At 54.9% G+C, this 66,950-nt stretch overlaps 5 protein-coding genes and 1 long non-coding RNA gene across 11 annotated transcripts in view; 4 read left to right on the top strand and 2 right to left on the bottom strand.

Moving 5' to 3' along the window:
* The window catches only part of POLA2 (DNA polymerase alpha 2, accessory subunit), a 27,416-nt gene extending 17,517 nt beyond the window's left edge, over positions 1 to 9,899 (top strand). For both annotated transcript variants that reach the window (XM_059401665.1, XM_059401656.1), the window contains 8 exons: positions 2,473 to 2,597; positions 3,289 to 3,327; positions 3,981 to 4,054; positions 6,991 to 7,099; positions 7,323 to 7,429; positions 8,255 to 8,314; positions 8,547 to 8,673; positions 9,400 to 9,899. In XM_059401665.1, coding sequence (XP_059257648.1) covers positions 2,473 to 2,597; positions 3,289 to 3,327; positions 3,981 to 4,054; positions 6,991 to 7,099; positions 7,323 to 7,429; positions 8,255 to 8,314; positions 8,547 to 8,673; positions 9,400 to 9,552 — 794 coding nt within the window. In that variant the 3' untranslated portion in view covers positions 9,553 to 9,899. The remainder of the gene's footprint in view (positions 1 to 2,472; positions 2,598 to 3,288; positions 3,328 to 3,980; positions 4,055 to 6,990; positions 7,100 to 7,322; positions 7,430 to 8,254; positions 8,315 to 8,546; positions 8,674 to 9,399) is intronic.
* On the bottom strand, positions 9,871 to 15,237 carry LOC132019075 (uncharacterized). The gene is made up of 3 exons (XR_009404692.1): positions 15,062 to 15,237; positions 12,137 to 12,490; positions 9,871 to 9,934 (listed from the first exon to the last, which is right to left on the bottom strand). It is a non-coding gene; the product is annotated as an uncharacterized LOC132019075 (long non-coding RNA).
* Positions 15,238 to 20,435: 5,198 nt separating this feature from the next.
* On the top strand, positions 20,436 to 26,644 carry CDC42EP2 (CDC42 effector protein 2). The gene is made up of 2 exons (XM_059383347.1): positions 20,436 to 20,615; positions 25,143 to 26,644. Exon 2 carries the CDS (start codon positions 25,451 to 25,453, stop codon positions 26,093 to 26,095), a length of 645 nt encoding a protein of 214 aa, XP_059239330.1. The 5' UTR covers positions 20,436 to 20,615; positions 25,143 to 25,450; the 3' UTR covers positions 26,096 to 26,644.
* Positions 26,645 to 35,862: 9,218 nt separating this feature from the next.
* DPF2 (double PHD fingers 2) lies at positions 35,863 to 49,766 on the top strand. 2 transcript variants are annotated; one of them, XM_059401645.1, is made up of 12 exons: positions 35,863 to 35,971; positions 40,364 to 40,524; positions 40,947 to 41,054; positions 41,381 to 41,544; positions 42,757 to 42,849; positions 43,222 to 43,300; positions 43,814 to 43,855; positions 44,926 to 45,063; positions 45,188 to 45,316; positions 45,410 to 45,522; positions 46,338 to 46,419; positions 48,451 to 49,766. In XM_059401645.1, the coding sequence occupies exons 1-12, from the start codon at positions 35,940 to 35,942 to the stop codon at positions 48,525 to 48,527; spliced, it is 1,218 nt and encodes a 405-aa protein (XP_059257628.1). In that variant the 5' UTR covers positions 35,863 to 35,939; the 3' UTR covers positions 48,528 to 49,766. The 2 variants fall into 2 exon arrangements, with proteins under 2 accessions (XP_059257628.1, XP_059257629.1); XM_059401646.1 differs by lacking the exon at positions 43,814 to 43,855.
* Positions 49,767 to 52,606: 2,840 nt separating this feature from the next.
* TIGD3 (tigger transposable element derived 3) lies at positions 52,607 to 62,530 on the top strand. 2 transcript variants are annotated; one of them, XR_009404690.1, is made up of 5 exons: positions 52,607 to 52,887; positions 53,852 to 55,406; positions 55,973 to 56,156; positions 58,209 to 58,327; positions 62,435 to 62,530. XR_009404690.1 is itself a non-coding variant. In XM_059401637.1 (2 exons), exon 2 carries the CDS (start codon positions 53,868 to 53,870, stop codon positions 55,290 to 55,292), a length of 1,425 nt encoding a protein of 474 aa, XP_059257620.1. In that variant the 5' UTR covers positions 52,607 to 52,887; positions 53,852 to 53,867; the 3' UTR covers positions 55,293 to 55,639. The 2 variants fall into 2 exon arrangements, 1 of the variants encoding a protein (XP_059257620.1); XM_059401637.1 differs by lacking the exons at positions 55,973 to 56,156; positions 58,209 to 58,327; positions 62,435 to 62,530 and having other exon boundaries at positions 53,852 to 55,639.
* Positions 62,531 to 62,625: 95 nt separating this feature from the next.
* The window catches only part of SLC25A45 (solute carrier family 25 member 45), a 6,026-nt gene continuing 1,701 nt past the window's right edge, over positions 62,626 to 66,950 (bottom strand). For 2 of the 3 annotated variants that reach the window (XM_059401642.1, XM_059401644.1), the window contains 3 exons: positions 66,504 to 66,689; positions 64,080 to 64,338; positions 62,626 to 63,929 (listed from right to left, as the gene is read on the bottom strand). In XM_059401642.1, the coding sequence (XP_059257625.1) occupies positions 63,661 to 63,929; positions 64,080 to 64,338; positions 66,504 to 66,689 (714 nt within the window). In that variant the 3' untranslated portion in view covers positions 62,626 to 63,660. The remainder of the gene's footprint in view (positions 63,930 to 64,079; positions 64,339 to 66,503; positions 66,690 to 66,950) is intronic. The other variant, XM_059401643.1, reaches the window with a different exon arrangement.

Genomic DNA, 66,950 nt, shown 5'->3' with positions numbered 1-66,950 from the left:
TTTCTAAGGAGGCCTGGAGTTATTTGGTAACTAATCTGGATGGGAAAAGACAAAAAGAAATTCTAACAGTCTGCTTCAGAATCATTCAGAGCATTTTTGGAAGGAAAGCAGAAGACTGTTGAGGACTCTTAGTGAGACGGCCGACTCAAGGGTATTGTCAGCACCCCATGCCCAGTAACGGGGTGTGATGAGGGCGTTCTTGGCGATGACCTAGAATCAGGAATGAAATTTCAGGGTTTATGACGTTGCACGTTGCATCAGAAGACCCATGTTTTTGGCAACGAACCAATGAACGTGGTGGTATTAGATCCACTGTGCATGGCGAGATGAAACTGACGTGGCTGAGATGCCCAGAGCCTGAGCCGTGTGCCAGGGAAGCCTCTGGAAGCAGTGGAATTAGTTATGAACAAACAGTTTTAACCAAGGTATTGAGATATGCACTTGGAGACGCAGAGTGAGACATGGGCCCTGGTCTGCTGGCACTTGCTCTCTTCCAGGGTTTCCATCTGCTATAGGCTCCTCAGAACCACATATAACTTTGTCCCCTGCCCTAGCACAGGGTGAAGCAGACTCTTCTCCCTGAACCCTCAATCCCGCTTCACGGCGTTCCTGCTCTGGTAGACGCGTAATGGCCTACTTCCTCGGACGGGGACTGTGTTTCTCTCTACAGCAGAAGGGACTTCACAGGTGTCCTTTACTTAAGAATCCTGAGATTATCCTGGATTGTCTGGGTGGGCCCAGTGACATCACAAGGGACTTTGTAGGGAGGAGGCAGAACGATCCACATCAAAAGTAGGAAGAGTGGTCTGGCTGGGAAGATGGAAGAGGGGTCCTGAGCCAAGAAATGCAGGTGGCTTCCAGAAGCTGGAAAAGGCAAGGAAACCTCTTGCCTGGAGCCTCCAGAAGGAATGCAGCCCTGCCAGAACCTTGATTGTGGGATTTCTGACCCCCAGAACCATAATCATAAATGTGTGTTTGATTTCGGCCACTAAGGTTGTGATAATTTGTCACAGCAGCCATAGGAAACTAACACAACTCCATGTTAAGTCAGAGATCTTTGGGTTTTGTTGGTGTAAGCTATAGAAACCGAGAAACCTAAGAAAGAAAAAGAGAATTTGTTAGGGGAAATCTAGCTAGCTGTAGCGAGGACGGGGAGCTAGAAATGCAGACTTTGGAGCAGCTCTAGGTGTCCAGCCAGCAGGAATTCCCCAGCTCTCATCCAGTTACCTCTGGCCGTAATAGGTCAGCTCCGCCCTTTCTTCTCTTCTTGAATGATTCACCTCGAGATTCCAGAAGCAGAGAGGAGAGTATGGATGGCTCAGACTGATCACACACCTGGCTCTTGGCTAGGGGACAGCATTACACCTAATTCAGCATTACACCCCCGGACTGCCTGGTGCAGGAGAGAGAGGGCTGGCTCTCCCAAGGGAAGGCCAGTGCTGTGGGGAAAGGGTCGTGCGAGACAAGTAGCCAAATGTCACACCTCTGTACCCCATACGGGAATCCCAGGCCGAACCTCACACCCAGCCCGTCTTTCTCGACTCCTCACCGGACCACGTTCCCCAGCCACCCTGGACCACAGATGTTCCCTCAAACCGCACACTCTCCAGGACGCTGCCCTGCCCTTGCTCCCAGAAAATTCTACTTACAAGCATAAGCAAAGTGAAATAAGCCAGTCACAAAAAGATAAATAGTGTATGGTTCCACTTACATGAGATACTTAGAGTAGCCAGAATCCTAGAGACAGACAAGAGAATGGTGGCCAGGGTCTGGGAGAGCAGGGGTTCGTGTTTAATGGAGACAAGAGTTTCGGTTGCACGAGATGAAAGAGTTCTGGGAATGGATGGCAGTGATGATTGCACAGCATTCTGCATTTATTTAATGCCACTGAAATGTATACTTAAAAATGGTGATGATAGGGGCGCCTGGGTGGCTCAGCGGGTTAAGCCACTGCCTTCGGCTCAGGTCATGAACTCGGAGTCTTGGGATCGAGCCCCGCATCGGGCTCTCTGCTCAGCAGGGAGCCTGCTTCCTCCTCTCTCTCTGCCTGCTTGTGATCTCTCTCAATAAATCTCTCTCAAATAGGTAAATAAAATCTTTAAAAAAAAAAATGTTAAAAAAAATGGTGATGATAGCAAATTGTATGTTATTTGTGTTCTATCATAATAAAAAAATAGGGGAAAGGCATGAGCATACCTCACCTTGATCATATCTTTCCTGATTGCTGCTTCCTCCCATTGCCCACGTGTGCTGCTGGCAAACTGCCTGTCACTCCCTAGTTACTTGCTTACTTCCCTTTCTCTAGCAGCTGGCAGAGCATTCTTTGTGGATGGGGATGAGATCTTGGATTCCCAGAGTTGTACACATAGGGAGACTCGATTAATTGAGTCCTCTGGCACTTTTCCCTAATTGTCCTTTCTTCCACCATCCCTTTATCTTCTAATCAATACCTTATGATCCTTTCTGTCTTAGATTTTGAGCAAAACATGGTCCTGGTGGCCTGTGGCCCATACACCACATCCGACAGCATCACGTACGACCCCCTGCTCGATCTGATCGCCGTCATCAACCGCGATCTGCCGGATGTCTGCATCCTGGTAGGACAGCCTCCTGGGACAGCTCCGCTAGGGGAGGCACCAAGGAGAAACTGGGGAGGAGACCGTAGAAAAAGGCCCAGGGGCGTCTGAGTGGCTCAGTCAGTCAAGTGTCTGATGCTTGGTTTCAGCTCAGGTCATGATCTCATGGTTGTGAGATCAAGTCCCCATTTGGGCTCTGCACTGAGCATAGAGCCTGCTTCCGATTCTCTCCCCCTCCCTCTCAGCTCCTCCCCTCCCTCTCTCTCAAATAAAGTCTTTTTTTTTTTTTTTAAGAAAGGCCCCCTAGGGGCGCCTGGGTGGCTCAGTGCATTAAGTCTCTGCCTTCGGCTCAGGTCATGATCTCAGGGTCCTGGGATTCCGCCCCACACAGCAGGGAGCCTGCTTCTCCCTCTCTCTCTGCCTGCCTTTCTGTCTACTTGTGATCTCTCTCAAATAAATAAATATTTAAAAAAAAAAAGAAAGAAAGAAAGAAAGAAAGGCCCCCCTGTAGGAGGCAGCACCCCTGGTTAGGGGGCCCTGGCAGCCTCCCTGCATCCAGGGTCGTGGCTTTGCCTGTGATGTTCACTGGGCACCCAACCCCGTCTGCTGTCCAGAGGGACAGACGGACCCTGGGCAGAGAACCACTAGGAGAGGGTGTGTGAAGGCGCTCCCGGACACGTGCGGTTCTGATACTTCGCTTCTCTATCTGCAGCTTGGACCTTTCCTGGACGCAAAGCACGAACAGGTTGAGGTAAGTCGAGGCTGGTAGGGGACGTGCCGGATTCTTCCCTCCCGTTGAGCTCTCACTCTTGTTTCCATATTCTGGAGTTTATGCAGCATTTGTCACAAACCTGCGGCTAATCAGAAAAGCACTGTAGCAAGGCGTTTTTATAAAGAGACTGCATTGGAAGGCTTCGTGTCACTAGAATGCAGGCCCGTTTGGAAGCTGGGGAAGGAAATACACGTCTGTGAGTCTGGGGTCCCCGTGTGATGCTCGGTCCCAAGGCCTGAGCACGCTCGCACAGATGCAGGGGTCTGTGGCTCACTAAGCTGCTACCCTTGGCTCCAGGAACCCCGTCTTGCCGTCCTTCGATGCAGAAAACACAAAAGGCCCTTCCCGGGACATCTCTGTGGCCGAGAGTCAGTGCCTCCTGCCCTTTGTCTCAGGATGTCGCACCTTCCACAGGAAGGATTTCGGAGCACTGTTGCTTCTAGTGTTTCAGTTTATGTTCTAGAGGATGAACTCCTCCCCCCACCTGCTTTCCTGCCCCCAGACAGACTGCTCTTGAGGACAGAGACCATGAGCGTGTGTCTTTCATCGTTGTCTGTCCTTCAGCTCCTCGCCAGGCGGGTCAGTGAAGGCCGGCGTCTGCCCTCTGAATCGTCTCCTTCCTTCTCTTGCAGAGCTGCCTGCTCACAAGTCCGTTTGAAGATATTTTCAAGCAGTGTCTGCGGACAATTATCGAAGGGACGCGCAGGTCAGAATTGAGACTGTTGGACAGAGCCTCACCTGCCCGGGTTCCCCGCGGCAAGAAGTAACGGTAGCTCCTGTCCCTTCATCCTTTTGAACTCCAGAGATCAGATCCCTCTCTTGACTCCCAAGTGCACGGACGCCGGGCTTAGAGGCGTCTCTAAAACACAAAGATAAACACACTGGCCAGGAAGAGGCTGCGCAGACTTTCGTCCCTCGCTTGCCCCTTGCTTCCTTCCCTTTGTCACTCCCTTTTGTGCAAACTCCTACTTCCTGGGAACCTTCCCAGCTGATTCTGAGAAGTGTTTGATGAGTTCCCCAACGAAATCCCCGGGGGCCCCAAGCATCTCGCTGCATGAGTGAGTGTTTTGGGGTGAGTCCAAGTCCTTCCCCAGAGTCTGAGCTGCCCCACACTTCACGGGGCACTGCTGACGGCCGAGCAGGCCATGGGGGGCGTGGAGGATCTTAGATCCTCACTGTAGACCAAGGGGCAGGAACTGAGGAGAGACATGCGATTCTAATTTGAGAGAAAAGGCACTATTCCAAGAAAAGTCCCAAACTACAAGTAGGAAGTTACTCGGGAAGCAGATGTCCTCACTTCCTGCCCTCTTCCTCCAGGGCCTGGGTTTGAGGGGATCTGGTACAGGTGATGGATCTTCTCCTCTAGGGATCTGCCTGCCTGTGGCTGAGCTCAGAGAAAATAAACATTCCTGAGGCTAAGCTTTTAAAAACAAGTCTGTAACAAAGGTGGTTTTTAAAACAAGATGTATAATCTTCCTCCCATTCGCTGTGAGAACTGATCCCAGAGTTGATTAGTCGTAATACTACCTTCTTGTAGCGGCAGCAAGGCCGGTCTGGCAGGCCTCAGGGACTGAGGAGAAGCCCGCCTAGCTTACCTGGGGCCCAGGGGACTGAGCCTGCCTCTGGGTCTGCCCCTTCCTCACTCCCTCCCTCAAATGAAGTTAATACAAGTGCCTCCCCTCTTGCTGTTTGTCCTGACGCAGGCCAGACCTGGGGAGCACCTGGTGCTCCTCAGAGATGCCCCTCCCCGCCCCAGCTACCAGGAGCAGGGCTGGTGTCCTTGTTCAGTGGGGTCCCCTGGGGATGATCAGGGACCGTGTAGCCATGCCCCAGCAGGCCGGGTGCTCTCAGTGCGACATCGGGTTCTGTTTTTGGTTCCTCGCCCCGTGTGGTGGTGACAGCAGTGGAACAAACAAAGAACAGACTGGGCATTGTGACTATGGGGCTAGCGCCCAGCGCTGCCAGGCACTTTCATCTGCAGCCAGCGTGCACCCCGGGGCATGGGGAGCTGCCCCGCCCTCCCCAAAACAGTATATAAGCACTCCATGCTGGGGGACTTTATTTTTATCCCTGAGAGATCAGACGTACAGAGCTAATTATCAGTAAAAGCCAGAGCTCGCGGAAGTGCCCCCTGCACTGAGAGCCGAGCTGCCGCCGAGCAGCAACCCTGCAGAGGGAGCGGCTGTGGGGACCCTCCCACCGCCGTGCATGGGGTTGTGCAATGCTCAGCATAGTTGGAATTTTCTTTCTGATCCCTCCCCCTACAGCCACTTCACAACCATGAGCAGGAGGGCTGTTTCCTCCTTAACCATTGCTCTTCCAGAACGTCCCTGAAGCAGCAACCTTTAAGCAGGGCCAGTGGCATCTCTGCCCTCTGTGTCCCTCCTGGACTGAGTCCCCCCGCTCCCCGCCCCCCGCCCTGGGCCTGGAGCTCAGCTGGTCCTGGGATGGTCAGCCCTGGCTTCGGGTGACTTGATCGTGTACTTCTCCATGTCACGAGGACGGTAACTGTTGACCAAAGTGGTCTCAAGGTCCTGGTTTCTGTTGCACATGTCTCAGTTCACACTCTGAGCAGGTATGACGGTTGACAGATGTGCCAACAGTCACCAATACCTTTCTCCCATAGGACAGGCAGCTACGGAGCTATACCTGCGTCTGGGAAGGCTGTAGAGTTTAAGCAAGAGAGGGAGCTGGCAGTGGGCACTGTTGGAGGGGTTTAAACATACCCTCAAAGTGACACTGGGCGCCTGTGTGGTTTGTAGTAGGCCCCCTGCCAAGCACAGCTGAGGGAACCAAGGAAACAGGATTTTTTTTTCCTCTTTTGTGTGACTGAGGATAAATCGTTGGGTCCTAGAGTTGAAGGTTTTTCTTCGCTCACATGTTGAACCCTAGAGATCCCCCTTCTGCTTCCATCGAAGGAAATCTCTGTTTGCCGTCGCTATTAAATAGTCCCGTCAGTCTGGCTAGCCAGTCTGCTGAGAGAAACTTGGAGCATCGCTTCCCTGTGGGAGAGGGAAGGGCCTTGGGGAAAGGCCACGTGTGTTCTTCCCCATCCCTCGGGAGGTGTGTCTGTCCGTTGTTGTAATGAGGACCCAGTGTTCTGGTAGGAGGCTGTGGTTTGACCCTCCATGTGTGAAGCAGTGTGGGGGTCCGGCCAGCATGGCTGGTCCCTCCCTGAGCAAGAGTGCCCCCACCCCACCGGGTCAGGGAGACTCCCGCCTGTACGCCCCGTGTGTGTGCACAGTGTGGAGTCAGAGGTTTGGTTTCCTGTCTGGCTGCAAGGCCCTGATTCTTTGGTCAAAACCTTGTCTTTCTAGATCTTCTCTATCCCAATGTCAGCTCCCCCTTTCTTTCCCACCAAACGTGCCCTTGCCCCAGCGGCACACCACACAGAGCCGGGAGAAAGCGTGTCCCGGGTGACCCGAGCCTCACTGAGGTAGATGCGCGGGAGTGGGAACAAGGTGCCTTGTGCTCACGGTGTCCCGTGGGAAACAGCCTCTCTCCTGCTAGAGTTCAGCTGGGAAATTCCTCCCTGGACGGGGGCCCTTGTCCTGAGTGCGACGTTTGCCGTCTGTCAGCCAGCTGTTCTAACTCGTCTGCACTCGCTTTTCTCCCTCTCCTGACGGTCTTCTGACAAAGCAGCTCTGGCTCCCGCCTCGTCTTTGTCCCGTCTGTGAGGGATGTGCACCGCGAGCCTGTGTACCCGCAGCCGCCCTTCAGCTACTCCGATCTGCTTCGAGACGACAGAAAGGTAGCGGCGCCCCCACTCTGGCCCCCGAGGGGAGGGTGGATGGGCCTGACTCTTGAGCATCTTTCTTTAACAGACAGATGTATTTGTGATTTACTGTCCGTCGGTTTGGCCCCCCTTTTGGTGGTCTCCCCACCCCTGGGAGACCCCCCCACTGTCCCCCCGACATGGGCAGGACATTTCTAAGTTGGGTGCACAAATGCTCACCTCACCCCTCTCGTTTCAGCGAGTGCAGTTCGTGTCTGAGCCCTGCAGCCTCGCCGTCAACGGCGTGATTCTTGGCCTGACGTCCACGGATCTGCTGTTCCACATGGGAGCCGAGGAGATCAGTAGGTGGGGAGCACTTCTGGTCCGGCAGGCAGGACGCTGGCTCTCTGGACCCCGGGCCTTTCTTCCACCAAGAAAACCACGGGGCTGGTTGGCAGAGCCTTGACTGGGAAGTCCTCAGAGCAGCGCTTTGTGCCAAACCCTTAGGCCATTCACGTTTGTCTGTTCCCAGAGGGAGCGACGGGGTCGGTCTCTGCTCCCACTTGTCTGTGGTGCTGGAGACCCCGTAGAGCCATGGCCATGCGTCTTTGCGCTCCGTTTCTTATCACAGAAGTTTATCTCCTTTTCTTCACCTCCCACTCTCATGACCTAAGCAGGAGGGGGTGTCCCTGCTCATGCAAGTGAGCTGCAAAGCTGCTCAGCTGGCCATCGGTCTGCAGAAACTCAGACCTAGCCTGCTTGCTGACAGCCGTCCAGTGGTTCCTCCATCACGTGTAAAGCCGTGCGTGTGTTAGGCGAGATGGGTGTGTGCTTGCTGGCTGGGGTCCGAGGTGCAGGGGCCCCCTGACTTCACGCTCACCGCACGCTGGTGCGCTTCTTGCACATTCTCGCACACTGCAGTTTGAGCCAGCGGCTTCCATGGTCTTGATCACCTGGGATGCCTGCTCTCTGCCTTTTCAGCCCGGTGGCCTGCTCCCCTTCTCGGGGGGAACAGACCCAGCTCTTTGTTGGAGGGGGTCTTTCGACTTCCCCAGAGGTACCCTCTCATCACTGCCTCTGGGCCCTGGAGCTTCTCCCCGGTTTATTGAGTCCTCGGGTCCTCCCCAAAGAGACACAGACTCTGAGAAGCAAGGCTCTGCATTCCATTTCTTGCTTCTCTTGCTTCCCCAGTACTTCCGGACCTTCGGACAGACTCAGCCGAATCCTCAAGCACATCCTGACCCAGAGGAGGTGAGCTCACTTGTGGGGCTCTCTGACCAGCACAAGTGTGCTTTGGGGTCTGGTGCTTTGACGGATTTGATTGCGAGCACCTTCCTCAGGCCACTCCCCGGGAACTCTCCCCCCGCCTATGTGATGACAAGCCGGCCTTCTGTCCCCCAAACACAGGGAGGAGTGGGGAGACGGTGCGGGAAGAGGGGCCCCCAGCCCCGCCACTGCTGACTGCTTCTCTCTGTCTCTGTAGCTACTACCCGCTCTACCCTCCCCAGGAAGACATGGCCATTGACTATGAGAATTTCTACACCTACGCACAGCTGCCCGTCACCCCGGATGTCTTCATTATCCCATCAGAGCTGAAATACTTTGTGAAGGTAGGTTTGAACTCTGCTTTTTCCCCAGAAACACCAGGACCCGTCTCACTTTCCCTTCTAGACCGCTGGTCCCCGCTCCTCATGCTGGGGACGGTGCTCCTTTCTTGGGGAGAGGTGATAAAAGGACTAGAAAATGAATCTTTTAGTAAAATGTTTGAGTAACAGCCGTCTCCCTGCTCCCATGTACCCCCCGGGTGTTCAGCGAGCCAGCCTGGGAGCCCCAGGGGCAGGTAGGAAGGTCCTCGCACAGTGGCTGTCGCGTGGGGCCATATCCGGGAGACCTGGGGACATTTCACACGTGCACTTGCCTGCCCCACTCCCCAGAACTCGGATGTCACCTCCCGAAAGGGTTCCGCCACGAGAACTTTGAAGAAGCCCTTGGGTCATTCTCATCTCTGCCACCTGAGGCCCCGGCTCCACCCCTGGGGTGGGTCCCTTGGGATCCACCCAAGCCATAGCTCTCTTGGCCTAATCAGCTAGTGGGACCTCAAGAGGTCAAAATGTGTTGCGCTCTTGGAAACAATAACCAGGTCAGGTTTGTCTCCTAAGCTGGGGAGCTGATTGTTATGCTTTTTTATTCTGGTTCAGAGGCTCAAAAGGAACTCGGGGCTTTCCAATAGTGAGTTAACAGGTTGGACAGGAGATGCGTTCCGTTGCCTTCCGCTCCTCTCCGGGGTCTGTTGGGTGGTTCCAGCTTTCTCACGTCTGCCCCTTTCCTTTCCCCAGGACGTCCTCGGCTGCATCTGTGTGAATCCTGGGCGCCTCACCAAGGGGCAGGTGGGGGGCACCTTCGGCCGCCTCTTCCTCAGGAGGCGGCGGGCGGCGGGCGGGGAGGGGAGGCAGAGTCCGTGCGTGGCCGCCCAGGTGGTCAGGATCTGAGGCCTGGGCGCTTCCTCGTCCCCCGTCGTGTGGTGCTCGCGGACGTCTGCGAGCCCAGGAGCGGCCCCCCGCCGGGAGCCAGGCCGCCGGAAGGTGCAGGACAGCGGACAGTCACCTAGCGCAGGGAGGCTGCAGGGCACAGGCCCAGCACAGCTGGACCCTGACCCTGACCTGGAGTCGAGCTGCTCTGGAAGAAAGCTCTTGCTTCTTCGTGGACACACAGAGCCCAGGGCGAACTGGCTGTGGACGCAGCGTGCTCGGAAAAGGCCAGAAGGCTTGGTCATCTCTCGGCGGGAGTCAGACACGGAAACAACTTTTGGAGAAATAAAAGTAAATTGCGAGGGGGACTCCTGAGTGGAGTTCTTTTTCCTTCTTCTTTTTTCTGGCAGGGAACAAAGAACGTTGCTTCCTTAACCTGTGCCCAGTGAAGCCAGCATGTCTGTCGTACTGGGTGTCGGTCCGGCAGCAGCCCTGACCCTCCCCAGGCCTTTGTGGCCTCCATGGTGGGGGAGGGGGCCGAGGAGGGGGGGGATTGCAGAGCGAGGAGCCGGCGGCGCGCCTGGCCCTCCCCGCGCAGCCCTGTTCTGCGGGCAGTGGTCCCAGCCTGACCACTCCATCTGGAGGGGGCGGCCTCCCGGAGCCCTGCCAAAGCTGGATTCCCCGGCGCCGGCCCTGCCAAGGTTGTACAACACGTGGGGCTTGCCCAGAGCCTGGAGCTCTTGGCCGGGTGGGGCCCTCTAGGGTCCCCAAACACCCCGTGTGTCCTGGCATTTGGGGAGAAGCCGTCACTAGCTAAACGTGGACTGAGTTTCTGCCCAAAGCCAGTGGGAGGAGCTCGACTGTTGGGCTGAGGGAAGTGTGCAAGGGTGCGGCAGGCATGATGCCAGCAGCCTGAGTCAGAGACAAACAGGTGACAGAGCAGGGCCCCACCTTTGCCGCCTGCCCTGGACGGCGAGGGGGAGTCCACGGCAGGTCCCACCGGCTTTGGGAGAAACTGGCCTCCCTTTGAAAACTAGCAGCTGTGGTTTCATCTCGTTCATTTTATAGGCTCGTCTGAACACGAGAACAGAGACAAGCCCCAGCATGGGGAGCTGAGTTTCCCTCCTCAAGATCCCCGAGCACCCAGCCACTTCGTCTCTGGATGTGGCATTTAGGAGCCCGGGGGCCCTCTTCCACGACCTCAAACAGTTCCAGAACAGCCGTCTGCCAAAACCTTGTACCCCACCCCCGCCCCTTGGGAAACCCTGGCCGGGGGAAGATTAAGCAGCAGGCCCTGGGCCACGATAAACCAGGCCGTGGGCAAACCAGGCCGTGGGCGCTTATCGCATGGTCCCTGCGGGGCTCAGCGGGAGCCCGGCTCTAGCCAATTATGCTCAAGCCACTGAAGCAGTTTTGTGGGGAATCGTGTGGTCGTCCCCCATTGGAGGGTACAAAGCCTCCTCTCCCCTTAGGACAGGCTCCGCAAGATCCAGAGTGTCCGTGTGATGGGGCAGTTGGCGGAAGGGGAGGAAGATTCTGCGTGGTGGGGGCGATGGGGGCGTGTGCCGGGCGGAGGCAGAAAGCTGGAGCTCAGCATGAATGGGAGCTCAAGCCCGTTGCCTGGAAACGAGTCGCGTGACTGTTGAAAGTGATCCTGGAGGCCCGTGGAGGCTTTTAACACACAGAAAACCCCAGATTGCACACCACTCGGCAGGCGAGCGCCTCTTTGCCACCAGACAGTTCCCTTTTGCTGGTGTCAGGGAGCGGGTGCCCAGCGACTGCCAAGTGGCTGTTCCCAGACCTCTTTTCAGCTGGGACATTAATGTCCTGCCTGACGGTCCCTCTTGCTCCTGTGCCGGGCACCGCCCTCTGGAGTAAGGCTGGGGGATGGGTGTCGGGGAGGGAGGGTGGAGGAAGCCGGGGAGCCAGGGCTGGGCCGGGACTCCTGGGACCCTCCTGCTTCAGAATCCCCGTTTTGCTGGGTGGCCTCTCCCCTGGTCCTCGTGCCCGTGCCCTTGAGACACAAGCCTAAGGGTGGGACAGATGGTTCTGAGTAGACAAAGTCCCTGTGCTTTTCGCAAGTTCCACATCTTGTGCCACAGCCGCCCCCCCAAGCCCAGGGTGACTCTGCTCCTGGGGGCCTCCATCCTGCTTTGCCTCTGCAGCTACTTCAGTCTTGGCGTTTCCTTTCCCTTGACCTGGGGTCACCCAGCCTGGCTCAGCCCATCTTGCAGCTTCCCCTGGTGCTGGGAGTAGCCTTCTGGGCTGATGTTTCACTTCTGTTTGGTACATGTGTCCTTTCTCCTGACCTTGGGGCTCCTGGCTGAGCACCCCCGCCCCGCCCCCCCGAAAGCCAGTCCTGTTTGGCCACACAGAGGGGTCTTCCTCCACACTTGACCTTCCTAACTAGCCTTGAAGGGCCTTGACTGACTGGGGCAGGGGTGGGGGTAGTTTTTATTTTCTGGGTTTTTTTAACATTTTAAAAATTAGTGAGATACACGACCAGCATCAACTTTACCATCTGATCGTGTACCATCTGGTGGTTTTTAGTACATTCACAATGTCATATGAACAGCATAACTATTGAATTCCACATTTTCCTCACCTCTAAAAGAAATCGCATCCCCATTAGCCGTCACTCCCCTGGAAAACACAGACCTACTTTCCACCTCGACACACTTGTCTGTTCTGGGCATATCACACAAACGGGATCACAGCACACGTGGTCCTCTGCGTCTGGCTTCTTTCTCAAGGGCCGTCCACACTCTAGCAGGAGTCAAGACTTTCATTTCCTTTCTCCCCTTGTTTGAGTCGTGATCCCTTGTGCAGATGGACAGTGTTGTCCTTCCCTCATCAGGTGACGGACGGGGCTGTTCCCATATTGTGGCTGTCACAAGTGATGCTCCAGTGTTGGGACATCTGTCTTCAGTGCGCTTGTTACCCACGAGGAAGAGAATGCCTGGAAAGAGGAGGAAGAAGAGGGGCAGAGAGGGACAAAAAGAAGGGACGGGCCAGGAACAGAGCTCTGGAGCCAGACTGAAGTCAGGAATGTCTTGCAAAGGAGTTTGTATCTGATTCACCCCAGGGAACTTTCGGAAGCTTCTGTGTGGAGCAGGAGGGCAGTATGGAACCTGCATCTTTTTTTTTTTTTTTTTTTTTTGAAGATTTTATTTATTTATTTATTTGACAGAGATCACAAGCAGGCAGGGAGGCAGGCAGAGAGAGAGGAGGAAGCAGGATCCCCGTCGAGCAGAGAGCCCAAAGCAGGGCTCGATCCTAGGACCCCAAGACCATGACCCGAGCCAAAAGCAGAGGCTCTAACCCACTGAGCCGCCCAGGCGACCCTGAAACCTGCATCTTAGGAAGGCCTGGCAGTGCCACAAAGGGCAGAGTGAAGCCAGGGGAGTCTGGAGGCCAGAGACACTCTAAGAGCTATGGGAAGACAGAGCCTCCTGGTACCCATTTCTGTTCCCATAGAAACAGCACCCTGGTTTCCCTGTGGGGAACCACCCCTCCTCCACACTCCTCCCTTGCCTAAACCAAGAAGCACATTGCTCCTTCCTGCCCTTGGTGAATGATCTGGGAGAGAAGCATGACCGAAGACAGTCCAAACACCATGACTCCAGGACTTCTGCAGGAGTGGTAGAAAAGACTCGGCAGCAATGGCAAAGCTGCTGCAGCCATCTTGCCACAATGAGGGGAAACCCGTCCTGAGCAGCACTAAACCAGAGGACATATTGCCAGAAGTTAGAGAGGGAGAGGTCAGCACCAGGCCACATCATCTGAGTTCTGATGACAGTAGCCCCACCCCCTCAAAACCTAAGCCACAAATACACCCGCTTCTTTTTTTCTTAAACTAGTTAGAATTGAATTTTTTGTCATCTGCCACCAAAGAGATGGGGGGCTGCTCCAGGACAGCAGGATTGGGATGACTGCCAGGGGATGGATGGAGAAAACAGCTCAGGTAGGAGGGCAAAGGAGCTAACATCTCTGAGGATGCACTGTGTGAACGCTGACGTAGAGATCACACCTAACTCCAGCAAGCCCCGCTGGCAGGTGCTCAGAGGCTGGATGTCACCGGCCTAAGGAAGTGACAGAACTGGGATTTAAACTCCAAACCCTCCGTCTCTCCACCCTGCCACACTGACCAACTTGGTCCACGACAAGGACAGGCTTAGAAGGACTTGCAGGTAATAGCCCAGGTGCCTGGGATTGCGGTTTGAGGCAGGTGTTCGGGGAGGTCCCTGGGACTGTTGGGGGCAGGTTGGGACCAAGGGGGGACACCCAAATGGTTATTGGGCTGGGCCAGTGGGTGACAGGAGCCCCACTCTGGTGAGGGGTGGGGACTGGACTGGTGGATCTGGGAGGGGCCTACATAAAGCTGGAGAACAGGGAGGTCCTGGGGGTCTGGCGGAGGAGGGGGGAGCTGGAGTGGAGCTGACCCTCCTGGCCTCCCAGTCTGGAGGTCACTGAGGTGGGATTCTGTCACCCCTCCATTCCTGAGCAGCCAGACCTATCTGCTCCCTCCAGGTCTGCCCTAGAAATGCTCAGGCCCCCGGGGCCCAGCCTGCCCTCAGACCCACCTGGGCCCACGGCCAGGTCCCGATTCCCCACGTCCCAGGCTCCCTGCCCTCCCCGGAGGCCACATGACAGCTGAGAGGCCAGGCCGGCAGCTGCCTGGGCCACAGGGGCCCTCAGAGGTCTCTGGGACAGCTGCTGCCCCATGACCCTGCTGACCCCAATCCCTGCATCCTGCTGCCTGAAGGTCCCGCTGAGCCCCATCTCCTCTGCCCACTCTATCACCCCCAGATCTTCCCAGGGTCTGAAGCATCTGGTCCAGGGTCAAGTCAGCAGCCCCGCCCCCGCCAAGAGTGGGAAGGGGGAACTGCCCGGCTAGCAGAGGCAGCCCCTCTGGGCGGTGGCTCTCCCTGGAAGCCAGCAGCAGTGCCCTCCTGGCTTCTTTGCTCCAGGAGCAGGAGGCGAAGTGCGGGCCAGGGTCTAGAAGGCATGGCCATTCCTGATTCCTACAGGTCCTTCCCAAGGCTCACAGTCCCCTTGAAGCCTCTGTCCCCTTCAAATGCCTTGCCCCTTTGAACACATCTAGGAACAGTGGTTTGCTTCTGGGGCAGGTGTGGAAGGGCCAGAGGCCAGGGGCAGGAGGACTCAGAGAATTAATTGTCATGTCCATGCTCATAGTGCATTTGAAATCTTTTGCTATGGGCATGTTTGTTTTAAAAGAAACACGCGCACAGCGACCTGGCTCCTCCACTCTGTTCTCCATGTCCCGTGGGTAACCTCCTCCCCGTGAATCCAGCAGGATGCCTGCCTCCCGAGAGCAGGAGCTGGTCCCATCCCTGCCGAGCATCGCAGGCAGTAGGCCCACGGGAGGTACCTGCAGGAGTGGCTTCCCTTCCACCTTCCCAGACAAGCGCCTGGAAAGGAGGAGGCAGGAGTGCCTCTGCCTCTGGTGTGCGGCCCTGGAGACCGAGCCCTTCACTTCCCACATTCTCTCCTGTTGCCAAACACTCACTGTGGGCCCATGCTGTGTTGCTGTGTCGGGGTGCGATCTGGATGCAGGCGGGAGCTGAACAGACGATGCCTGCTTCCCCCAGAGCTCCACTCCAGGGCAGAAACCGAGAACAAGCAAACACCAGGCACAGGGGCAGGCATATGCTGTGGCGAAAACCAAAACTGGGTGGGCATGCAGAGAAGTCCTTGGCTCCAGGCTCTTGTTTCCTAAACCCCTGTCCTGGACATGCCCTCTTCCTATGTCCCCAGCACTGACACGCCCCCTTCCTGCTGTCCCCAGCGTCGTGGTGTTCATTCGCTGACCCATTCCTTTGCTTGTTGGTCAGGTGCCTGCTATGCTGCACGCACTCTGGGGAGATGCTGGTGGCTACCGTCCAGAGGGGGATGGATGTGAATCTGTTGACAGTGGCACAGAGGGGACAGCGACCTAGAGTTTCTCCAAGGGTATCACAAGGGGACATGACATCGCCCTGGGGGTGCAGAAGCCTTCCCTGGCGGGGGGAGATGCCTCAGTGGAGAGCAGCAGGATGTCCTGGGGAGATGGCTGAGTGAGCCGAGGGCGGCCCCAGAGGCAGAGGGAGGGGGGCAGCCGGCAATCCCTGCCCAGGGATGGTGGACCTGGAAGCATGTAAGCTGGGGTGTGGGGGGGTTGAGAATAGGCAGGCGGCACATCAGCTTCGCCCCAAGAATCCTACACTCCCTCGGTGACACCACCGTCCCCCCCCATCCATTCCGCCCTGGATTGGGCTCAACCACCCCCTTCTCCTCCCTCCAAGGGCCCCGTGGCCGGTCTGTCACCAAATTCTAATCTTCCTACTTTATTATCTCCAACTCTGGCTTTTACACCACAGCTCAGAGCCAAGCTCTGTCTTTCTTGAACCAACGGTCCCCAGAGTGGCCCCTGCCTGTGGTCAGGCCTCGCTCTAGGTCCCCATCTCTGAAGCGACCTTCCGAAATGAACCTGTGCAGCCAGAGAAGGAAGGAACGAGGAATGGCCCCAAAGCCAAGGACAAGGCAGCCAAACTCACTTCGCGTAAGGGAAACACACACTGAAGCCACACGGAGGCTCCTTCGGCCAGTCTGGTTCTCCCTTGCACACGAGCAGAGAACAAAGAGCTGGAGAAGCAGGCACTCGGGGAGGCTGAGGAGAGAGGGGCCCGCGGTCTGTGCAGGGGCCGGGTGCCAGGCACACCCCTTTGAAGGACCAGCAGACAGAGCTGACCGAATGACAGCTGTGCAGGTCCCCACCCCCACCCCGCGCGCAGCAATGACTCGGCAGCTGTGCTCACGTGTGTGTGAATGGGCAGCTGTACGAAGTGACTCACAGCAGCCCTGCCTGTCATAGGAAAGGGCTGGGAACGACCGAAAGGGCCACCGGCTGAGCGACTTAGGTACACCAGGACAGCCTGGAACACAGCAGCAAAAGGGGGACACCAAGGACAATTTGATGTTAACCGGAAAAAGCAAGGGGCAGAGGAATGGGAAGGGCAGAGGCTCAGTGAGATGCCCTGTGAGGTCCCTTCCCCTGCCTCTGACAGTAGAGCCTGTTCTGCCCCCACCACGGCCACCAGGACCTGTGGGACCTGGGGGGGGGGGGGCACTCGCCTAGATACTGCCCTTCGTGTAGAAAGGATGGGAGGGGCTTTGCTTGCACAGGCCAAGAGTATCTCCAGAAGTGTTTACAAGAAGCTGATAATGTCGGTTGTCTGCAGGGAGAATGGATGCCTGAGGGGCAGGGGTAAGGGGGAGGCTTTTGCCTTGGGGGTGGGGTTAGTCACGCAGGAGACTCTGGAAAACTGAGCAGAGGTCCCCAGAGTAAGAGAGATGGATGCTGGGCAAGGAAGACTGTGTTCACCCACTGCCCTCTTACCCTTTCCCCCTGTCCTGTGCCACAATCTTCTGGATAGCTCTTATTCCCCCGATCACATCTACTTGTACTCCTCCTGACCTTTGCCTTGGCCTTTGCCTGCTCCCCCTGTGACGCCGTTCCCTTTCCCTGCCTGGCGAACTCCTATTCACCCGTTAATACCCTGCTCGAGTATCACCTCCTCCTTGAAGTTTCCTTAAAGCTCCCATCTGCTTCCTCACCTCTAGCAAAACAAACCCTTCTCTTTTCTGATCTTTCTAGTTCTTCTTTCAATCCGCAGTCACTAACTGAGCCTCATCCAGGCTGGCCTGGCATAGATGGAGTGGAATCAGAGCCAGCCTCTACCCTGGAGGACCTCCTTTATGGCACAGAATGTGCTGTTTTAGGATTGGTTATTTGTTTCATTTGGGGATATCTGTTTCCTGCAAGCCAGGGACCAGTCTTGGCCATCTGTGTCTTCCCTGGTCCAGCACAGCCATAGACAAGAAGCAGAATCAAATATGACTTTTCAAAATGAACGGCGACAGGGTGTCTTGAGGAGGTAGGAAGAGTTGAAGACTGCCCCTGCTGACTCTGTGTTCCCCAGGCCAAAGGGCAGCCATGGGCTTGGATGCTCATAGAGGCGTCTGGGGGAAATGCCTGGGCTGGTCCCTCCTAGGACAGAGCTGTCACCACTCTGGAAACCCCCATGGCTCTGGGCCTGGAGCCAAAATCCAGAGTCAGAGGAAAGACCTCCCCACAAGGCCATGATACCCAGCTCCCCAGGAGGGGTTCAAGACAGAGGCAGAAGCAGGGGGCAGCTCCAAAGGGACTCCCATCTCAAGTCTCAGGCTCTGGCCAAACAGACTTCTCTAAAGGAGGGCGAAGAGCGAGGAGGGCAGGGCCGGAGCTGGCAGGAGCCCAGGGGAGGAAGGAAACAAGAAACAATCAAGGAAAAATCCAACCCAGGCCTGGGGTTGGCTGAGGCCATGGGGCCCTGCAGGCTGAGCTCGGGCTGCGGTGGAGGAGGCTTCCAGGGGCGGATGGAGCTTCTGCCCAGCTCCCTGCTGCTCCACGGCCCTGGGCGTAGCGGTGCTGATGCCACTTCCAGATACTTTGTCTCTTTTCACTGGCTCTCTAGATTGCCTCCAAGATCATTGCTATGCTTCCCTTGTGACTCTCTGCTCTCAGGCCTGCCCCCCCACCCCCCGACTCCTGGGCCCCATCCTCCCACCCGCCTCCCAAGGTAGGTGGGGCTGTGGTGAGCTGGCTCCAGCCTGGGGGGGTCCTTCCCTGCCAGCCCCCCCATCCTCCCCACTTAACCTTGGAGAAGGGGCTTCCGACTCTGTCCACAGGGGTTGGGGCTGCTGACGTATGTGATTTCCAGGAAGAAGGGGCTGGGAGGGGAAGGAAAGCCTGAGTCAGTCCCTGTGCGCTGATTACAGGGCCCTATGGGGGGGGGGCAGCCATGGGGTGGGAGAAACCAGCTGGACCCATCTCAGGGCCAGAGAGAGCTCCCAGCGGAGGAGAAGGAAGTTCAATAGCCCATTCCAGGCATTTCTCCATCCATAGCTTTCCTCGTGCCTGACCCTACCCAAAAGCCCTTCAGGTCCTGCCCCTCAGCCTCCAGGGTGCCCAGGAGCCCTTCCAGGGAGAACAGTCCAGGCCTTGGCTGAGGTATTAGACCCTGGACACGGGGTGCAGGCAGGGAAGGGGGGCAGGACACTTGACCTGAATGTCTGTTGAGTCAGAAAAGCAGGACACCCTGGCGCTATCCCCTGGCCCGGGATCCCAGCCTCCCCACCCACACTCAGGCCCTTACACACAGCCTGAGAAGTTGCATTTAAAAAGCGCCAATTTTAGCAAAAGGAGTCCTGGTTCATAAGCGCGCGCTAATTGCTGGGCTTCCACAGCAGCCCGTGCGTGTGTGCAAAGATCCTGCCCATTCAGCAAAAGCTCGAGGAGAGGAGCAGTTGGGGCATCTCGGGGGATTCCTCCGGCCCCAGCGGAGTGACCCAGCCTCATCTGTGCAGAGAGGATGGAGCGCTCTCCCGAGTGCTTGCAAAGCCCAGAACCCCCACCAGGCCGCAATCATGCCTCCGGTGTAGGCTTTGTGCAGGCGGCTGCTCTGAGCTCGAGCTCTAACTGATGACGGGTACACTGAGCCACATGGGGAGCCGCCACTGAACTGGAAGCTTGTCACATCCAGGGGACTTAAGACAGTCCCCCAGAGCACAGATGGTGGTTCCAATGCTCTGGGCCCCGGTTAGGAGTCCTGGCCTGACAGCCAGGCTGCAGAGAAAGCTCACCAGTCGCTAAGTGGGGGGGTAGCAGGGGCTAGAGCCTGGCTGATGTGGCCAAATGCGCTGCTCTCTACCCATCCCCTAATGGTCCCCAACAGCCTCCCCACCCCCAAACCTCTGCAAAGAGCTCTGGAACTGGTTTCCAGGATCATGTGGCTTCGGAAGAGTGTCTTTGCCTATCCGAACTTCCATCCCTGCAAGTTTCTATTTTGTCACCAGCTCTGAAGGGAGCTCTCGAACCTTCCCATCCTCCTTCCCCCAAAGGAGGACTCTCAGCAGATGAGCAGAGTGTAGGGGGCTGTGCCTCAGCCACATTCCTGCAGGCTCAGGAGGTCTCATCAGTGGAGTCATTCTAGGTCAGGGGACGAGGCCAGCTTGCTGTCCCCCAAAGCAACTGTTCCAATGTTTGTATAAAAGTGACCGTTGTGGGGCCTGTGTTCCCATCCAGAAAGCACACACAAGTTTCTTACCTTGTTGAGGACTCATGTAACTCTCCTTTTACAGGCAAAGAGGCTCAGAAAGGGACCGTCCTTTGCCTGTGGCCACAGAGCAAGTGGGCAGCAGAGTCAGCACACCACCCAGGTCCACGGCTCAGAGACAGCGCTCAAGGCTTGACACAGAGCTGCTGTTCCCTCCCAGGGTGTGCTGTGGGAGGGAGGACAGGGCAGGAGGGACAGTGGCTGGATGACAAGCTACGGAATGAATGAATGAATGAATGAAAAGAAGCTAGAATGAGTCTACGAATGGGTTCCACCCCCGCCCCGGAAGGAAGCCGCCTAGACTGAGGGCAAACGGGCGTGCCCAGGCCACCTTGCCCACACACCCTCAGTGCTCTCTTTTCTAGGGGGCCGTAAACTTAAAGCTCTCTCAAGTTTAATATTTTAACTCGGCTGCCTCCAAGGCCTCAGTCATTCCCTTAGTGGCCACCAAATACACTTGATGGGCGGCTCCCCAGACCCAGCCCTCCACGGAGCAACGGGTCCAAGGACGCTCGGTGAATTACGAAGAACTATAATTCGGTCTTCCGGCGGCCGCCCCCTCGGTCCTTCGAATACCGAGAGTTCTGGTTCCGACGGGGGCAGCCGGAGTCCGCAGAGTCCAGCCCGAGCACCCGACACCGCCCGGCCCGCAGCTACCCGAGCCTGCCCTGGACCCCGCGCCCGCGCGGCTGCGGGACCTGGGCGCGGCGCCACCGAAGGGGGAGCACAGGCTGGGCCCCTAGTGGGGCGGGGATGTGGGCGGGGCCTGGCTGGGGGCGGCCCGGGCATTGGCTCCGCGGGCCAGGGGCGGGGCTTCAGGGGCCACGGATCTTGCTGTGAGTTCACCGTCGGGATCGCCTCCCAGAACCGCGCCGTCCAGCTCCCGAGCTTTCGCCGACTGCGGGTCCGCCGCCTGCGCGCGTCAAGGTGAGTTCGGGCCGGGACTCTGCAGCCCGTCCGCGACTCCCAGGGGCCCCCCTGAGAGGCCCACCCCGTGGCGCCCCGTCCTGGCTCGCGCCCCGGCCCCTGTGTCACCCCCGCGCATGTCCTTTCCCGGGAGCCTCGGGCTCCACGGTGTTTCCCGCCCGCGTGTCCGTCCCAGCGGCCACGCCCGCGCCCCCTCCGCCTGCAAGGGGCAACGCATCCCGAACCCTAACTCGTGGTCCCGCCCTTCACCCTGAGCCCTCGCCTCCGCCCCACACCCGGGACGTAGGAGTGCCCTCCCGCCGCCCAGCGATCCCGCCCGGGCTGGGGGTCGTATTTTTAGTTGATGGTGATGTGTCCTCCTATCTTTAGCCGCGGCCGCGAGTGTCCTGAAACGGATCCGGGCTGGGTGCTCCGGCAGAGGGCGGGGAGGGGTCGGCGCCGGAACCCGAGCTGGGGCTGAGGAACCCGACCCGCGGGAGCCAGGGGTGGGGGCCTGCTCGCCCGAGCTCTGGCCCTGCGCCGAGCGGACACTCGGACATCGCCCAGGCCGGAAAGCACGCGGGAGGCTCCTCCCAGAGCTTGGAGACCCTGGCAAGATCCCCGATCGTCCCTTTCCCCACCTACCGTCTGGTCGTGAGACCAGAACACCCCAAGAGAAGAACATCCCCCAGACGATCCGCATCTGATAAGCGAACGTGCCACTCCTTGGGGGGCCCCTGCCTGGAGCCCTAAGCGAGCTCGAGACCCTGGCTCGCGCAGGGACGCCTCTTAGATGCTGGGCGACAGAGCAAGCGAGCGCCACCTAGCGGCCGTGAAGCCGAGCGCAGCCCCGCACAGGGACCCCGAGGATCCCGGGAGACTCCCGCCCGCGAGCGAGCGGGACTCGAAGGCTGCCTCCAGGGCAGGCGGGAGAAGACGATCGCTTGGAGGGTGGAAGTATTCGGTTTTGATCTTGTTCGGAGCACTGTCCCCGGATAACCAAATTGCTTGAGGAAGGCAGGCCCTACAGCTGTTTGTCGAATGAATGACAGGGACCCCCAACCCCATCTGTCCTACATCTCTCATTTGTAACTGTGGCAGTATGGTCTTCCAGTAGCCTTCTGGTGATGGCTTTGTCAGTCCATTTTATTGATGGGGAAAGTGAGGGCCAGAAAGGAGACGTGTCTTGCCCAAGGTCACAGAGAGTCCCAGATGGAGATGGATTCAATTTCTGGCTCCTGATTTCGAGGTCAGGGGTTGGCTCTTTGAACACCGGTGATGGGGAGTGGACTAGTACTCCTAGCCAAGGTAAGGGGCTGTGCCTCCCGCAAGTCATTCTCTCTGAAGGAAGCCCAAGGCTCCTTTCCAGGGCAAGCTCCCATCTGCTCCTCCCACTTCTGGGGAAAGCCACCCCTTCCCAGCCCCCCATAGCCTTGTCCTGATGGAGAGCTCATTCTCATATCTCTGGATCCTTGCAAATTAGCGGAGAGGGGTAGCCAAATGGACTTAAATGGAGGCATTCTGGGGACCGAGTAACCCCAGCTTAGCTGGGAGCCTGTTTTTTTTCCTGCTCCCCAGCTTTCAGAGGTTGGGTGGCCCACTGCATCAGAGCTACAGGGACCTGGCTGGGTACTGGGGCCCACTTTTCCTCTTCCCAGCTGAGCAGCCTCAGCAACGTTAAGGTCTCTGAGGTTCAGCTTCTGCCTCTGTAGAAGTCAGTGGTGACACCCACCGTGCTGTGCCTGGGAACTTTCAAATGGGAACTGTGTGAGGGCAGCTGGAGACTGGGGTCTCACGCTTGCCAAATCCGAATCCTTAGGGCTTGATGATTGCAATTCCCAGCTCTCCCCTGGGTGGCTGACGCTGGCCCAACCCTTCCCCCCCAGCCCCAGTTCTCCCCACATCTGGAAATGGGCGGGTACATCTGGCTCAGAGCGAGACAGCTGTCAGGGACGCCCAGTTTGTTGTGGAAACACACAGGCTCTCTTGGCGCACTCTGTGATGGGGTGGGGGGGGGATGACAGATCCCACCAGTCCGCCCCACTCTTCGTGAGTGCAAAGGAGGGAAAAGCTGCCCCAGGACTGCTTGCCTGCCAAGGACACAGGTCAGGTGGCTGTTGGCGTGCCCCCAGGTCTAGCATGGTGATCACAGGTAAATGTCCGCTCCATGAGTGAGGGGTGCGATCCCAGGACCTCGAGGCACCCACCGCCTCCCCCGCCCTCCACCCTCCGCTCAGCTCCTTCCAAGCTTAGCTGGAATTCTGCCACTGGAGAGTCACTCCTTTGTTTCCTGTTAAACTGCAGGTGCTCAGGGAGGGGCAAGATGTCCGGTCCCTGTGGCTCAGTGTGACTGACCTGGAGTGTCCGGTCCTGGGGTGGGGTTTCCTGAGTGAGGGCCTGGGCTGGGAGCTGGGACTCTGCCTCTCCTGCATCCTCCTTCCGCCTTCCTGCTCCCTCTTGCCAGCCCCTCATTCTTTCTTCACCCGGCCCCGGACGGAGAATGGGGCCTAGGAGCAGGCCAGGCCTCCGAGCTGCTTCTCCACCCCTCCCTGGCCCTTTTCCTACCTTCTCAGCCCCTTGGCAGCCTTCGGAGGGGGCAGTGGGGGAGGGGGGCTCATCTGGTTACCCTCTGGACGACCTTGGACACATTTCTTTGCCTTTTGTGTTCCAATTCCACATCTGGGCTCTCATATCCACGTTCAAGGCCAATCCCCAACCGTGGGAACACCAAGGAGGGCCTGCCATGCTTCCTTCTTCTGTTAAGCCAGCATGACACCCCACCACAGTGCACTTATTTTTTCCACATTAAAAATAGCTTTATTTTTTTCTGACTACACAAATGATATGTGCACCTAAGTAACACATGCTTATTATTCAGATCTGGAGCTTATAAAAGTATGAAGAAGAAAGGCAAAATCATCCGAAATCTGCCACTTGGAGAGAACCATCATCAGCATTTTGCCAACCATCCTTTTTTCAGTTACATATATCACTTTCTAGTAACAATACCAAATATTACAGGTAGTTTTTATCTAGGACGCTCCTCTCCTGCCATATCACTGACTCCAAACCCCTTCCCTGCCTTCCCCCTCCCCCCTACCGCGGTCTACATATAACAACCCCCTGCTGGCCTTCCAGGTTCTCTCTCTCTCTCTCTCTTTTTTTTTTAAAGATTTGATTTATTTATTTGACAGACAGAGATCACACGTAGGCAGACAGGCAGGCAGAGAGAGAGGAGGAAGCAGGCTCCCTGCAGAGCAGAGAGCCCGATGTGGGACTCAATCCCAGGACCCTGAGATCACGACCTGAGCCGAAGGCAGAGGCTTAACCCACTGAACCACCCAGGCGCCCATGTTCTCTCTTTTTATGTAGGGTATAATCCTACTCGGGTCATATCTGTAGGTACACATACCTGCGTGCTTACACGGGGAAGGGGCAGAGCAGAGGGGAGTTGGTCACTGCTGTCAGAAATAGAATCTTTTTTTTTTTTTTAAGACTTTATTTATTTGAGAGAGAGCGAGAGAGCGCACACGCTTGAGTGAGGCAGAGGGAGAGAGAGAGAGAGTCTCAAGCAGACTCACTGCTGAGGGCGGAACTCGACACAGGGCTCCATCTCATGACCCTGAGATCGTGACCTGAGCCAAACCAAGAGTCGGGCGCTTAACCGACTGAGCCCCCCAGGTGCCCCAGAAATGGAATCTTCCATACTACCCTTTTGCATTCTGCTTCTCTCCCTCGTCAATGCCTTGTGCAAATCCCTGCAACATGTGTTCTGGGTTGGGTGTTCAAACGGGGATGAGAGGAGGTTGATAGCAACGACTAAATGAGATGCGTTTGCAAGGAACTCCGCAAAATGCCAGGCACAGCGCAGAGCCCCCAAAATATTTGTACCCTCCACTGCATCTTCCCGTCAGGTGCTGGGCAGGGTGGCGGGACAGTAACTATGGCAGACTCCTTCCCGGAGCTGGGAACTGCCAACCCGGAGGAAAGAAGGGGCACTCCGGCATGACCTCACTTCTGGGTGGGATGAGATTGGGCCCAACGAAGGCGTCTGTCATTCGGCCCTGTTGGCCGAACACCTGCCACGTGTCCAGGCCTGGCACGGGCAGGTGGCCGAGACAGAGTTCACAAAATCTCTCTCATTGGTCCAGTAGGGGACCAAGACTGGTCTGAGAGACCTCCCCACACAAACTTGACAGTTGCTATGTCCTGGGACACAGCTGATGCAGAACCCAGGCAACAGCGATGGGCAGAGCCAGAAACCCAGGGCGAGAGACCAAAGCCAGGACTTTGGATATGACTCTGGGCCTGTCACCCAGGTTCCCAGGCCTCAACTTCCCTCCTGGACAGGAGAGGAGCTCAGTGCTGGTGATCCAGGCTCCCAGGGGCAGTGAGTCTGCAAGCGAACACGTGCTTCCTCCAACATGGCTTCCCGCAGAGGAGTGGCCGCACCTGGGCTCCTGGGGCTGACGGGGGGGGCCTCAGAAATGACACCAATGCCTCTGCCTTGTGTCCTTCTGTCCCTGACTTGCACCTTTGGTGTTTCAGCTCTTCAGCCCCCCAGGGAGACCCTCGTGAGAACAAGACGGGAGAGCGCGGCTGTCTCCAAGAGTTCCACTTTGCTGCTGCTAATTTTCCAGAGCACTTTCAACTCTTTTGGGGAGAAACCGATTTTTGTTGTCTCAGCCTTCTGACTTCTTTCTTTTTCTCATCCCTTGGGACATCTTCGGTCACATCCCACACATCAGTTTTCGCCCTTCACCAAGGTTTTGGTGTCTGTGGCCAAGGCCGTGAGAGGAGGCTGCGGTCCCCACTGTCCCCAGCGCCAGGAGCCGGGCCTGGGCGCTGAGGTCACGATGTCCACCAAGGTGCCCATCTACCTGAAGCGTGGCAGCCGCAAGGGCAAGAAGGAGAAGCTGCGGGACCTGCTGTCGTCGGACATGATCAGCCCGCCGCTGGGGGACTTCCGCCACACCATCCATATTGGCAGCGGCGGGGGCAGCGACATGTTCGGCGACATTTCCTTCCTACAGGGCAAGTTCCACCTCCTGCCAGGGACCACCGTCGAGGGACCTGAGGAGGATGGCGCCTTCGACCTCCCCTTCCAGTTCACCCGCACCGCCACGCTGTGCGGGCGGGAGCTCCCCGAAGGGCCATCCCCTCTGCTCAAGAACGCCATCTCTCTCCCTGTCATCGGTGGGCCCCAGGCCCTCACCTTGCCCACAAGCCAGGCCCCACCCAAACCCCCTCGCCTGCACCTGGAGACCCCGCACCCTTCCCCACAGCCTTCCCCGCAGGAGGCAGGCAATGTGGACATCTGGAGAATTCCAGAGGCTGACTCTGCCCACAATGGGCTGACCCCCGAGTCAGGGGCCGAGGAGCCCTTCCTGTCCCATGCCAGCTCCCTGCTCTCCCTGCACGTGGACCTGGGGCCTTCCATCCTGGACGACGTTCTCCAGATCATGGACCAGGACCTGGGCCACATGCAGATCCCCACGTAGGACCAAGGCTGGCCAGGCCGGGTGCTCAGGTTGGAGTGAATGCTGGGAGGCAGGGGGCGATGCAGCCCGGGCCTAGAAGTCAGGATTCCCGAGGTCCCGCTGCGTGGTCGCTGGCCAGTGATTTCTTTCTCTGAGCCTTTTTTCCCTCCCTCCCAGGCTCTTCCTAGGGGCAGAGTGTGCCTCATTGCTTTCCCCTAAAATACACTAAGGACACCTGCAGAAGTCAGCCCAAAGGGCCCTGAGCATCTCGAGCCAGCTGGACCCCCACCGCCAACTGCTCCTCCTTCCCTCACCTCCCTTGGATGAGGGCTCTGCCAAGACGGACTCCCCTTTCCACCTGCCTTCTGTCTCAGCCCCGGGGGATGCCCTGATTGGGGGCGGGGCACGGTTGGGGGAGGCACGGCATAGCCAGCCAGACCTTCGGTTCCATGTCCTGGACTAGGAACATGGCATCGATGACCAAATGTCCCTCGGCCCCATCCCCCTCCCATGACCAGGAGATTCTGGTCGCAATAAAACTTGCTGCTGCTGGTAGCTGTGCTCTCTGCACCCTTGACCTAGCTTTCCTCCAGAAGGCAGACTGGTCTCTGCGACATGGGCTGACCTGGGGAGGCAGGGGGAGGACCCCACTCCCAGAAAGCTTGGTCCCCTTTGAAAACTTCTACCTGGGAGCAGGAACCAACCAAATGCCACCTGGGGATATTGCAGTGTTGCTTCTGGTGTTTACAAGAGGTGGCTGAGCCCTGGGGTAAGACAGGCGCCATGCCCAGGCTGCTGGGGTCTATGGGGGCGACCCAAGAATGAAAGAATAAGCCCTGGTGCAAGGGACCAGCAGGTGCACCAGCATCAGGGGACTGAGGGCGCGTGCAGGAGGGAGGGCCAGACCTGGGGCCAGGAGGGATCAAACAGAGCTCATCAGCACTATTTAGTGAGCAGTTAGGGGGCACTCAAGTGTGTTCCCGGTGGCGGGGATGTCAGACGGACGCAATCCCTGCTCTCCTGTAGCTCATATTCTAATGGAAAAAGAATATTGAATTTGTAAGCAGGTAAGAGGATTTCCCACCGTGTTGAACAACGGTAAAGAAAACAAGATCGGGCATGCCTGGGGCAGAGGGCCCATTAGGATGGTCAGACATGATTCTGGCCCAAACCTGAAGGCTAAGATACACTTGTGCATAAGCAAAGGCACTGAGGCACCAGAGTGAATGACAGAGGAGCCGCCAAGTGGTAAAAAGAGCGTGGATCTCTGGGTCTGACCTAGTCTGTGTGAGATTCAGTTTCTCCATCTCTAGAATGGGTCAGTGGTCCTGACCTCGCAGGGTTGTGGGAAAAGTTAGGGACAAGGTTTATGAACTGCCACATGGAAGGTACTCCAAAGTGGCTATGGACATAAAGGAACGTGGGGCTCTGGAAAGGCAGGACTGGGGAAACAGCTTGGAGTCCGCTGGGAACGGCTTTGCTTGCAATGGGGAGCTGTAGAAGGATTTTAAGCAGGAGAGACACATAGTCAGATCCAGGTTTTAGCAGGTCACTGCCCGAGCCAATGGAAGATGGACGGAAGGTCAGAGAGGAAGAAGCCACTGCGGGGTGAGGAGGGGAGAGGGCTAAGGCGGGGCTTGTGTCTGATCGGTACAGGCCACACGGGTGGCTGGAGGCAAGTTCAAGCCTTGGCTGTCTCCTGCTTCCATTAACCACTGGTTCTCCATCCTTCTGACCCTGCGGATCCCAGACTCCAACCTTGCCCCCAGCCTTTCCTGCCTCCATTCCCTGTGTCAGATTTCATAGTGGGGGCTGAATGGGACCCAGAGGCATTTTGCTTGGCCACAGGGCTGTGTACATGTGTGTGTTAAAATATACACAATATGAAACTGACCATTTTAACTATGTTTAAGTGTACGATTTAGTGGCATTAATACATTCATGTTCTTCTGCAACAATCACCACCATTTATTCCAGAACTTTCTTCTTTTCCCAAAGTGAAACTCCATACCCACAAAACACGAACTCCTCGCTCTCCCTTCCCCCAGCCCCTGGCAACCCCCATCTACTTCCTGTCTCTCTGAACGTGACTGCTCTGGGGACTGGATGTAAGTGGAGTCACAGGGTATTTGTCTTTTGGCTTATTTCATTTAGCCTGACATCTTCGAGGTTCATCCCTGATGCCACGTGTGTTGAAATGTCCTTCTTCTAAAGGCTGAACAATATTCCGTTGTCTGTCTATCCCACATGTCGTGTATCCATTCACCCCTCAGTGGATGCCTGGTTGCTTCTACCTCTGGGCCATCGAGAACAAGACTCCTATGAACATTGGGGCACAAACATCAGTCTGAGTCCTTGCTTTCCATTCTTCTGGGTATATACGTACAAGTGGAATCACTGGGTCATACTATGTCATTCTATATTTAATTTCTTGCGGAATCCCCCCCCCCCCCCATTTTCCATAGAACCCGCGTCATGTTTCATCCCCGCTACACTTTGTCTTTTTATTTTTTTTTTAAGATTTTATTTATTTGACAGAGAGAGACACAGTGAGAGAGGGAACACAAGCATGGCGAGTGGCAGAAGGAGAAGCAGGCTTCCCGCCACGCAGGAAGTCTGATGTGGGGCCGTGGAATCCTGACCTGAGCTGAAGGCAGGCACCTAAAGACTGAGCCCTCCAAACACCCCTTGTCTGTTTAATTTGAAAATTTTACCATCATTAGAGATTAGTGGTTTCACTATCGGTACTGGGATTTTAACCCAGGTCTGTGAGACCCTAAAGCCTATACCTGACTGCAACCCACTCCCCCAACACGGGTGCCACCCCAGACCCTGGTAAAGTGCTAAGGCAAAAGGACTTCGTAGGTAAGAGGTAAGCAGCTCCTTGCCTGCAGGCTCCCTCTCCTGGTGCTTGAAACGCTTGTCCCTTCTGCCTTGGAAAGGGAAGACAAGAAAAAAAGCAAACCTTCCTTAGAGCTTTGCCCAGCTGCAAGACCACACCTTGCCCTGGACCTGAGCCGAAGTCAGAGCACCCATGCCTGTCTTGGGTGCCCTGGAGCTGCTCCCCAGCCACCCTGCGTCAGACACCCCCACCCAAGGGCGCTGGGAGAGCACGTGGGGTTGCTGTGTCAGGCTGGAAAAGGGGAACTAGACAGGACACCTGAAACATCAGATGAACTCAACGAGGAATCCTTGCTTGCACCAAGGCAGCCATGTAAAATAATATAAGCCTCCCTAGTACAAAGCATCTACTCCTCTTTCTGCCGAAAATATATTCACTCTTCTTCCGAAGGGAGATGACTCAAAATCTGCCAATGATCACACCCGCTTGCAAGGCCAGGATTCACGGATGTTCGTTCCTCCTGCAATTTTTCGTTTACTAGCCCATCTCAATGTCTCGCAAACTATGAACTCTGCGGTAAAGTTAATTACCACCAAGACACCCTAGACTCTAGAGTGGAAAGAAGGAGAGAAGAATGGGAGAATGAAAATACGTAAAAATATACTTGCCACAGCAAGAAGAGAAATATATGTAGGAGCGACAGACTTTTTCTACAAAACCATGGCTGGTATGAATAACTTCCCCTCCTTTACTAACCAGTTCGTATTCCTTTTGCCTTCAAAGACTTTTACTTTTTTTTTTTTTTTTTTTTTGAGGATTTTATCTTTTTTAATGCAACCTCTACCCCCAGCTTGGGGATTGAACCCACGACCCTAAGATCAAGAGTCAGACTTTCTACTAACTGGGCCAGCCAGTTTGCCTTCAGCCTTTTCCTCCAGCCTTCGTCTTGGTGGTTCAGGGTTCTTTACCAGGTTGTCCCAGACTTCCCTTTTTTAAAAAGATTTTATTTATTTATTTAGTTAGTTAGTTAGTTAGTTAGTTAGTTATTTGTCAGAGGCACAAGCAGCCAGAGTGGCAAGCAGAGGCAGAGAGAAGCAGGCTCCCCTCTGAGCGAGGAGCCCGATGTGGGGCTCAATCCCAGGACCCTGGGATCATGACCTGAGCAGAAGGCAGAGGCTTAACCAGCCAAGCCACCCAGGCGTCCCCAGACTTCCATTTTTAAAGAACGGCGGATCTACCTGTATAGAATTGATTATTTCCCCCTAAGCTTTTATTTTCAAACATTTCAAACCTACAGAAATACTGAAAGATGAGTACAATGTACATCCATACACCTTCATCTAGATTTGCCCATTTTTACCATTTTGCTTCATTTGCTTTATCTCTTCGCCTATAAAAACTATCATCCTGACCTTTTGAAAATAAGATGTGGACATTATAACACTTCATCCTAAATACCCTAGCATTTATCTCCGAGACGTCTTTATTTAGCTCACTTCAGTCTTATTTGGCTTCTTTAATCTATGGATTCATATCTTTCAGGGGTACCTGGCTGGCTCAGTTGGTTACCAGTCTGCCTTCAGCTCTGGCTTTGGTCCCTGAGACCTGGGACCAAGCCCCTCCTGCACTCCCTGCTCATCGGGGAGTCTGCTTCGCCCTCTCTCTGCTCTTCGCCCCTGCTCATTCTCTCTCTCGATCTCTCTTGCTCATATAAATAAAACCTTTTTTCTAAGAGATTTTATTTAGGGGTGCCTGGGTGGTTCAGTGGGTTAAAGCCTCTGCCTTCGGCTCAGGTCATGATCCCAGGGTGCTGGGATCGAGCCCCGCATTGGGCCCTCTGCTCAGCATTGAACTTGCTTCCTCCCCTTTCTCTGCCTGCCTCTCTGCCTACTTGTGATTTCTGTCTGTCAAATAAATAAATAAAATCTTTAATAAAAAATGTAAAAAAAATTATTTGACAGAGAGATAGATCACAAGTAGGCAGAGCAGCAGGCAGAGAGAGAGGGGGAAGCAGGTTCCCTGCTGAGCAGAGAGCCCGATGTGGGGCTCAATCCCAGCACCCTGAGATCATGCCTGAGCCGAAGGCAGAGGCTTAACCCACTGAGCCACCCAGGCGCCCCAAATAAAATTTTAAAACAAACAAACACCTCTTTCAGCATTGTCATTTTCCCCTTTAAACATTGCCTATGCTCCTTTCTCTCTCCTTACCCTCTGACACTCCAATTAAATATATATGAGGGGAAACCTGGGTGGCTCATTCAGTTTAAGCATCTGACTTTGTGTCTCAGCTCAGGATCTTGATCTCAAGGGTCACTAGTTCAAGGCCTGCGTTGGGCTGCACACTGGGCATGGAGCCAACTTCATAAAAACATTTGTTTTAAATGTATGTTAGACCTCTCTATGTATCAATGTTTCTGCTCTACTTCTGTATTTTCTGTTCTTTTGTCTTTTATGCAGTATTAAGGACAAGTTCTGCCTACCTAGCCTCTGGTTTTCTATGTTGTCTCTTCAGTTATGAGTAATCTGGATTCATTGTGTTCTTAATTTTGGTTATCTCACTGTTCAGTTGGAGAAGTTCCATATTGTTCTTTTAAAATTCTGTCGTGGCACTTCTTCTTTTTTTTTTTTTTTTAATTTATTTGACAGACAGATCACAAGTAGGCAGAGAGTCAGGCAGAGGGAGAGGGAGAAGCAGGCTCCCTTCTGAGCAGAGAGCCCGATGCAGGGCTCGATCCCAGGACCCTGGAATCATGACCTGAGCCAAAGGCAGAGGCTTTAACCCACTGAGCCACCCAGGCGCCCCATGTTGTGGTACTTTTTAATCCCACTTGCCCACTGCAGGTGTGTGTGTGTGTGTGTGTGTGTGTGTGTGTGTGTTTAAGATTTTATTTATTTATTCGACACAGAGAGAGAGAGAACAAGCAGGGGGAAGGACAAGCAGAGGGAGAGGGGGAAGCAGGCTCCCCACCGAGCAGGGAGCTGGTTGTGGGGCTCGATCCCAGGACCCTGGGTTCATTACCTGAGCCAAAGGCAGAAGCTTAACACTGAGCCACCCAGGTGCTCCGCCCACAGATGTTTTTATACTGTTTTTTTTACTCCTTTAAACACAATAAGCAGTGTTATTTTGTGGTCAGTATCAGAAATTCCGGATGTTAAATCTTTGTGTGGATCAATTTATGTTTTATAGTTTTTGTATAGGTCCTTGTACAAGGCTTCTTTTTTTTTTTTTAAGATTTTATTTTATTTATTTATTTGGCAGACAGAGATCACAAGCAGACAGAGAGATAGGCAGAGAGAGAGGAAGGGCAGCAGGCTCCCCACCCAGCAGAGAGCCCAAATGCAGGGCTTGATCCCAGGACTCTGGGATCGTAACCTGAGCTGAAGGCAGAGGGTTTAACCCACTGAGCCACCCAGGCGTCCCACAAGGTTTCTTTTTACTCTGTGTGCCTGATTATCTTTGACGATGGGTTGGATGTCATATCTGAAAAACATGTTTGTCGAAATACTTTGGGGACTAGGATGACAATACATTCATTTATAAAACTTATTACTCAATACCAGATATTCTTGCTTCTGTCAGGTGACCGGGGGCTGTATAAAGATGGGTCTACTTTAATCCAAACTCAAGGCTTAAGCTTCCCCGAACCACCCAGATATGATTTGGGGCTACAAGTTCACACAAGTTAGGATCCCATCTTAACGTGTGTATGTGTCCATGGTGGGGTATCTATTCTCCTACCTTGGGATGGCTTTGGGTTTTGATTTTTAACCCTCCCCACCAAAACCACCAAACAACAGCTCAGTTTCACACTTATATCTCCCAGATCAGTAAATGTCCCCAGGACAAAAATTGCTTCAAATTCTGGGCTTACATCTTTGGGTTTTAGCTTCCTAAATATCAGTGCAGTTATCCTCTCTCTCTTCCAAATAAATAAATTCAATCTTAAGAAAGAAAAAATAAAAAAGAATCAATCACACAAGCCAATAGCAGGCCCTCTTTTTCCTTTCTTGCCCAGCGGCAAGCAGAACAAAAAATAACCCGTTGGCAGTCTTAGCTCCTAATTTAGGGAAATCATTATTGTGCCCCCAAGTGGAAGCATTCCTCCCTTAGGTCAGGCCGAACCCAGAGGCCCAGAAATAGGAAACACTTTGCAAAAAAGTCCTTCATTGAGATTGCAAAAGGCCACACCCCACTTCCACTCCTTGGTTCCTTCCTGTAAGAGAAACATTGTATATACTGGTTACTGGGTCAGAGCATCTGTTGCTCAGTGATGGAGCATTTCTTTTCTTTTCTTTCTTTCTTTCTTTTTTTTTTTTTTAGATTTTATTTATTTATTTGACAGACAGAGATCACAAGTAGGCAGAGAGGCAGGCAGAGAGGAGGAAGCAGGCTTCCCGTGGAGCAGAGAGCCCGATGTGGGGCTCGATCCCAGGACCTGAGCCAAAGGGAGAGGCTTTAACCCACTGAGCCACCCAGGTGCCCCTCTATATTATTTCTAATATTTTTAAATTTTCTTATTGACATATACATGCAGCAAAGTGCCCCAGTTTTGGGTAGTTCAATAAATTTTTATAAAGTGAACCAACCTATGTACCCACTACCCAGAAGAAGAAAAAAGAACATTCCTAGCACCTCAGTAGCCACCTTATGGCCCCTCTTGTCACTCTCCTCCGAAGAGAACTACTCTCCAGAGTTAAACGTTTAGCTCTTCCTGCTGTGACATCACAGGGCCTTTCCTCAGGGAAAGAGAAAGCTGTCTTCTTCTTAGGAGGGCACTAATGCCATCACGAGGGCCCCACCCTCGTGACCTCATCTGAACCTAATCGCTTCCCAAAGACTTCACCTCCAAATGCCATCATATTGGGGTTAATGCTTCAACAGAGGATTGGGGGAGGATCACAAACATTCAGGCCACAACACACAATGAACTTTCGACTCCTGCTTTGGAATCATTTCTTTTTTTTTTTTTTTTTTTTAAAGATTTTATTTATTTATCAGAGAGAGAGAGAGAGAGAGCGCGAACACAGGCAGACAGAGGCACAGGGAGAAGCAGGCTCCCTGCCGAGCAAGGAGCCCCATGTGGGACTCGATCCCAGGACGCTGGGATCTTGACCTGAGCCCAAGGCAGCTGCTTAACCAACTGAGCCACCCAGGCGTCCCTGGAATCATTTCTGATACTCTTTATACCCACAGTTGTTCAGTTCCTAGAGGTAAAAGACTGCACCAGTATTGTTTCTGGGTTTTTCTTCCCAGTGGCCACCACCTGCTATGTGAGTTGAGTGCAGGGTAGGCACTGTCCAATATCACACAACCCCCATCTACCAAAAGTGATTTTAAGGCACGGTGATGGTAAGATGTCACTCAGTTCTGAAATATTAAAGTAGGGGAGGGGCACGGGGAACATGTGCATCTTGGAGCTGATGGCAGAAGGTATTTGGCAAACACCAAAGGCCACACCCTGAGGACTGTGACATATGAAAGTGGGACAAAGGACAGAATCAGCAAAAGAGGCTGAAGGAACTGCTGTCAATGTGTTCAGAGACCAGCCAGGAGAATGTTCATCTCAGAGACCCTGAAAAGGGCTTGAAAAAGGAGGAAATGGAGGGCGCCTGGGTGGTTGGGTGGGTTGAACGGTGGATTCTTTTTTTTTTTTTTTTTTAAAGATTTTATTTATTTGTCAGAGAGAGAGAGGGAGAGAGAGCGAGCAAAGGCAGACAGAATGGCAGGCAGAGGCAGAGGGAGAAGCAGGCTCCCTGCCAAGCAAGGAGCCCGATGTGGGACTCGATCCCAGGCAGCTGGGATCATGACCTGAGCCGAAGGCAGCTGCTTAACCAACTGAGCCACCCAGGCGTCCCTGAACGGTGGATTCTTAATTTTGACTCACATCATGATCTCAGGGGCGGTGGGATGGACCCCCCCAACCCCCCATCAGGCTCCACAGTCAGCTTATTCCTCTCCCTCTGCTTCTCCTCCCCACCCCTGCACGTGCTCCCTCTCACTCAAATAAAAAAAAATTAATTAATTCTTGAAAAAAGAAAAAGGAGGGACTGGTCAGAATGTCATGGTGTCTTTGTTACGACCTGCTTCAATGAACCAGTGGGAACAAAACTGTCATTAAACTGGGCGAAAGGGTCTTGGAAATAAGTCAACAGAGATAGGGAGTATAAACAGAAACCTCGCTGTGAAAGGGTAAGAAAAAATGGGGTGATAAGCCAAGGCAACCACGGGCTGAAGGAAGGGCTCTGAATTTTTAAAAGGATATTAAGCCACATTTGTATATGAATTTGCACGATTCAACAGTGAAGGAATAATGAGTGGTACAAAAGATTCACGCATAGTTGCAGGAGGGAAATTCTTCAGAGCCTAAGTGGAGGGACAGAAGTAGGAAGCAAGGGAGGAGGTATCACTGATGTTGGTGGCTGGGTTTGGTGGCGGGAAGGGGAGGTAACTTTTGCCAAGACTCCAGTGTTCAGGCCAAAGAACTGCCCAGTTCGGGCGTCAATTTTCCTCTCCTTGAAGAGGCACACGATTGGGGACCCAAGTGGATTGTGCATTACTCTTGTTTTCTGCGACCCACCAACTCCCTCCCCGCGCCCATGAGTGAAGGCAAGGGGTTAACCACAAGGATAAATGTCGGTGAGGCAGCAGAACGCATAATGCTCCATCTAATCCAGCTCTGGGTCTCAAGTTTTCACCATCTTCATGTCATCAACCCTCTCGTTTCTGCATCAGGCCAGACCTTCCCTCTCCCGTCCCGCCCTCCACACGGAAGACCCGGGGCTCCCGCAAGAGCCTCGGGGCGCGCGCCCGTTCCCGTCGCGCCTGCGCATTGGACTCCCTCGACTCGACTCCCCGACCCGGGTGGACTGTCACGAAGCCCGTTCTCCCGGCCTCGTTCTCGGGCGCGCGCTTTCGGGCGGCGCCTGCGCAGAGGAACGAGGAAACCGGTTCCCCGGTGCCGTCCTGGCGCCTGCGCGCTGAGGGCTCCGGGCCTCCCGGCCTGAGGGAGAGGAGCAGGGAAGATGGCGGCTGTGGTAGAAAATGTAGTGAAGCTGTGAGTAGTCGTTTCTTTCTCTCCTAGGCCGGGAGATCTTTTAAGAGGCCTGGGAGTAGGCGGCGGTGCGGGAGGGGACGAGGCGGAGGGAAGGACGTGCCCGAGAAGGCCTGCTTGCGACTCCTAGTAGGGAGGGCAACAGGAGACTCCCAAGAAGACGTTGCGCTTCTTTGGAAACTTGTGGAGGCCCTGAGGGGGGCACACGGGAGCCCCTTACGGGCACCCTCCCTGCGGCGCCCTGCGGTCTGAGCGCTCCTTCGGGCTCACGGTGGCCCGAGTATGGCGCCGTCGTTGCGTAGGAGAGACACAGTCCGGGTGCGCTTCCGAGACCAGAAGCCTCGGTCCGGAGGGGCCGGGCCGAGGGCGGGCCCGGGACCGACCCGTGTGTCCCCACGAAGCCGGGCGCCGACCCCTCTGGATCCGCTGCCCGCGGCCGGTCCTGGAGCAACAGGCTCAGCAGCCCTTGTGCGGCTAAGCACCGCGGGGCTGTTTTGTTTTAACAGCCCCTTGACGATCGGGGTGGGGGGTGGGGGTCTGAGTATCTGATGGCCAAGACCAGAAGCATCATCGGGAAGAAGGTGTTGAGGAGCAAGGCGGTGCAGAAGGGAAGGAACTTCAGGGGAGAGGGCCTTTGCACCCGCCAGTCCAGCCACCAAAAAAACGGGAACTGGACGGAAGCGGTCCAGGACGCCTCTGCAGCCTGGAGGGGCATCTAGGTCGGCAGGCTGCGCGCTGTGCAGTCGCCCTGTGCTGGTCAGGTGTCGAGCAAAGTTAAAGTTAATGGTTGTTGGGGAAAATGGAGCGGGGTCTGTTGGCTGTGAGTTAAAGATGCTTTGGGACTTGATTGAACCTAGCCTCCTCCCTGAAGAGATGGGTTCGGGCCCGGTGGGCCGATAGAGCAAGCTCTTTTCAGTGGGTAAATTGGGCTTGATGCAGAGGTAGGAAAACTGAGAGGCGACTCATTGCCCAGGCAGGGTTTTTGGATTTGGGCTGGATGACAGGGTAAAGGTTTGGAAACTGTTCTGAGGGACTCACAGCTTCTCATCTGCCTTTGTGGTGGCTGAGCCCCCACTCTTCCCAAGAGCCTTTTTAAAGAGTGCATTGCTTTGCCCACCTCCCCTCCTCCCGGCCTGGAGCCTTTTCTTTGAGAATGCCTTCCCACTTCCATTAAGCTAAGTGCCTTCTTCTCCTCCTGTGGTTTTTTTTTTTTTTTTTTTTTTTTTTTTTTAACTTGCTTTCAGCTCCATCCAGCCTCCTCGTTCAGCTCCCCCTCCTCCCAACACTATTATCTTTCTCTCTGATCTGCCCACTCCAGTTTCCCCCAGCTTTCTTCAGGCTGACATTTCCCTCAATTTAGAAATGTCGCTCTTGATCTACCATTTATATAGTTGTTCTTCCTGACTCAGATGTTCTTTCTTTGTTTCCCTGCCTTTCTCTTTGTTGACTACTCCCCCCCCCACCACACACACACCCCAAGCCCACTGTAAAGGGAGGTTTTACACAGGTTTCATGCTTCCTGGAAAGAAATCAGAGCTCCTGCCTTGGAAATCTTACTGTGCTGGGGGAATGTCAAACTTCCCTAGGTTTTAAGAGTTAATAGGTAACGAGATTTTATGTTGGAAGACTTTCTTCAGGGAAATAGAGTTGCCAACCCTTTCATGTAGTCCTAGAAGGGAGGAGTTGCGCATTTCAACAGAGCACGACTCATTTCTCTTAAAGGAGCTACAGAGATTGTGAGGGTCACCAGCCCCTGGTTCGTGAGTGCTGGTCATGAGAAGCCAACGTTCTCAGTTCTAGCTGCAGAGGGCTGGTCACTGCAATTAATACATTTCCCTACAGACCTTGCCCTGCAAGAGGGGGCTTCCGTTCTTCCAGTACCGTCCTCACCCAGGAGATACTTTTCTGGAACTTCTCTTGATCGTGGGATGCCTGCTTTTTGAATAGCTGAGGTTATACATGGAGGTCAGGACTACTAGCTCATCTTTTTTGACTTGCATCTGGTTCTGGGAAAAGAATTTTCCCATTTATAAATTCCCTCTCATTCTCTCTTGGTCTGTCTTCATCAGATCCCCTCTCCCCCTGACTTAGGTGTTTCATTCCCAGTTCTCTCACAAGGCAGTTTGCCACTTTCTGAAATCCCCTAAACTCCCAAGTGCTGTGACAGACTCTCTTATTTCCCCCTCTAAAACCAGTTGTAGCTTCAGTGCTCTGACTCTGCAGCCTTCGGCACATCTCACCCTTCCTTCCATTTGACTTCTAGCGTCAGTATCCATTGCCATCAGCAGAAACAAAGGAGCTGCTGCGCTCGGCCTTGTTTATCCAATTTTCCTCTGTGTGGTGAGGACATGGCTGCCTCCTAAAGGCTGGCTAACGTGAGCCTGTTCCCTTTTTCTTCCACTCCCCAACACAAGATTCCTGCTTACTACCGCAAATTACAGTTATTACCACTCATTGAATCAAGTCAAGCAATCTTGTGTTGCTGTCGCCTTGTGTGTGGTGTGTCTTCAGTAGCTTGGGAACATACTAAGCTGTGCCTGCATGGTCTGTTGTGACCGCTCTGTGAAAGCCCCCTCGGATTCCAGAGCCTGGTTTGTCAGTGGAGTTTGAGTTATGGACATAAACAACAGAGACACACTCGGTCCAGCTCCTCATGCGAGGGTTCTCCCTCCAGTAGAATATGTTAGAGCTTATCTAGTCCGGCTCCCCCAGGCCAGCAGAGGAAGCTGAGCTCCACACGGGCTGACTGAATGTCCACATTTGTGGGGTGACTTGCAGCCGTGCAAGGTCTTTTTACTCCCAGGTCAAGATGTCCCAGACACCTTCGTGGATACTAGGGATACTGTGAGAAAGAAACCACCTCTGCCCTCGGTTTATTTACAGTGGATCGAATATGTAAAGACGGGTCACTGTCATTCCAGTACTAATGCGTTTGTTATGCCCTGAGGATGAGAACAAGGTTGGTTCTGTGTACATGCTTCTTAGAACCAGGTAACTCCTGGCACTGTGTAGTTGTCCAGCTTTTTAAAGCACTTAAAGTTTTACCCTTACTGAGATTTCAAACTGAGTCTTCTGAGTGAAAGAAGGTTCTTTCCTGTATAATTTGATGGTGTGAGAATGGAAAAGGGCCTCAGATGGGCCTGTGAGCAAACAGGTTTTATATCACTCTAATGGCACTCGGGAAAAAAGTAGGATTCAAAGAAGTTCAGGTGTTTTTCACATGTTTTCCAGTGACTTTAAAATTAGCACATGCGGGGCGCCTGGGTGGCTCAGTGGGTTAAAGCCTCTGCCTTCGGCTCAGGTCATGATCCCAGGGTCCTGGGATCAAGACCCACATCGGGCTCTCTGCTCAGCAGGGAGCCCGCTTCCTCCTCTCTCTCTCTCTCTGCCTGTCTCTCTGCCTACTTGTGATCTCTGTCAAATAAACAAATAAAATCTTTAAAAAAAAGAAATAAAATAAAATTAGCACGTGGCATTAATTAGTTCGCTCAGTACAGGTTCCCCCCGCCCCCACTATTCAAAGTAGAGTGTTCTTAAGAAACTGTACATAAGCCGACATGGCAAAAAGCAAAAAAGCAATTGCCTCTTCTTAAAAATGAAAATCCTCTCTAGATGTCTTCCAGTTAGTGAAAATAGGTGCTGTTGTAGGTCTCTTATAAAAGTCAAGTGGCAGAAAGTACACCATCAGACAGTGGGGGAAACCTGCACCTAGTACGAATTTAAAAGATCTAAAATGGCATATAGGAGGAATCCCCCCCGCCCCAGCAGGTCACCCAGTTTTTCTCTCTGGAGGCCTACAGTTTCTTCTCTACTTCTTGTTACATAAATGGTAGCATCCTGGAACACTTCTCAGCACTGTACCTCGCTTTTTTTCTAGTCGTCTTGGAGATGGTTTGATATCAGCACATGAAGAGTTTCCTTCTTTTTTATGGCTTAATAAAAATTTGTTGTGTAGAGGTGCTGTAGTTTGTTAACTATATTTTAGTGAGGGCTCTAGATCTTGTAGAACTCTTCCTCGATTGTGAAAAGAAGCTAACCTGTGCTTCTCAGAGTCAGGAGGGTTAAGGGAGGACTAGCACGGGGCTGGACTCCAAGAGAGGCACAGAATGAATGTTAGTTTCTCCCCATCTTTGTGGGTTAGGCTTAGGCCTGAGTAGACACATGAGAGATCATGTGTTCCTGATGGTAATTTATGAAGTGCCTTTCCTCATAGTGGCTTAGTGAAGGGGTGTGTTGTCCCATGAGGCAGAAACCGAGGCAAATAGGACCAGAGCCGCAGTCTCCCAGTCCCTTGAGCCTTCTAAAGCAGCAGATGGCAGGGGAGCGGGGCCGCTCGGCACCCTGTGCTCTGCCCTGCCCCAGCACATGCGCACCTGATCTTTGTGTCCGCCGCAGCCTTGGGGAGCAGTACTACAAGGACGCCATGGAGCAGTGCCACAACTACAATGCCCGCCTCTGCGCTGAGCGCAGTGTGCGCCTGCCTTTCTTAGACTCGCAGACTGGAGTGGCCCAGAGCAACTGTTACATCTGGATGGAGAAACGACACCGGGGTCCAGGTGAGGTGAGGGTTCAGACTCGGGAGCACAGGGAAGGCAGAAGCTTCATCTTACGTGATGGGCCAGCTGAGAGGGTTTTCCTCACTGCTTCCACGCGTGCATGAATACGGTCTTGCCTGGGTTAGAGGCCCAGGGGAGATGAAGCAGGCGGGTTCGTACCAGTATCTTTGTTTTCTGCAGGGCTGCCCTACTGAGGCTGGCGCTGGGCTTCTGGGGAGCTCTGTGTTAGCCAAGGCCCTCGAGCTTCCATCTGTTTCTCTTTTCCACGAACTGTGACTTCTCCTGCCCCCAGGCCCTCACTGTCCATATTGCTCCCTCACTGTAGAACTTGGTGGGTAGGGGGTGCTACTCCTCTAGAAGGTGTTTGATGTTATTGCCCAGGACTGCGTTAGGCCTTGACTTTTCTTTCTTCTTTCCCACAGGATTGGCCTCTGGTCAGCTATACTCCTATCCTGCCCGGCGCTGGCGGAAAAAGCGGCGAGCCCACCCTCCTGAGGACCCAAGACTTTCTTTCCCATCTATTAAACCAGGTAAAGCACACCCCTTCTTGAGCTAGGGTGTGGTCTGCTGCTTGTAAGGCTGTTAATCAGTCACCTCTTACGTACCCGGCCTAGTGCTAGATCCTAAAGATGCTAGAGTGGGTGAGATGCCATTCCCTCCTTTACAGAGCTCAGTCTGATAGAGGAGACAAGTAAACAGATAAGTTACGGTGCCAAGTAAACAGGGTGTCTTGGTTCCTAGGCAGCCAGAGACCAAAAGACAGTGACTGGTGCATGGCTGGCCTAGCACTGTGTAGACCCAGAGCGGCCTGCTTTCAGCCCTTCTGAGCCTCGCTTCATCCTGACCTTGCCTGCAGACACAGACCAGACCCTGAAGAAAGAGGGGCTGATCTCTCAAGACGGCAGTAGTTTGGAGGCTCTGTTGCGCACAGACCCCTTGGAGAAGCGAGGTGCCCCTGACCCCCGAGTGGATGATGACAGCCTGGGCGAGTTTCCTGTGACCAACAGTCGAGCACGGAAGGTATAAGATGAACCCCATGGCTAAGGGAGCTCTGATGGAAACCAGCCTCCTCTTTATCGGAGGCCACCCCGTATTCAGAATGGAAGCAAAAGCTTTGGGCCAGGAGGAAGGCCCCTGGGGTTCTGGTCCTGCTCATTCCCTAGTTAGCACTGGGTACTGACTGGCTTTGCTATTAGTATCCAGTTTCTCCTGTTCCTTTTCTTCTAAGTACAGACTTTCCCTCATTCGGCGTCTTTGTCACAGATGTTTTCTGGTGCCTGGGGTTACATGGGTGAAGCAGGCCTGGTCCCTACCAGCGACGAAGATAAAACTATGCCCAGAAATAATAAGAGTTAAAACTATGGCAGGCACTGTGCTAAGTGCTTGTTCATCATTTTCTCTAGTCTCTACAGCCATAGGAAGTAGGTACCGTGGCCTCTGTTCCACATAACAGGGAAGCTGAAGCAGAGCAGTTAGGGAAAAAAAACTTCCTATAAGCCCACACAAGTTAGCAGCAAAGGTCTTTTTTTTTTTTTAAGATTTTATTTATTTATTTGACAGAGCGCCCACAACTAGGGGGAACAGGAGATGGAGAAGCAGACTCCCTGCTGAGCAGGGATCCCAACTCCAGACTCGATCCCAGCACTCTGGGATCATGACCCGAGCGGAAGGCAGACACTTAACTGACTGAGCTTCCCTGGCACCCTCAGAGCTCTTGATTGAAATCTAAGAAGTGGCTCCGTCTGTAGAGCATGCTTCTCTTGACCTCGAGGTCATGAGTTCAAGTCCCAGCCTGGGTGTGGAGATTACTAAAAAAATTAAATAGACTTAAAAAAAATTAATATAAGAAGTGAGCTGTCAGAAGGGAACCACTGATCGTATGTTCCTAGGGCAGCAGATCAGAGGCAGGAGAGAGCACGGCTACTTGGGGTAGCAGGGCAGACTTCATGAAAACATGGCATTTGAGTCAGCCCCTTGGAGAGAGTGGAGAAGGCACTCTAGGGGAGCAACAGGAAAAGAGTCGAAAAGGAAGGAAAGCCCAAAGCATGGAAAGGAAAAGGAATGGGATTCTGGGGTGTTACAGGGCAGCCATGAGGAATGAGGCCAGACTGGAGGGGCCAGCAGAGGGCCTCCGCACACAGAGGAGGTTCTGGGTGGCCTGGCCGGGCCCATTGCAGGGGACCTTCTGGAGGTACATTGTATCTGCCCATCGTAATCCTTCTGTCCACTCAGCGGATCCTAGAACCAGAGGACTTCCTAGATGACCTGGATGACGAGGACTATGAAGAAGACACTCCCAAGCGTCGGGGCAAGGGGAAGTCCAAGGTGAGGAGGCAGAGCCCTGCCTGTGGGGGCGCCTGCAGCGCGCCCTGTGCTGTTGCTTGTGCCATGTTTCCTCTTTGTGAAATTAGCAGTCACTTCCCCAGGGAGTTTACTCCTCAGGTAGACATCTTTGTTTCGTTGTGTTTTGTTTTTTCAAAGATTTTATTAATTTATTTGACACAGAGAGGGAACACAAGCAGGGGGGTGAGAGAGGGAGAAACTGGCTTCCCATAGAGCAGGGGGCCCGGTGTGGGGCTCTGTCCCAGGACCCGGGATCACGACCTTAGCCGAAGGCAGACCACCCAGGCACCCTAGGCCTAGGCATCTTAATAAGGGGATCTTTCTGTTGGTTTTGTTTCGTTTCGTTTCTGGCAGGGTAAAGGTGTGGGCAGTGCCCGTAAGAAGCTGGATGCTTCCATCTTGGAGGATCGGGACAAGCCCTATGCCTGTGACAGTGAGTGCCTCGCGAGTGGGCGGGTGGTCCCTGCCTTGGACCCAGCCCCTGCTCAGGATCTGAGGGGAGGGAGGGTTGTGTTCTTGCTCAGGGTGGTAACAAAAGGCCTGAATGCTTTCTCCTGCCTGCTGACTGGTTCCCTCTGAGACCCTTGGGAGGTCCCAGCCTCTGCTGCCCAATGGGTGGGCCCTGCATGCTCCGGGAAAGGTTTCTGCTGTCCCCTGGGGTGGGGTGCTGGGGCCGGGGGCGCACACAGCAGGCAGAATTGGCCCCTCTGTCGACCACATCCGCGTCTGCTGGCCCCAGTCAAGCCAGGGCCCCCCAGAGTCCAGCACCGGATTTTTCAGTGTCTGCTCTCCCCCTTCTCTCTGACTCGCCCCACCTCTGTCCCTCCGCCCTGGGAGCACCAGCGCCGCTGGTTTCTCTCTCGTTGGCTCCGCTTTCCTGCTGCTGCCGCTCCTGTCTCAAGTGTATCAAGGCCTTCTTCTCATGACTTTTCTTTCTGTCTTTCAGATAGTTTCAAACAAAAGCATACCTCGAAAGCGCCCCAGAGAGGTAGCTCTCTCAACTTTTCAGACTTTCGGTTTTCCTCTCCCTCTTCCCTCCTCCCTCGTTTCTCCCGCCTTGCTCATCTCCTGCGATGCTAGTGTCAGCGTCTCTGGAATGGCATGGGGATAGGAGCAGTGGGCTTTCGGTGGTACGCCACTCCTCACGGTCCTGGAAGCTGCCTTGACCACCGCTTGTCTCCCACAGACTTGCTCCTAGGGCTGCTCGGCCCCGCTGCATGGGGTGGCTTCAGAAGTGTGCTCAGGAACCCACTACAGACAGACCCCTGTGCTTCCCCTTCCCCGGGACAGGCGGGACAGGCGCTCGGTGGTCCGCTAGCGCTTCTCCGCGCCCCGCCGTCTCCGTCCTATCCCCGCTCCCTCCTGCCGGCCTGAGCTCTTTTTGGTGTCACTGCTTAAGAGTGCAATGCTTAAGAGTGCAAGATGCCTCGTGGGGATCTGCTCTCCTTGCTGATCGGTGTGGGGGTGGGCAGGGCACTGACGTGGGAGTGTCTTCCAGCTGCCTTGGGGGCCAGATACCCCAACAGACTTACTGATAGGTGATTCCCCAAGGGATCCACTCCCTACTCCTGTATCCTCATTGGGCAGGGGTGAGCTCTGTGGTATACGTGGACAGCTTGAGCTTCCTGTGGTTATTGAGAGGTCAAAAAGTCGGGAGTCTCTTCCTTCCCTTTTTTCCTTCCTGCCAGATTACAAAATTTTAGATTCCCTTCCCTTCCTGACCTGGAGCTCCCTCCCCCAGACTAGTCCCAGGGCAAGTGGTAACGGGGCCAGGGTTCAGCCTCCCAGACAGCCAGTGCGGAAGAGCAGAGGTGGCCGTGGGCTGGGGTGTAACAGAGGCCAGAGCCATGGAAACTGGAGAACCCCAGGGCCTGTTGCTCCTCGCCAGAGGCAGGTGGCCGTCACTGAAGGCCTGTCGCAGACAGAGCCCACGGGGGCAGGGGTGGTTGCCTCCGCCTCAGCTGGAGCCCCGCAGCTGGGGGGAGAGGGGGGCGAGGGGGTGGGGATGTGGCTCTCTCGGATCCCAACACCTTTCTCTGTCCTCTTGTCCCCACCCAGTTTGTGGAAAACGTTACAAGAACCGACCAGGCCTCAGTTACCACTACGCCCACTCCCACCTGGCGGAGGAGGAGGGCGAGGACAAGGAAGACTCGCAGCCCCCCACCCCGGTTTCCCAGAGGTCGGAGGAGCAGAAGTGTAAGCTGGCACGCCGGAGGCGGGGCAGGGGGAGTCAGCCTGCCCCCGGGAAGGCCTCCCTGCAGGGCTGCTGGATGCCTCGAGGCCCCCGGGAGCCCATGCGGAGCTCTTTCCCTCTCTGTAGCCAAGAAGGGTCCCGACGGCCTGGCGCTGCCCAACAACTACTGCGACTTCTGCCTCGGGGATTCCAAGATCAACAAGAAGACAGGGCAGCCTGAGGAGCTGGTGTCCTGCTCGGACTGCGGCCGCTCAGGTACCCGCCCCCCGCCCGGGGCCAAGGGTTCCCCCTCAACCCCTGCCTTCTGCCGCCGCCGCCCAGGTGACGCGCCCCTCCTCCCACCCGCAGGACACCCGTCTTGTCTGCAGTTCACCCCAGTGATGATGGCGGCCGTGAAGACCTACCGTTGGCAGTGCATCGAGTGCAAGTGCTGCAACATCTGCGGCACCTCCGAGAACGATGTGCGTGTCCCCGTGCCGCCCCGCAGCCCCCCACCCCCCAGCCTGCAGCTGCCTCTTGGGGAGCAGCAGACTTCCCTGGGGCACTAGCCTGGTATCAGACGCCATTCCGGGCACTCGGCGCTAAACAAGATGGCAGGGTCCCCCCTGACCCCCCACCGTGGACTTGCCCTCCTAGTGGGGAGCAGGCAGTGAGCGAGGAAAGGCACTGCGGTTGTCCAGCGTGCCGGGAAGAGAGCGGCAGCCATGGTGGGCCAGGCCGCTGGGTACCCGGTGTGGGTGGTCAGAGCAACCTCCAAGGAGGCGGTGCTGGGGTAGAGATTCGGTTGGTTCAGAGGGGTCAGTCCGAGAAGGTTTGCGGGCACAACGTGCTCAGGACAGGAGCAATGAGGCTGGGGACCTTCGGGCAGACGGGCCCAGTGGACCGAGGCAGTTGGGCTGGTGGGGCCTCCCTGCAGCAGGAGCGCGGTCGGAGAAGGGATCGGAGGGCAGGTGTCACCAGGTCTGAGGGTTTAATTGGGAGTGATGTGCTCTGTCTTAACATTTTTAAAAAAGTTTCCTCTGTGAAGACTAGCACGTAGGGGACAAGAGTGGAGGCCGTGGGCTGAATTCGGAAGCTGGTAGGGTTCAGGCAGTGTGACAGTGACTCACTCGGTCTGTGTGGAGAATTTCCTCTCCAGAAATTCGCAGGTCTGCACCTCCCCGCCAGCTGCCCTGCCGCCCTCGGAAGAAGCAGCAGTGTCTACAGAAGCTCCTGTCCCTGTCCACCCCCACTGGTCACTCACCTGCCCCTTCCACCTCCTTCCTGCCTCCTCTAGGACCAGCTGCTCTTCTGCGACGACTGTGACCGCGGCTACCATATGTACTGTCTCACCCCGTCTATGTCTGAGCCTCCTGAAGGTAGGTTGTCCTGACCTCTCACGCAGAACAAGTATCTTACTAGTGACCTGGAAAATAATTGTACAGTAAGTGAGTTCTCCTGTGTGTTCTTCCAGATTAGGGAATAGACACTTGTCCTTCACTTAGAATGCTTTCCTAGCATTTCCGCTTTGAGGGTTTAACGTTCGCACATTATCACCAGATACATTTAGAAATGCAGAAAATCAGCAACCAAAGAGAGACCTGGGGCTGAGTGGAGTCACCGGAAGGAGTGCTTTTGCTTTCCTCCAGGCAGCCCAGGGAGCTGGGCTGAGTTCGTGGTTTGTCTGATGCGAGGCTTTGGTATCAGCTCTTTGAATGTGATAGGTTTGAGTGTGCATTTCCTCTCTTTTCCCTTGCCCAGGCTGGAAAGGTATTGAACCTGGAACCTGAATGGGTCAGTCTATCCCTCCCATAGTTCGCTTAATAATGCTCCTGAGTTTGCACAAGCTTTTCAGCCAAACCGGTGTTGGCACCAGAAAGCAGCTGTCTCTCTGCAGGTGCCCCTCTGCCGGCCAGATCTCTGTGCCTAAACCCCTCCTTCACAGAAATCTGGGAGCTTACTCGGAGGCTGTGTGTGCCCAGTGGCTTTTACTGTGCACAAATGCTGTGGGCCAGCAGCAGACAGGAGAAAGCGCCTCACTGTGGTTAGAGTAACCTGTAATGTAGGTCACACTGCTGGCACCCCCCCCTAGGGAAGGGGACACGAACAAAGTCTGCAAGTCCTTTGACAGCTGCAGGGGAGCACACCGCTGTTGTCGTCTGTCATGCGCAGCTTCTAAGTCCACTTCGGGGAGAAGTAGCGTGTTTCATCTTTTATTTTTTTTAACCATGAAATAACCAGTTTACAGACAAAATTCCACATGAACTGTAGAGGGGCCTTCATACTGGAGTACTGTCAGAGGCTGAGGTAGTGAGGAGCTGCCGGGAGCTGAGGGAGAATTCTCTAGAAGCTGCAAGGTGGGCTAGGCTCTTAGGTCAAGGGGTCCGCAAACTGCAGCTCATCAGTAGCCAGGCCCAGCCTCAGCTGGCATGTGTATAATTTCTAAGCTAAGAATGTTTTTCACATTTTTAATGGTGATTTAAAAAAAGAACATGGGACCAAGACTATATGTGGCTTGCAAAGCCTAAACTATTTAACATTCTGGCTGGCTGTTTACAGAGAAGCCGTCCAGCCCCTGTGCTATTGACCTTTGGGTTAGAAAGGCCCTTCTTACATTCCGAGCGCCCCATGTCTCTGCAGAGCTTATAAAAGGTCTAGATTCTTTCCCCTATACACATCCACATCCACAGATAAACATTGACACTAATTTTGAGGCATTAAGGACTAATTTTGTTGCTAAAAAAACACACAGAAGAACACACACACACACATAGAAGAACACAACCATAATAAATACTAATAAGCAAAGTTTGAAACGCTTACTTTTCAAGGGACGTTTCTCCCCATCTATTCTAAGAGATAGATCGTAACACATTGGGTCGTCACAGTTCACCCCCTCTTCCTGTCACTGCTCCTTGGCCTCTTAAACACCTGGTGGTGAGCCCATCTCATCTTTCCATGGTTTCCCCAGAAAGCTATCTTATGTGGAGTCAAAACTGGTTTCTCTAGAACCACTATTATGATCTTCATCCTGACCTTTGGGGCCTTGAGAACAAAGTCTGGTTCTTCTCTAATCACAAGTGTAAATCTGGGATGCTTTAGAAATTTAGTCTTCCCAGGTGCTCCTAGAGATTTCAGATTTAAGAGGGCCAAGAGGGCCTAGGAGTCTGTATTTGGGAATAGTCCTCCACGTGATTATTTCTTTCATCACCGTTGGGAATTATTTTTCCTGATATTTGAAGCCCAGGAGGTTTCTTTTAGCTCAGGATAACCATGGAACTTTGCTACTGCAGAACATCTCCCAGCCTTCTCTAGCTGGTCCTGCTCCTGGAAGTGAGGTGTGGGGAGTGGCAGGACAGCACCTTAGGGCGGTACGGGACCCATCCTGACCCCTTTCTGCTTCTCTGCAGGAAGTTGGAGCTGCCACTTGTGTCTGGACCTGTTGAAGGAGAAAGCTTCCATCTACCAGAACCAGAACTCCTCTTGATGTGCCCCACCCCCACTCCCCCCTCCCCCCGCCGTACATCTAGGGCTGTTCCTCTCTTCCTCTCTTGTTTTTCATACCCACCTTTCCCTCCTCCTCTTTCACAAGTCCAGAGAACCTCGGGTGGTTGTGCCAATCTGCCTTTGGCAGCAGCAAGCTGAGGCGGCAGCTCTGACTGCCTCTGGCCCTAGGCCCTCAGGGAGAATGGAGTGGCGCCCTGCGCCAGGGCACGCCTGCGGCCCAGCTCCTCACTGCTCTCCGTGAAGTGCTTTCACTCGGCCTCCCTTGGGCCCCGGCCCTGGCGATCACAGGGTTCAAACCGTGTCCTCCGAGTACGAGTAGGAGAGCAGCTCACTTTTCTCTCAGCTCTGCCTCCACTCTGGTCCCCAGGGTTTTCCCTTCCCCTGGAGGCGAGCCAGACCAGGGCCTCTGCCAGGAGCAGCTGGGAGTGAGCGACAGAGCAAGCCGAGGCGGCGCTTGCAAGGAGCCTTGGTGCTGCTTAGCCTCTCTCCCTCCTTCCCCCAGAGCGGCTCTCTGCAGCTCTCTCTCTTCCTGCTACCCAGGACCCTTCGCCCAAGCCAGGATGCTCTTGGTCACTCTCCTTGCTCTGCCCGGACCCACCCCACCCCACCCCAGGGGGAGTCGCAGCTTCACCTGATTCTTCCTTGTGCACGCGGGGCTCGCTCACAGGTGGTCTCAATGACCGAAGCATTCCCCACCCTTGGAATTTGCTGTCTTCTGCCTCCCCTCCTATTCCCTTTGGTTTTGTGGGGAGAGGGGAAGAATCAGGGGGCCAGGCCAGCAGCTTGGGGGCCACAGGGAGACGTTGGATAATGTGCCTGTTTTTTAACTTGATGAAAAAAGCCTACCTCCAGAATCCCCTTTTTGTTCTTCCTGGACCTGGACATCCAGCTCCTGCCCTTGACTGAATTGGGAACCTCTGCCTCCTGCTCTCTGTGTCCTGGCCCCTGGGTCACAGGGAAGCCACATAGACATCCCTCTCTTCCCTTGCACACTCGCTAGCAGCTGGTAAGGTCTTCACATCCTGATTCCTCAGTTTTTTGCCTGGTGACACTGACATGACGTAGTGGAGGGAGATAGTCCATGCCAGAACCCCCTGGAGTGGCCTTCCCCTTGGCTGTGGGCAGGCCCTAATTCACTGTCCCTTTGGAGTTGAGGTGTCTTTCTTTCTTTAGTTCCTGTATTCTAAACATTAGTACAAATAAACGTTTTTACACAGAACTCCCTGCTGGATGGTTTATCTCGACTCCCTTCCCTGGTTGAGAAAGTCATTTCAGCCTAAAACTTCTCTTCCACAGGTCAGTGGTTTATAAGTGTTTTGAAATAACAGCTTTTAATCCCCAATTAAAATTTTGCTAAAGCCTAGTATGTAAAGCAGATATAAAATTGAGTACTTTGTTTGATATCTTTTCCTGTTTTTAAGATTTTTTTTTTTTAAAGATTTTATTTATTTATTTGACAGAGATCACAAGTAGGCAGTGAGGCAGGCAGAGAGAGAGTGGAAGCAGGCTCCCCGCCGAGTAGAGAGCCTGACTCTGGGCTTGATCCCAGGACCGTGAGATCAGCACATACGCTGAGCCGAAGGCAAAGGCCCAACCCACTGAGCTACCCAGGTGGCCCTGTTTTTAAGATTTTATCTGTTGAGTGAGCATGACTGGGGGTTGGAGGATAGGGAAGGGGAGAGAATCTCAGACAGACTCTGTACCCAGCACAGAGCCCAACACGGCTTGATCTATGACCCTGAGATCATGACCTGAGCCGAAATCAAGCGTCTGAGGCTCAAGAGACTGATCCACCCAGGTGCCCCTGTTAGTTCTAATTTCTTCATGTAAATTCATGTTCTAATGATTCCTTGGTAGACAAGACAGAGAGGTTGTTTTGATCAATACAAAATTTGGGTTAAAATCAACATTAGCATCCTGGGTCTATATTTTGGTTTGTTTGAAGGTAATTCTGCTATACTTGTATATGCAAGTGGTGACAGTCTTCTAAAGGTTAATCTTGGGATTTTAGATACTTAAAGTGGGTTCAGAAGCTGAATCATAAATACAAAAGAATGACAGAAGAAAAGAACATCATAGTGGGACATGTGAAAGCTTTGTTCACGAGCATAGAGATACTTCGACTTCGCGTGCCTGGCATTCCTTCCTTTACCCGCCATGAGCATGAACTCTGCCCGCACGGCCACCTTCCTTGGGGATTGTTTATGTGCACGAAAAACGATGCCTTTCCTTGCAGCCAACATTTTGTTGTTGACGGCTTCCATAATGGATCTGTACCTCACTTGAAAGTGTTTTGTAGCTCTTAAACTTTTAAGATTTTCCTCAATCAGTTATGAACCCCCTGAGGTATCCTTAGGGCTTTTTGAAACAGCCTGAAAACCACTGAACCGTGCTCACTTCAGCAGCACATACACTGAAAAGCACTGACCCACTGGAAAGCCAGTGGCCTAGGCCATTGCATTCAATAAGTAAGCTGGGTGTGCTCTGAGCCGGGAATTGTGTTAGTAATAGAGCACATCCCCTATCCTCAGGCTTTTACACGGAAGTAGGACAGAAGCAGAGGGAGTAAAGCAATGATCCTTGGTGGCTGAGTAGGAGCTAGAAAAAAAATAGAAGGAAAAGAAATGGGAAGGAAAAAAAAGCTATAGCAGCCTAAGAGAAGATATTTGGAAAAGGTTTGCGAAGTTGGGGTTTAGCATGGGAAAAGGGATCAGGCGTAGATTGGGTTGGGGAAGGTTGCCTGTGAGGCAGAGACACAGGGACTCATCGTGGCCCCGGGCTTCCCATCAGAGCTGGGAGTGGGGGAGGGAAAGCAGGCAGAAGTTGAGGATGAGAACACGCGACCACAGGCCATACCTTCAGTTGCTAAGAACAGGCAGGACTGAAGATTACTAAGGAAAAGACTGGTATTAGACCTTAAGTTTAAAAACTTGAATCTTCTGGCGCCTGAGTGGCTCAGTCGGTTAAGCATCGGACTCTTAATTTCGGCGATTACCCTCACGATCTCAGGGTTGTAAGATCCAGCCCTGCGCAGATCCTGGAGTTGGCTCTGCACTTTTTTTTTTTTTTTTAAGATTTTATTTATTTGACAGAGAGTGAGATCACAAGTAGGCAGAGAGGCAGGCAGAAAGAGAGAAGGGAGGAAGCAGGCTCCTTGCAGAGCAGATAGCCTGACTCGAGCTCGATCCCAGGACCCTGGGATCATGACCTGAACCCACCGAGCCACCCAGGTGCCCCGGCTCTGCACTCTTAAAAAAAAAGAAAGAAAGAAACTTGAACCTTGCCAACCACTATCAAAACTAATAAAGATTAGTCCTTATTTGCCCTAAATCAGAACTGGCCATGGGGCAGGCACCTGGCTGGCTCAGTCATGAGAGCATGCAACTCTTGATCTCGAGGTTGTGAGCTGGAGCCCACGTTGAGCATGGAGCCTACTTTAAAAACCAAAACAGGGGCACCTGGGTGGCTCAGTGGGTTAAAGCCTCTGTCTGCCTTTGGCTTAGGTCATGATCTCCGGGTTCTCGGATTTTGCCCCGCGTGGGGCTCTCTGCTCAGCAGAGAGCCTGCTTCCCTTCCTCTCTCTCTGCCTGCCTCTCTGCCTACTTGTGATCTCTCTCTGTCAAATGAATAAGTAAAATTCAAACAAACAAACAAAACAACAAACTGGCGCCAGGCAAGTTCTATCCCCAGATGGACCGATCAACCTGAGGCCAGCGCTGTCCATGGTAACAGCTTTTGTGTGGCTTAAAGCTTTCATCCATTTTCCTCACAACCAGTCGGGGAGCGGTATTAGCCCTGTTTGGTAGACGAGAAAGCTGCGACTGCCTAGGTCACGGCCAAGAAGGCCTTGAGACGCCAGATCTGCTCGCCGGCCCCCGCGCTGCCCCGAGGCTCCTCAGGCCCCAACAGCTGGCGCTGCCTCCGGGACTCCCGCGGGCTTTTGGCTCCGCCTCACCGCCGCTCGCGCTGGAAGCCCCGCCCCCGAGAGGGCCCCGCGACTTCTGCGACGTCCAATGAGACTTAGCTGGGGGCGGGACGGGACGTCATTGAGAGCCAATCTGATGGGGCCTGGGCGGGGCTGCGGCGGGTGGGAGCTGAGCGCAGCACCGCGGTCTCCGCAGCCGGGAGAGAGCCCGGCGCGGGTGGCGCGCACGGGGCCTTCCTGTGCGCGCGCCCGCTGCCCGCCGCCCGCCGCCCGCCCCCCGCGCAGCCCCTCGGCCCACTCGGCCCTCCGGGTCGTGGCGCCCGTCCCTCCCCTGCTCTCCCGTCGCCGCCGGGACAGGGGCTCCGAGCTGAGCAGAGCCGGGGCAGGGGCGGGAGCCGCGGGACGAGCGCCTGAGGTGGGTGCGGAGCGGGAGGCCGGGCGGCCGGGAGGGCAGGCGGGCGCCTGGGTACGCCCCGCCGACCGACCCCGCGTCGAGGTGGAGAGAGGCCGGCCAGGTGGCGGAGCCGGGCTCCGGGCCTCGGTCCCAGGCGCTCGTGCCCGCGCTCCTAGTACCTCTCCCAGGCCACCTCCCTCCCCTCTGGGGACACTCCGTCCCTCTCGCTGCCCTCGGCCTCCTCACCCCTCTTGCTGTTTGTCGCCTGTGCACCTGCCATCTCGGCCCCGTGCTCCCACTCCCTCTCGCTCTCCAGGCGGGACCCCCGCCCAGTCTTACCTCCTCTGGACCCAGCACCAAATTAGCCTCGCTCCTCCTGCCCCCATCTGTCGCTCTTTGTCGTCTGTACACTTGTCACCTCAACTCTGCTCACCACCCCGCCCCCAACATCTTCATTGAAATCCAGCCCAGGCCATCATCCCTCTCCCCCTCCCAGGGACTACCCAGCCCCGGCCCTGCTTATCCCCTACACCTGCCCCACTCAGCCCTGCCCCCCCGCCCCCCACCCCCCACCCCCGTCCTCCCCTCCCCACACTCCTTTGTTGTGTCTGCAGCTGTCCCCTTGGCTTTATTCATCTTTCTCCCCTGGATCCCAGGCCAGACCCCTTCTCCCTCTGACCAGTAAGCCACGCGCCTCCCCAGCTCTGCTCTGGCATTCCTCTGGGTCCGTGCCCAGCCCACGGCTCCCTCAGCCTCGCCATTCCCTTCCGTCCCACCCAGCCCCCTGAACGCCTGCCCAGGGCACCCTCTCACGCTCTCCCAGCTGGCCCAGTCTTCCCTAGTCTCTGCCACACAGCAGCCTCTTTCCCTGTCCTCGTATATTCTCTCTGCCTCCCTGGGCTCCTTTCCTGGAGAGGAGCCTTTCCTGGAGAGGCCTCCTGGCCTCGGCCCTCTGGACCCCACTCACTGTTTCTTACCCCCACAGGGGCCGCGGAGAAGCCATGGAGCTGAGCAGCAAGAAGAAGCTTCACGCCCTGTCCCTGGCTGAGAAGATCCAGGTGCTGGAGCTCCTGGATGAGTCCAAGATGTCCCAGTCAGAGGTGGCCCGGCGCTTCCAGGTCTCCCAGCCCCAGATCTCGCGCATCTGCAAGAACAAGGAGAAGCTGCTGGCCGACTGGTGCAGCGGCACGGCCAACCGGGAGCGCAAGCGCAAGCGGGAGTCCAAGTACAGCGGGATGGACGAGGCTCTGCTCTGCTGGTACCACATCGCCCGGGCCAAGGCCTGGGACGTCACGGGGCCCATGCTGCTCCACAAAGCCAAGGAACTGGCTGACATCATGGGCCAGGATTTTGTGCCCAGCATCGGCTGGCTGGTCCGCTGGAAGCGCCGGAACAACGTAGGCTTCGGGGGCCGCCACGGACTTGCGCCCTCCTCCCCCCCGGAGCCCCCTCCCCCAAGCCCCACGTCCCGGGCCCAGCCTCCTCTTTCCCTTAAAGACTTCTCCCCAGAGGACGTTTACGGCTGTGCCGAAGTGCCTCTGCTGTACCGGGCCGTGCCCGGCAGCGGGGGGCCCTGTGAGCGCGTGCGGGTGCTGCTGTGCACCAACAGCAGGGGCACGGAGAAGCGGCGGCTGCTGGTCAGTGGGCTCCAGGCCTCGCCCAGGTGCTTCTTTGGCGTCAACAGTGAGGCCCTGCCTGCCTCCTGCCACCCTGACCTGGGCATCCCCTGGTCCGAGTGGCTGGCCCAGTTCGACAGGGACATGGGCCGGCAGGGGCGACAGGTCACCCTGCTGCTGGCGGCCCGGGTGCTGGAGGAGCTGGCCGGCCTGCCCGGACTCCGCCACGTGAGGCTCCTGCCCCTGGCCGCCACCACGGCCGCCCCCAGCACACCAGCCCTGCCCAGCTCTGTGGTCCGAGCCTTCAAGACACATTACCGGCACCGGCTGCTGGGCAAGCTGGCCGCTGTGCAGAGCAGGAGGGCCGGCGTCTCGCTGGCAGAGGCCGGGGCGGGCCTCACAGTGCTGGATGCGCTGCACCTGGCAGCAGCGGCCTGGGCCAAGGTGCCCCCGCAGCTCATCGTCAGAGGCTTCATCCAGGAAGGGCTGGCTCCCTGCCAGCTGCCGCCAGCCCCCAACGAAGCCTCCGAGCTGCCTCTGGTCCCCAGCGGGCTGAGTCTCCAGGAGTTTGCCCGCTTTGTGGACCTGGAGGGCGAGGAGCCCTCATCTGGAGCGTGCAAAGAGGAGACGGGCGCCGAGGCCGAGGAGGGGGTTGGGGAGGACGGCTTCCAGCCCCTGCCCACCAAAGCAGACGCTCTCCGGGCTCTGGGCACGCTCCGGAGGTGGCTGGAGTGCAACAGCCCCTCCCCTGCGCTCTTTGAAAAATTCTACGCCTGCGAGGAGGAGGTAGAGCGGCTCTGCTGCCTGTGAAGGGCCCCTCATGGCTCCGGAGCCTCTCCTCTCCTGTTTCCCATGGAAACGCCCTCTCTAGAAGGCAGACGGGAGGCTGGTCTCTTTCCCGTGGAAATGGAGCTCTTGTGAAAGGTGTGCGAGGGAGACACGCTGGGAGACCCAGTCTAAGCTCTGAGAGAAAGTTGTCCAAGCCTTGAGAAGAGGGGTCGAAAGACAGGGCGCACAGTGGGGTGAAACTAGCGCCTCGTTTCCAAACCTCTAGGGAGGCTGGGCCTCGGGAAGATGGAATTGGGGCTTTACAAACAGGCCAATCCCTCGAACTCTGTGTTTGAAACAGTTCTGCTTCTGGAAATAAAATTTGTAATCAGAAAAGAGGTCAGGGTATTAATTTCCTGGGAGAATCGACTAAGATTCTTTTGTTTGGCTACTGAGGCTTGCCGCACCTCCACTGTCTGGGCTGCGCCAGCCGGTGACCAACGGGACGCGCTTTCTTCCAGCAATCCAGCAGGAAGGGCTCTCAGGGAATGGGGAATTCGTACCTGCTGATAGATCCCGAGTTCTGCGGCTCTCGAACTCTGCTCTCAGATCGAGGCTGGCAGGTGGTGTTAGGAAGGAGGGGGCCAGGCTGGGGACCGTCTAGGGAAACCAGAAGGAGCCAGAACTGGGAAGAGTCACATGTTCATCCGTCCATTTCACAGCATCTCTCCAGCAAGCCTGCATGGTGAGACTGCATAAATGGCGTCCCCGCTGGGCAGGACCTTGGGACAGCAGAGGTGCATCGTGATTAAAGGCTGTCACCCAGACAGGTGCACAGTCCTGTGGCCCCGCAGAGCCCGGGGAGACTCCTGGAGGGGTTGTGCCCTCTGAGCTGCAGCTTGGCCGGTAAGACCAGTCCAACACAAGGGATGGCGGGCGCGGAGGCCGACTGGGAGGGAGCACAGTGTGGTGGGCGGAGGCAGGTGGCCCCTCCAGAGCACATGGGAAGGCCTGGGGAGCAGGAGGGCTGTTTAGCTCACTAGACCTGGTGAGGGGGCACCCCAAAGTTCCTCAGTCGGGATGGGGACAGTCATTTGTGGGGGTTCTAGAAAAATTGAGATGTGGAGGGTGAGTCGAAGATGTGAGAGCCACTGGCAGACAGAGTCCAAGTGGTCCAGGTGGGAGATGGTTAGCCCGAGCCAGGTCAGGAAGGAGGACTTGAAGAGGCTGGATTCACCTGGAAAGGCCATGGGCCATCGGCACAGACAGACCCGGGCTGGTGAGGAGTCCAGTTCTGGCCAAAATCTTCTTGTGGCCTAAAAGGCAGTAGGCCATCACAAGTCAGTGCAGGGCAGCTTTTGGTTTTGGGGATACTGCGGTCCAGGACTCAGTGTCCACGGCAGCCACGCAAGCAGGGGGAGGGGCAGAGGGAGAGGAAGAGTCGTAAGCAGACTCTGTGTTGAGTGTGGACCCTTACCCAGCCACCCTGGGATCATGACCTGAGACCAAATCAAGAGTCAGACACTTAACCAACTGAGCCCCCCAGGTGACCCGGACAGCTCACTTTTAAACCGTGCTGAGCCTGCCTGATGGTCTTCCAAGCCCCAAATCCGGTAGGCTTTTCTCACAGATTCCAGTTTTCCTACCTATCTTCCATTGTCCCTTTTCTGAAATCATCCCAGTTCTGACCTATCTCCTTAAACGGTAAAACCAGAATTATATGACCTCTAAAGACCCGACCAAAGTAACAAGGAGGGGACACACCAGCCCTCTGTCCTGGGTGCTGTATTCCGGTTAGAGCAGCTCAGCCTGACGGCCATATTTCTGCCTTCCTCCCAGAGCCTTTCTTTTAAAGCCACAAAGAACCATTTCCTTTCCTGCGCTGCTGTCCTGTAACATTCTTGTCCTGTTTGCAAGCGACTTCGTTAGCTCATTCAAACACTATTTACTGACGTCTTTGCTTGTGAGTCAGGCGCTGTCCCAGGACCCTCCAGCTCATAGAGAACACAAGACAGAAAGGATCCCTCCTCTTCAAGCCTTTCTTTCTGGCAGAGGGAGATAAAGAAGAGGCGAGCAAACCAATAAACGTGGTCATTTTAGAGGGAAATCTGTGCCAAGATGAGAATAAAATAGTGATGTTTTTGAGAGGGGCTGGGAGACGGGAGTTAGGGAGAAGGCCTTTGGGCTGAGTCACAAAGAGTAAGGAAGTGTTCTCTGCCCAGGGAGCAGCAGGTGCAAACGTCACAGGCTGGAGCAACTGTCCTGTGGTAGAGAGTGGGGGCGGAGGGGAGGGTCAAGCAGAGGAGGAGGGTGGAGAGGAGAGGAAGCAGGAGCCTCGGGGTCACATTGTTCACGGTCACCTCAAGTGAGACAAGCAGTTTGGAGGGGTGGTCTTGGTGGGGGCCTGATTTGGATAACGGAGGAACACACATTATGTTTTAGAAAATCAGATTCAGTCACTGTGTGAAGCTCATATGGGAAGTGTGGGGGGGGGGGGGACACACGCGGAAGCAGGAAAACCAAGGAAGTCAGGAAGCTACTGCATTCGGTGAGACCTGATGGGCAGGAAGGAGAGGAAGGAAGACACCTGCTGTGCCCAACAGAGCGGAGCTCTTACCAAGGTCCCGGCAGGCATCACCACCCGCACAGTGAGGGCAGGACTAAGTGCGGGCGTTTCCGTTTATCTACAAGCCTGTGATGAGTACCCTCTGCTCAGAGGGCGGCAGAGGTGAATAAGACACAGTCCCTGTACCTAAGGAACCAGCGAGAGAACTAGGAAGTGACCTATATATAGCCTGGGGGTGGGGGAACACTAGATCTGTTGCTTTTGTTTCTACTGATGCTTCAACTCATGGTAGCTTTTTTTCTTTGTGTGTCTTTTAATTTCTGTATGTGGGAATCATTTTTAAAAATATCTTATTAGGTTGTTCTTTTTTTTAATCTCTGGAAAACTTGAAGGTCTGATTTAGGGAGCCCTTTCAGAAGAATGTGTAATTACTCCTACCAGGCACGAGAGGGCGCTACTGACACGCTAAATTAATTTTCTCCGGGGAAAGCTGTTTCAGACCTGAAGTACGGTGAGTAGGACTGTGGTTCCTGGTTCACAGAGGGGACTCTAACTCTTAATTTCTGCCCACCACAAGGGAGAGGTAGGTTTCTTTGTAGATTCCCTTTACTGGTGGATGGAGGTTTTCTAGTTTACCCTTTCGCTAAAGGGGTATCCTTTTCCAGAATCTTGGTTTAATTTATGAGTCTTGGGTTCAGCGCCCCTGTGGGTGTCACTCAATGTCTAGTCTTCAGCTCCAGGAAGTTCTTTACCTCCAAGGTCTCAGCATTAGTGTGAGCCCCAAGGGCAGCTCTAGTTCCAATACCCCGATTTGCCCTTGGGAAGTTCTCTTACTTCTTGAAAAGTTAGCAACGGTTTTAAGATCGTGTTTGTAATAACAGATCTGGAATCCAGCTGCCTTGTAGAAGGAGGGCTCTGGGTAAAGTCTAGAGCACCAGTCTGCCAGAAGGGATTTTGGGAAGACCGGGTTTTTTGTTTTTGTGGTTTTTTTCATTTACTCATTCATTCATTTGTTCAAAGCTCTTTATTGAACAACTCTTGTGTGTCTGCTAGCATTTTGATGATGAACAAAAAGAGGCAAGTTCTCAGCTTCACAGAGCTCATAGCTTAGAGGAAGGACAATAATCATAAAAGAATCATACGCACAAAAGCCTGTGATTCCAGATAAAGTGGGGATTACATGAGAGCACAAGCTAGTGGTTCTCAGACTGTGGCCCATGCTGGCAGCATCGGTAGGAACTTAGGAAAGCACAAATTCTTGGAGTCTCCTCAAACCCCCCGATTCAGAAACCCCAGCATGGGACCCAGTAATCTGTATTTGAACACGTCCCCCCTGGTGATTCTGAACACTGGCATAAGCCAGAGGAACTTGACCTAGACAGTGGGACTGAGGAAAGTTTTCCTAAAGAAGTGGTGATGGCAGCAGAAGGGTGAGTGGGAGGTGCACAGCCAGTGAGAACTGTACATGCAAATGTCCTGTGGTGAGAGAGAACATGGTTGTTTAAGGAACCAAGAGAAGGCAAATGTCTGAGGACCTTGAAGGTTGTAGAAGGGGTTTGTCCTGATTCCACAGAGCAATGGGAAGCCATTGCTCTGGAAGAAGCAATGCCATAGGAAGAAGGTGAGTAGTTTGTCCAGCTTCAGGACAGGACTGAGGCTGTGGTTTTAGGACTGAGAAAGAGAGAGTGAGTCCTAGAAAACTTTAGGGGCAGGGTTGGCAGGAGCTGGGGACTCCTTTGATGTGGGCGGAGGGCAGCTTCTCTGAGACCTCTGGCCTGAGGACATTTCTGGGCCACAGAGCACTGCAGGAGGAGCAGGCTGGAGGGGGAACGTGGCACTTTGGGATGCTCAAGAATGCGTGAGCAGAGACAGCCAGCAGTGTGGACCTAGGGCTCGGGACAGTAGTCAGGCTGGAAACACCATAGAAGCACATTCGAAAACCGCATCCCCATGGCTCAGCTGTCGAGTAAGTGTGGGAGAAGTGAATTTAGCCAGAAGCGTCCCACAGTTTGTCATTTCTCCCTGTGCGCATGGAGTCCACGCCAGTTAACCTCTTCTAATGTCTCCTACTGTGATCACTGCTGTAAAAGCAAGTGTCACGTTTGACATCGTGGAAACCAACGAGATGCTATTTACGTTTGTCCAAGTCACCGGCTGCTTATACGCAAGGCTCGGACACCAGCCCCATTGTCAACCTCAAAGCAGGTGCATTTGCTGTTTGGTTTTTAGGGATTCTGTGAGCTCTCAAAAAGAATGATGGCCTCTAACAACATAGTAATTCCTTGAGGAATTTATTTTTTTTTAAGATTTTATTTATTTATTCGACAGAGATCACAAGTAGGCAGAGTAGCAGGCAGAGAGAGAGGAGGAAGCAGGCTCCCTGCTGAGCAGAGAGCCCGATGTGGGGCTCGATCCCAGGACCCTGAGATCATGACCCGAGCCAAAGGCAGAGGCTTTAACCTATGGAGCCACCCAGGCGCCACTCCTTGAGGAATTTAAACATGAATATTACGAGACTCTGCTCATGTAAAAGCACGTGGCTTTTAAAAATAACCTTGGCCATAGGGCACCTGGGTGGTTCGATTGGTTAAGCGTTTGACTCTCAATCTTAGCTCAGCTCTTTCTTTTTTTTTTAACTTTATTTTATTTGTGAAAGAGAGAGAGTGAGCGAGAGACAGAGAGCGAGCACAAGCAAGGGGAGCAGCAGAGGGGGAAGCAGACTCCCCGCTAAGCAGGAGGTCAATGTGGGGCTCGATCCCAGGACCCTGGGATCATGACCTAGAGCCAAAGGCAGAGACAGTTAACCGAATGAGCCACCCAGTGCCCCTCTACTCAGGTCTTGATCTCAGGGTTGTGAGTTCAAGCCCTGAGCTGGGCTCCATGCTGGGTGTGGAGCCTAGTTTTAAAAAAAAAAAGGAAAAAAGAAAGAAAGAAAATCCTTGTTCATTTCCTGCCTGATCCTTGTCTTGCCACCCTCCTTTCTTTTTTTTTTTTTTTTTAAAGATTTTATTTATTTAACAGAGAGATCACAAGTAGGCAGAGAGGCAGGCAGAGAGAGTGGGGGAAGCAGGCTTCCCGCGAAGGAGAGAGCCCAATGCGGGGCTTGGTCCCAGGACCCTGAGATCATGACCTGAGCTTAAGGCAGAGGCTTAACCCACTGAGCCACCCAGGCGCCCCTCCACCCACCTTTCTAACACTCTTGTGCCCCTTCCTGGGTCTCTGAAAGAGGAGTGAGTTGCTTTCTCGCTAATCCCAGCTCTGTTCTAGCCGCTGGGCTAGACACCATTGTCCCTTGTCCGTCATCACCCTCGACCTGGCAGCGGAAGGAGCGGCCCAAGGGGAGGCCTGCCTTCTCTCTGGTTGTGAGTGAGAAGCTAGAGGAGGGAGCTCCAGCCCCCAGAGACACCTCTAGAAAAAACCAGATAGGGAAAACGGATAATACAGAGACAGTCTCACGGGCGCAGTTACTACCCCCAAAAAGGATTTAACTAAAACCAAATCAAAAAAGGATTTTTTTTTTTATTTCATTATTTATTTATTTATTTTAAAGATTTTATTTATTTATTGATTTTTAAACTGTTATTCTCTTGCTGACTGGTAACATGATGCATGACAAGCTACAGAGGACCACCCTGACTGCCTGCTCCCTTCCTGCCCATTATAAGCCCATTTCCCAGGCACCCAATGCCCCCTGCCCCATGGCCCCAACAACTGTCGGACTACCACTGCCGCATCCAGCCCCAAAGGCCTGGCCCCGCGGCGGAGCTGGACAGCCACTGGGGCTCACAGACTGACCCGACATCAGGGGAAACTAAGGCACAGAAAGGGCAGTGAGTGGCTGAGACAGACCCCGTTTTTCCATCCCAGAAGCACAGGCTCCCTGAGTGCGGGCAGGAGGGGAGGCCTCCGGCGCTGGGAGTTCAGCTCATGTCTGCTGGACTGATGACTCCCTCAGCTCGGAAGGGCAGCGCGTATCGGCCGGCAGGAGCACCTAGACGCCATTTCTTAAACTTTAACATGTGTAAAAGGCCGTGCTCCCCGGCACCCAGGCTCCTGGCCAATGGGGTGCCTCCTGCCTCCCCAGTGGGGCCTTCGGGGGTCAACACTTTGGGCCAAGAGTGAGGCATCTCCTCGAAGCCAAGAGACGAGCAGTTTGCACACGTTACACATTTCTCGAGCCAAAGTCCAAGCACGGGCCCGCTGAGCTCTGGGGGAGGTGAGGAAGTGGAGATGGCCCCCGGGCCTCGAGCCCTGAGGCTACACTGTGACAGCGGAGGAAGGCAGGGGTGGGGGGCAGTTGGGGGGCCACCCACCATCCGCAGCCCAGGATTCAGTGAAGGAGACCTAATGCCATTAAGCCGAGCCCCAGTGAGCTTGAACTTTGGTGGGTGATGGTCTCAGGCCCCAGGAAGCACAGAGCAGCCAAGTAACTGGGCTCTGGGGCTGGAGGCTCGGATGTGCCCAGGCGGGGTGTGAGGCATTCTGGCTGTGTGACCTCGGAGAAGTTAAACACTGTCTCTGAGCTGAGACTGTGATGATTGTTATAATGTTGTGAACTGTGATAATATGGTGATGGGTTTTGTTGTGTTTTTGTGTGTGTGTGTGTGTTTTTTTAAAGTAATCTCTGCTCGCAGTGTGGGGCTCAAACTTACAACCTCAAGATCACCAGTCTCATGTTCCACTGAAAGAGCCAGCCAGGTGCCCCTATTGTGATGGTTTGGAGAGGGAGCCCCCAGTCACTGGCAAGAATTCTGGGCATTCAAGTCACCATAAGGTGGGCCCGGGTGGATCTCAGACCAGATGGAGACATTAGTGGGTACAAACTCTGCTCAGCTTTATTGCCATTCAAGCAAACTTTCTTGTCATTGTCGCTTAGCAATTGAGACAAGTAAAGAAAATAAACGCCATCAATGAGGAGATGGGAGACACCCCGGGGAGGAGTGGCTCCTGACTTCTGGGACCACTCCGAGAGGGGCCATGCAGGCAAAACCTAAGATGGGGGGGGACGAAGGAAGCAGGTGTGGTGGCCGGAGTGGGGGAACAGATCCGAAGTCTGACCCCTGATCTCTAGGAGCTCCCTGTGTCATGGGGCCAGGTTGAGGAGCGAATCAGAAACCCGGGGCTGTGATAGAGGCATGTGGTGGGATGTGAGAGGGATGGGGGGGGCAGGGCGAGGGTTGGGGAATAAAGGAGGGGGTAGGGGGTGATATGAAAACCCCACAGCCAGTGGGGAGCAAGGGGGAACTCCCTTGCCTGTCAGAAAGGACTCTGGCAGACAGTGCTCTGCCTGGGCCAAGGAGCGGGCTTAGCCAAGGGGCGTGCTGCCCTCTGCTGGCCAGGAGGGATCAAGGGCCACCCAAGCCTCCAGGGAGGAGAGGGCCCAGGAGGTGGGGCTTTTCCCCACAGGCCAAGGGAGCCACTGAAGGGTTCTGGACCAGCAGGGGAGAGAAGGCTGCTCTCCAGTTTGGGGGAGCAGGTGGGGGTGGGTGAGGATGCGGTGCTGGAATCCAGGGGGTCATTAGCGCCCAGGAGAGCCGGCTCTGAGAGCTCTCTGAGGGGTGAAGTCACAGGTCGGGCCAAATGTCACCGGCACCAGGGGCCACTGAGAGTGTTTCACAGCCCTGGGGAGCACGGGAGCCAAGGCAAGTGGTGCTGGGAGCCTGAAGCCAGCCCTGGGGTCCGGAGTCCAGGAGCCCGAGGCCCGGCCCTCCGCCGCTGCCTGCCCATCAGGAAAGACCCGGCCTCTCCAATTGGAGAAGCAAGCGGGTGCGCTCCCCGTGACCCCGCATCTGGGCGGTGGGGCGGGGGTCTGGCGGGGGAGCTGGGGACACTACGTGGCCACGCTCAGCCCCACCAGCGCAGGAGGTACTCGTAGCTGAGGAAGATGACGGCGTTGACAGGAAAGGCGCGGGCGCTGTTGATCGTCAGCCCCCGGAAGAAGACCCCCAGGCCTTCCTGCCGGACACTGCTCGCCATGCAGTCCAGCACCCCCCGGTACACCCTGTGCTTCAGCCCCGCCATCTGCATCCGGGACTTGATCACGTCCAAGGGGGTGGCCACCGCCCAGGAGAGGATGCCTGCGAAGCCCCCTGCCACCAACACCGAGGCTGAGCCTGGGGCAGAGGAAGCCCAGGTGGGTGTCAGACCAAGGAGAAAAGACCCCCCCACCCAGTCCCTGGGCTTCCTCCCCATCCTCCGCGGCCAAGGCCAGCACCCCTCCCCCACTCCCTTATATCCGCCTCCCACTCATGCAGTCCACTTACTGGGGCTCTGTCCTTCTGGTGTGGACTGGCGGCAAAGCCACTCGTAGGTGACAAAATAGATGCCCAATGTCGGGGTGTCCCTCAGCATCAGGGCCCAGGCTCCCCGGAAGAGGCCCCGGGGCCCCTCCTCCTGGCAGATGGAGACTGCGCAGTGCACGGGACCCCGGTACCGGGGCGGGGGGCTGCCCGGCCGCGCCCTCGGCTCTGTCTGGTTTTGTAGCCGGACTTTGATGAGGTCAAAAGGGGCCAAGCAGTAGACCTGGAGGAAAGGAAGCACCGAGAGCCTGGGTGGGGCTCCGAGCGAGGAGGATCCTAACAAGAGGATGGTGGTGGGCAGAGTAGGGCCGCGTCTGCCCATCGGACTCGCCACTCCCGCTGCCGGCAGGGCTGGGCACAGGCCGGGCGCCACCCTTAGCATTGGCCCCGGACAGCCGGCGGCACTGCCATCTCCTCGGACAACGGCACCGACCTTGCCTGGCACATGCTCAGAGACAATCCTGGATTGCTTCTCCAAGAAGCCTCCCCAAAGCTGGGGTGGGGGGTAGCCGGCACCTGCAGTGATGGGGTCTGAAGGAAGCATTCAGTCTGGGTCCCTGAGACAGGTCTGACCCCTCCCCAGACTAAAGGAGGTCACTTCCGGCCTGAAGAATCAATTCCTAGATTCTTCCTCCCTGTACTTCCCGTGGGACACCTCTCAGAGGCCCCGGAGGGGGTCAAGCGTTGAGCCAGCCTTTCCTGCCTCCTGCAAACCCCCAACCACTAGGGTCCCAACAGAAGCTGGGCGATGGTGGGTTCTGTGGGTCCTAGGACTCTCATCACCCGGCAGAGGCAGAAGGGACAAACATTTGGGGCACTGTTAGCACTTCTGGGTGGATATGGAGGGAAGCTGGGGCCGGGGGCTAATGTGAGGGTCAAGGATGCAGTAAGTCAAGGTCAGCTGTTAAAGTCCAGATGAGAGGTGCCTGGGTGGCTCAGTGGGTTAAAGCCTCTGCCTTCGGTTCAGGTCATGGTTTCAGGGTCCTGGGATCAAGTCCCGCATCGGGCTCTCTGCTTAGCGGGGAGCCTGCCTCCCCCTCTCTCTGCCGGCCTCTCTGCCTACTTGAGATCTCTCTCTCTCTCTGTGTCAAATAAATAAATAAAATTCTTTTTAAAAATTAAAAAAAAAAATAAAAAGAGTCCAGATGAGATCTGAGGTCAGGTTGAAGTTAGCATGTCATGAGGGGTTTCTGTGGGTTTTGTTTCTTTCGTGGAAAGTACATGAGCTTAGTTCCTTAGCCCTGGAAGCCGGCTCTGGCAGCGATGTTCGGACAATGGCAGAACGACTTTGCTTACTTCTTCTCGCGCAGGAAGGTAGACTGGGCTCCCTCCCTCTAAGGCTGGACCCTGATGTCACTCTTTCAGAGCCTGTGGGCAATGCCAAGCTCAGGGTTTCTCCAGGGGATATGCCCCTGAGTCCTGGGCTCCTGGTGATGCAGAAGTGGCTGAGCCAAAGGTAGGGTAGTGAGTAGGGGCAGGTTAGGGCCCCTCTGCTCCCCATCCCAGGCCACACTAAAATCTAGCTTCTACTCCAAGACCCTGGGAAGCTGAATCCATGGGCTTGATGACAAACGGGGTTCCTGCTGGACCTTGAACCCGGTCCCCATCCGTGAGCCTACAGTCCCCAGTTCTGCTATCCGCTCGGCTTTGCAAGAGCTGGAGAGGAGGGCGACTTAGGAGCTGGGCCTGGCTGGGTCAGCCGCTAGCGTGGAGTCTCACTTGGGAAATATGCAGGCATGTGCTCCGCACAAGAAGGGACAGAAGGAAAGCCAGGACCTGCGGCTATCTCGTGAATCATTAATTCACTGGCGTGAGCCACCTAATTCTGTCCTTTGTCCTTGGTCTCTGCCCCAGAAAGTGTGTTAGGGGCATGAGGGCAGGTGCCGAATAGATGGTGACCTCAGGCGCCTCAGGCTGGGGTGTGGGGTAGAGTCAGGCACAGGTCCCTCTGCCTCTATGCTCACACCCCGCTATCAGCTGCCCGTGCCCCCGTGTCTGGAGGCCCCTCTTTCCTCCTCCCCACCAATCGAAAGCCCAATCCTTAAATGCTGAGAACAAAGACCAAAACTAAATGATGGGAGCTCTTTAATGATTAATACCCAGGCCTCTCCCAGCGAGATCTATGGACTGGGGCCTTGTTGAAGCTTCAGGCAAAAGGGCTGAGCGGGGCATGGGCTGGAGGGCTGCCAGGACCACGCCAGCACTGGAGGAGCTAGGCTCGGGGCTCTGTCAATACTATCAGTTCTCCAGGGCAATGGATCCCCCGGGAGAGAGGTCTTCCCACAGCACTGAGCCCGGCAGACCGCTCTGGAGGTACATGTGCGCTCACACCTGCGTGTGCGTGCTTGCAAGCACCTGTGTGTACGTGTCCCCTCCCCTCCCTCTCACCTGCATGAAGCCTCCCGTGCAGCCAGCGAGGAAGACATGCGCGTAGCTGGGAGGCTGGGCCCGCCGCTCCCGGTGGGAAGTCGCTGTGAGCGCCAGCAGCGTGTTGCTGTAGACCCCGAACAGCACGGAGTTGACCACGGCTATGCTTGCAATGGGGAAGCTCATTCCCTTGAAAAAGCCCAGAAGCTGTAGAAAGACAAGGCGACCTTAGGGCCAAGTTGGGGGAAGGGGGGGTCCCTCTTTGCCCTTCTCACTCTGACAGGGTCCCCTCTGGCCAGAAACCAGTCCTGAGTCCTGCCGAAGGGAAGCTGAGGCCGGCTGAGGCTGGGGACAGTCTTGGGGCACAACCAGCTCCCGGGAACCCCCAGCTTTGGTCTCCTCTCTCTCAGGGGCAGAGCCCCACTGGGGGAGGAGAAAGCTGCTGCCGACCACCCAGAGGCCTCCCCC

The sequence above is a fragment of the Mustela nigripes genome, chromosome 1 (assembly GCF_022355385.1).
Source record: "Mustela nigripes isolate SB6536 chromosome 1, MUSNIG.SB6536, whole genome shotgun sequence".
NCBI classification, from domain to species: domain Eukaryota; kingdom Metazoa; phylum Chordata; class Mammalia; order Carnivora; family Mustelidae; genus Mustela; species Mustela nigripes.
This window is presented reverse-complemented; position numbering and strand designations above follow the sequence as displayed.

Coding starts and splice junctions, on each gene's coding strand:
- CDC42EP2 (XM_059383347.1), top strand. CDS start 25,451: ATGTCCACCAAGGTGCCCATCTACCTGAAGCGTGGCAGCCGCAAGGGC.
- DPF2 (XM_059401645.1), top strand. CDS start 35,940: ATGGCGGCTGTGGTAGAAAATGTAGTGAAGCT. Junction 42,850..43,221: donor GGGGCAAGGGGAAGTCCAAG/GTGAGGAGGCAG, acceptor CGTTTCTGGCAG/GGTAAAGGTGTGGGCAGTGC. Junction 43,301..43,813: donor CAAGCCCTATGCCTGTGACA/GTGAGTGCCTCG, acceptor TCTGTCTTTCAG/ATAGTTTCAAACAAAAGCAT.
- TIGD3 (XM_059401637.1), top strand. CDS start 53,868: ATGGAGCTGAGCAGCAAGAAGAAGCTTCACGCCCTGTCCCTGGCTGAG.